Source organism: Symsagittifera roscoffensis, chromosome 5 (assembly GCF_963678635.1).
Source record: "Symsagittifera roscoffensis chromosome 5, txSymRosc1.1, whole genome shotgun sequence".
In the NCBI taxonomy this organism is placed as follows: Eukaryota; Metazoa; Xenacoelomorpha; order Acoela; family Convolutidae; genus Symsagittifera; species Symsagittifera roscoffensis.
In genome coordinates, this window is record NC_087066.1 from 38847385 (window position 1) to 38919473 (window position 72089).

Genomic DNA, 72089 nt, shown 5'->3' on the forward strand with positions numbered 1-72089 from the left:
GTAGAAGAGAGATAAAAAAATCAATTTGTATCGTTTTAAAATGGATTTAGTTTGATGCAAAAATAGGGCTTAAGAATCAATTTTAATGCATTATACATCAATTTGAAACTTCTTTGTCATTATTTTGGTTTCTTTTTTTCCGATTTTTAGAAACAATAAAACCGATTTGAATCGATTTAAATCGATTTCAAAAACCTTTTTGTGAACTAATTTAATGAAGATTATATACTCTTTACTTTCAGATTTTCTAGACTATCAAACAGCAGAGAAATAGCAGAAATAAAATTTTAACGTATGCTTACTGTTTGACTTTTCAATCTGATGTTTGGAGTAAAAACAAATTATGCAGATAACTAATATCTAATTTTTCGGCATTAAAACTGAGTTTTCTTAGTTGGATTTTTTGATAAAATGCTATTTGTTGAACAAAAATGAGACTAGAACGTAGATAGTGAAAAAATTATTTGAAAAACGTTTGCATAGTTTTACTTTTCATTACCGCGGAAACTCTTAGTTTTGCATAGTTTGAAAGGGAATCCCTTAAACGCAATAGTTTGCGTTAAAAACTCTTCTCGAGTGAATTTTGCCTCCTGCAACTCTGATGGATACTTTCCTGAGCACACAAAATTGCTCAAGCTTCAAAAGAAAATGAACACTTACGTTAAATCAGTTTTGTCGAGATTTCGGCGATCTTCGGGAAAACCCATTCAAACCCATTTTGGGCAATAAAATATTTTTTGTTTCCATTGTTAAAATCCATTTTTTCCATTTTGAGCCGATTTACGTATCTAAATGAGTTATCGTAGATCGAGTTCTAAGCAGTAATTTGTCTGCATAAAATCGATTTAAATCGAATTCAATCTCAAGTCTGTCAACGCGGAAATGCCCCCATACACTGGTTGAGGTGATCCAATTACGCTTAGATGGTATGGATCGGCCGTTTTTCGCTCTCAATTTTTTACTCGAAGGGTCAGTCAAAAAACGACAGGGATGAAAGCAGACATTCTGTGACCACCAAAAACTGAGAACAAAAAACTGCTGATCAATACATACTTAGGCTCTCCCCCCACATGCCACTTTTTTATATTTACAAGATGTCTTTACATTGTCCGATTTTCACGACAAATGGCGTGCGGCATAACTAAGCCATGACAAACATATTTGATTCTGATACTCAACCTTGTAAAACCATTAGTTACACCCTAAAACTGACGCTCATGAAAGGTGTGGGGGAAAAAAGCGCCCATAATTATAATATATCTCAATTATAATATAAAAGGGCATAGGCGCATAGAGGACAAAACACGGGTTTATTAGCTGCTTATGGAGGACATACTTAATTTAACATTGTCATGATTCAATGAAACGTTAAATTCAGGAAAATATTGATTTTTATCGACTTCCTGAAGCTCGTTGAGCTTGGATCTAAATTCCTCAGAAAACCAAAAACCTACGATACCATCTGGAAGTCGTTAGCAAGTTGAAGCTTGTGAGATTTGTCGTTTTCCAACTACATGCTGTTTTTTTTTTCTAACACAGGTGATACAATTGTCCTTAAAAGTGGCATGTGGCTGGATTTTGCAATCAAAAGAACTTCCTAAAATCACTATTCATTCCCCACTTCCTAAAATCAAAAATTACTCGGTGAAATTGACAAATAATGTTTAACAAATGGCAGCCGGTGTGGTTATGGTGCAGAAAAACTATTTTTCGTTTTTATTATTGCGCAGATGTTTTTGGCGCGGATAAAAGATCAACAAAAAATTAACTAAACTTTCTGTTAAAATGCCATTTTTTGTATTTACCGGGTTGTTTCTTTCGGATCTTTTTTCGAAAAAACAGCTCAAGAATTGAATGATAAATTTGACTCCTGGTAAAAAAAAAACTTTCGTTCCGTTGCTCTGTCATTCCTGATTGAGTCTTCGGCTGACTCTGGTGTATCTAATTTGACCGACTTATGAAGGGAACCAGGTCGACTAAACTTTTTAGTCCAATATTATCATTTGGGTAAAATTTTAATATGGCGCAGTCATCTACCGAATTTGGCTGGAGGGGTGTACCTCCATTCTGGCAAAATCACACGATCGATTCCCCCATTCCCTGGAAAGATTGGAGTGACATGTTAAATTGGCATTGATAGCCAAAGAAAACATAGATATAGACAACCGTATCAATCCTTTGGATCAGAAAATAGCAACTCCAGCTAAATTTGAAGAAATCCAAGAATCAGAAAATGCTCAGGACAAAGCAGAAATACTAGCCAGGAATCTCGAAGAACAACGAAGATACGAAAACGAACAAAATATACTAATCAATGTTTGGCGGTATGAGACAAGAGGAAATGGATAAGAACATCAGGTCCATGCTGGTTTTGGCTTTGGGCACCGAAGGCAAAATAATCTTTGCCCAGAAACTCACCATCCTCAAAATTCTTCGGATTATTTTTCAAGAGTTTTTGGAATAATCAAACCTCGCTTTCATCAGAAAGCCGAACATCACCTTTGAACGCCAAAAGCTGTTGAATAGATGACAAAAAGATCGGGAAAGCCTGGAACAATTCTGAGGAGCATTTGCTGAAATGGTCGAAAAGTGTGATGTATCCAGCGGAGAAGAGTGGATTCGGGTTATATTCATCAACAAAAAGAAAAAAGATGATATCCAGAGTAAATTGTTAACGGAAACACTCGCACGACAACTTTCACTAAATTTGGCGCTGGTATACTAAAAAGGGATAGATGACCCACACAAAGATCCAGATGTTTCATTCAAACTTCCATCGGAGCTCAAATACAAAGCGAGAACAAGCCCGATACAGAAAAGGAAAATTCTTGTATGAAATACGGAGGCATGTATATGAAAGGAAACCTCGTACTATGTCCGGCTAAATATGCACATTGTACAGCTTAAAACTTCCAGGGCCAATTTAAGAAAAATTGTAAATCTAAAAGAATGAACGTTAAAACTGTCGATACCTACAATTTTGTAAATAGCGATGTACAGTCTCCAATCCAGCAATCTATATATAACTCTTTAAATAGTCAGAACGAATTTTGTGGCGTAATCAAAGCATGGACAGAAGCTGGACTAAGCGACAATGAAGACTACTCAGTTTCAAATGTCACCACGATTTTTGATTCCGATGGAAAAGAACTGAAGAAATTGTTGAACATTGACTTAGGAAAGGAGAACCTAGTACAATTGAAAATCCAAATCAACTCAGCCAACCCAATTAGTTTCTTCAAGAAGAACGTAAACCACGAATTGAATATGAGAGACCTGTGTCAAAAAATACTACCAGTTAAACAAGCAACAAAGGACTTCTACTGCGGCTTTACAGACAACGCGATAAAAATAATTGGAAAGATAGAGCTTCCAATAAGATCCAACGGATAGACTCACGAATATGCACCAGTTTTTATATCGGGAGAACATGAACGGAATATATTAGGATACGACAATCTTCCGAAGGTGGTCATAGATGTTACACATAAGGCCTTACCGTATCTGAAATTGCACCTGTCATCAAGAAAGATTACGTCAAATTTACCGGTAAACAATTTAGACAATGTTAAACAAGATGGAAATATTATAGCACAAAAATTCAAGATCTAATTCGAAAGGATCGGGGAAAAAAGCAACCAAAAATTACGCGTTTCCATAGTCTCCTCAGACCAATAACACTAAAGAGGAGAAAAGTTCCCTGCAATAACTTCCGGCAGCAAAATTAGAAATACAAAGACTGATATCCGAAGTGCACATTAAAAAATTAGAAACCTGCGACGAAGACCATTTTCGAAATCCTATTGTGATAACAAAAAGACAAATATAACGAGAAAAGTGAAAACGAGAAAAGACAAATATATTAAATTGCCTCTCGCCTCAAACCTCATAAGCGAATGAACAAATATTCAAAAACAAATATCAGATGCCAATTATAAACGAATGGTATATGATGTAGCCGCCAAAATTGCCAAAGTTTTCGAAGGAGAAGTTTTATTCATCAACCTAGGTTTAACAAATGCATACAACCAGCTTACCTTAGACAATGCGACCAGTCATAGAACACAAAGATTTTTAACCGGTTTTTATGGACTTGGCGATATGCCGAACGAATTCCAGAGAGTCATGGATTCAACTATAGGCACAATTCCTTTCACAACATGTTATATAGACGACATCCTAATTGTATTCAAAGGATTTCTTAAAGAGCAAACAGACATAGTCAACCGAGTTTTGTCCAATCTGGACAATCAGAACTTCGCACAATTAAAGGGTTCAAATGTAAATTCTTTCAGAAAAAAATCGACTGGCTAGGTTTTAAAAGAAGTAACTCGGGAATTTCTCCATTGGGAAATAAAACTGTTGCTATTAAAAGTTTACCAATTCCCAAGAAATGTTAAGAAATTGAGGCCTTTTTTTGGCTCTATAAATCCTCCATGCCCTTTTCTGAACAAAAATTCAATCTTCAATTACATTTAACATTTGAAAAAACCAAAGATGAGATAATGAATTTCACGGAGAATACACATTTTGATGTCATGAGTAAATCAAGAGTGAAAACAGATGTCTCACGAAAGGGAAAAAATGCTTCCTTAGAACAACTCTATGGGGGTGATTGGAAAACAACCGCATTTGCAAAATACTAATGAAGCCAAATACTCAAAAAACGAATTAGAGCTCCTAGGAGGAGTATGGGCGGCGGAGCAATACAAAAACTACTTATACGGATCGGACTTCAAAGTTATTATCGATCATAAAGCTCTGTTATCAGCATTATCAAATAATCAAGGGAATAAGAGATACCATAGCAGACTAACACGCTGGTAGATTGACTACTTCCTTTTAATTTTACGGTAAGACATCTGACGGGAGAGGACATGGCTTTTATCTTGTCTCAATAATATTCCAAAAACCAACCCCAAATATCATTTCGACGAAGATATTGTAGAAGCATCTGTAAGGAAGATAAGAAAAGTAAATTCAATTCCGTCGGATATCATTACTCATCCAGTAAATAGTAACAAACTGATTGAACCCATTTCAGAACATTCCAATGATGCAATATTACATCATGAACTTAATTGCTCATTGATACAGTTTATTAGTTCCGCCATCAAGGTTTGTGACTTAAAGCATACGCGAACAGATATTTGCTCTTCAATTTTTTTCCCTTGGACTTTTCAAAGACAGATTTATCCAAAATCACTTCGTTTTTTCGTTCATCAATTAAAACTATAAAATTAAAAGTTCCAATGGATATAAATATTGTAAAAATAATTATAAGTGTAGATAATCAAATTGCAGTTAATCCTTATCCCTCAGGAGTACAAGTTTCATTCAGGAGAGAAAAACCCGAGCCAAAACACCTAACCCTGGCCAGTAAAGATAGAGAATTTCAGAATTTACCTGAAAACTTTCGGACATTAATTCCTTGTTCATCAACTAACTTTGGAACCTATTTTCATCAATACAATAAAAATTTTTATACTTTGAATGGTACTACCAATTTAAAATCTATGTATAGCAATCCGTTGTAAGTATAAAAATCTTTATTGTATTGATGAAAGTAGGTTCCAAATTTAGTTGATGAACAAGGAATTCATGTTCAAAAGTTTTCAGGTAAATTCAGAGATTCTCTATTTTTACTGGCCAAGGTTAGGTGTTTTGACTCGGGTTTTTCTACCCTGATTGAAACTTGTACTCCTGAGGGATAAGGATTAACTGCAATTTGATTATCTACACTTATAATTATTTTACAATGTTTATATCCATTGGAACTTTTAATTTTTCTGAACAAAAAAAACGAAGTGATTTTTGATAAATATGTCTTTTAAAAGTCCAAGGGAAAAAAATTGAAGAGCAAATATCTGTTCGCGTATGCCTTAAGTCACAAACCTTGATGGCGGAACTAATAAATTGTATCAATGAGCAATTAAGTTTATGATGTAATATTGCATCATTGGAATGTTCTGAATTGTGTTCAATCAGGTTGTTACTATTTACTGGATGAGTAATGATATCCGACGGAATTGAAATTACTTCACTCATTCAAACAGGCGCTCACTCATTCAAAAAGACGAAACGTGGAGCAAAAACTAAGACAAAAGTAGTAATGGTACCCTCGTGTTCTTCGCAAGCACTACACCCTATAGGAGAAAAACGCAAATATCAACCCAGACAAAGAAGAAAAAAAGACCGAAGCAGAACTCTAGTACACAACCAAAACGGAAGACCAAGAACTCACCTACAGATTATTCAGGGGAAGAAGAATCCTCTTTCTTATCTTTTCATCCTTCGGACTCGAGCGAGTGGGAGTGGACTATTGGAGAATTTCCTTCAAGAAATGTTGGTTGAGATCATTTCATTAGCAACATGGAACATACTAGAAAGCAAGGAGAGGGAAACAATCTAAAGATAAAAACTCAAACCCTAATTATATAATTGATTTATTAGACTTAGTTGAAGAAGAAAGAGTAACACTGCACGACACAGTTCCCGATTGCCCCACCTCAATAGTACCGGTTCTATCGACTGCAGCAAACATTCAAAGCACGTTCGAAACAGCCCCCAGACAAAGATCAATTCCGAAACCAGAAATGTCTGCATTGGAGATAACACAGTGTCAGGCGTTGACTACCACAGTAGAATTGGCACGGGACAGCGATTCAAACTTTCTTGTGTACGAAATCGAAAGTGACAACACAGGTGCCTACTTTAAAACATCACGTCCACGTAGAAATATCAGTTCCCCAAATTCTTATGGTAACCGGACATATATAAATTTTAAAGATTCAGCGAAACCACAGGAATCCTACCCAAACCCAGAGTTACTCGAATCCAGCGAAGCTAAGACGTGCCACTCAAGCTGAAAGACACCACACCATACCTTAGTAGCTGAAACAATCGAGACAATTTTTGATTCATTTGGAGACCCTCATCTGACAGTGGCTGAGACTGTGTATTCAAACATTGGTTCACTGGAAAGTCCAATGAATATACCAATCTGCGACGTTCAGTAGCTGACGAGGAGGAATTGTTAATTACTCTAGAACCGAGAGAAGACGGAGAAAGCCAAATCGACATCTAGAAGAGCCAATTAGAGTCACAAACAGAAGAGTTCATTAGAGCAAAGACCAGCGACAGAACTTTAATTTTAAAAACTTGATTCAAGCCTTATGTACGTTTATGATTTTACCTAGAGTTATTGATTTGAATAAGTAATCTCCATTGAAGTAGTCATTCAATTTTGATTCAAGACAAAACCTCATATCTATCCTTAAATTAGAATATTATTGGTTACAACTTTCGCTGACTATTTGTTAAGTTACCAACCGATATACCCTTTGGTCATATTAGATTAAGGTTTTTTATTTACTGTTGCTCTTTTTGCCCCAATTCGTAATCGTTAATTTGACCTAATTGCTCATTAGTTGGAATTTCTTAATTTTTGTTCTTTCGCCTGTTGTTTGGAGAAAAGATATGTGTGGTAATTTTAGATATAGTTAATTTGAATTTTCCTAGCGGGGGAAGTGTTGTGAAGTCTTTTTATATTAATAACTTGTTTGGTATATCTAACCTTTACCTTGATGCAGACGCACTCCTTCTGAGTGGAACCGTTCGCTCATTGTTCGTTTTTTATAGAAGACTTTTAATACAGTTTTATCATTTCGTGTTTTTTATATCTTAGTTAGTCAAGTTAGCGTTTTAGTGGGTAAACTAAATTTATCAATTTAAAAGTGAGCAAAGCTTGTCTCGAGTTTTTCAGTGTAGACTGCTATAAACTGTAGACTTACAAAAAATTTGAAGTTAAAGAATTAAAAAATTGTCAGCAAGTCGCATGTCATCTCCATGACTGAAATCTAATTGCCTAAGGAAAAAAATTGCCATCAAAAAAGTAAAATCTAAAAAAATATAATTACCAAAATAATTTGGCAATCACATGCCAGCAAACAAAATATTTTTTAACTAGTGCGTGCAAAGCTACCTTATTTCAACTTGGAAAAAAATAGTTCTTGTATGGTTTTTGGTTCCCACTTTTGAAAATGGGAAGGAACTCTGTTTTCGGGTGTGTTTTAGTTTTTTAACGTTTTTTTGTTGTTTTCGGTGAAAAATCAGGTACCGCAAACATTCATCAGACAAGGTCGAGTGGTGTATCTTTTTAAACCCTTCTAGTAGTTATCCAAACGACATTAAAGTTTTCAAAAACGTTTCCAGCGGTCAAGAAAAACCGTTTTTAAAGTTTTGATTTTTCTGTTATATATGAAAATTAGTAATTTAGGTTAAAAAAACTCTCTTTTTACTATAAAAATTTCATTTAACTTTTATCTGGCAAAAAATAGAATTTTTTTTAAAACAAAACTCTAAAAACTTTATCGTGTTGTTTATTTCTTTTTTGTCTTCGGTTCGTTTATGCCTAATTGATTAATTTTATACGAGTTCGTATATTTGTATCATTGCATGCGTAAAAAAAGACGCTTACATGAAGAAAAAAATTTTTTTTTCTTCTAAAAACGTGATCGGAACATTCTGTGCTACTTGCACAGCAATTGGCTATCCTCGTTTCAAACTTAATCGTTGATTGTTCTTCATCTTTTTTCATGATTTCGTTTCTAATTTATTTCCTTGAAAGATCTTCAAGCAACTCTATAATGAAAGAAATTTTATAAATTGCTTCACCTAATCGGGTTGATTTCCTTGAAACAAAAATGCTAGTCATATAATTCCACGAACTAAGTCTATGAAAAAATACCTGTCATAGAAATTTCAGATAATTTGCTAGAATGGTGTCATCGAAGTTTGACAGAACTTTTCTTCTGCTTTTGCATAAAAGTCGCTGCCTCGTCATAAGTTAAAAAAAATTGTTTTATGAAAACAACGCTCATCATACAATTTCCATATATGGAAATTGTAAGAATAGCATTGTTTTGATGGCGACAACAAAAAATGTTTTAAATTGTTTCAAATTACTCCGACACTTTTTCAAACGCAAAACGAATTTTTTTGTGTGCATACGTAGTTCTGGATATACACAAAAGTTTTTTTTCCGTTTGCCTGGATAACTTTTTCAAAAACTCTCAAAATGCCTAACTCTTTTCTATGACATGTGTTTATATGCTTTGAACGATGCCTGAATAATTAAAATTTTAAATGTTGAAATCGTTTACCAAAAAATTAAACGTTTGTCAAAAAGATAAATTTGACATTTTCAATATATCTTTCTCCATGACAAATCAGGTCATTTCCTACGTATTGTAATTGCAAGACCATCAAACAATTGGTGACTCTAAATTGGAGCAAATATGGTTTTTGTCACTTGTGTTTGGTTACGAACACAAACCATAACTTTGAAAGGAAACTAAATTATTTCAATCAAATTATTTTGAGAAGAAATATAAACTTCTCAAGGAAATTGAATAAAAGCAAAATTTCAGTCAAACAATTTCTTTATTTGCCGAAGTATGAAGACTCACTATTCATTGACATTTCATACTTTTTCTAAACTATTGAATTGTATAATTAGTGTATGACTAGCTTTTATCCATACATGAAAGTTTTGGTCAAACCGAGCGTTTTTCTATTGCTGTTTTTCGATCGTAACAAGGAGAGACTCCTCTTAAGTTATGTCAAACTTTAAAAAACTAGAAGTTTGTGTTGATTGAATATAGGTGGTTGGTTGTGTGCATATAAAGCAATGTGGAAACGATGTAATAAAATTTGAAATGATGATCATTGAGCGATCTTTTGCTGCTATTTTCTCTTTTTTTTACTGTTCTTGTCATCTTTCCGGTAATTTGATATAGTCTACGTGCCTCTGTTAACATGCATGCCAATTTCATGACCATCATAATCATCAGGCAGTTCTAAACCCCAAGCCCATCCGCACTGGATTTCCATGGATAATAATCGAATAGATTGTCATTTTCTAGTCAGTATCTCTAAAATTACAAAACTAATCGATTATAATCTATCATAAATGGATTATATTCTTAAAATTTTTCATATTGCCCTGTTTATACGCCCCGTTTCAATCTGCAATACTAACACTCTGGGTTTTCACATTAAAAAAATCGAACAAAAACATCTAACGCATTAAGGTTGCTATTAGTACTGCTTTCCTTAGTAGCACCTTTTGGATGACGGTGGGCACAATTTGTTCGGAATTTCACAGAAAATGGCAATTTTAAATGTAGAAAATCATTTCTTGAACTTAAATTTTTTGAGTGACTTGAATTTTTTTGCACTAATTAAAACAAAACGTAATATTAACATTGCTCCCATTGTTGTGAAGTTTGGCATGCATGACAATTATCAAATTCTAAATACATTTCATTTTATATCTATCCAATAATCCTTCTATATCTACTAAGGGATCGACGAACAAACAAATTAAAGAATTACTAAACAAAGCAGGGGCGGATTTAGGGGGAGACGCCCCTTCCCCCTCAAGGATTCGACCACCTGCCTACCCAAAACTTTCCTCCTTTGCATTGTTTTGAGATGTCTATTTTTGGCTGACTGACCCCAAACCTGACTGACCGCAAACCTTTGTCGCCAAATTATACTATTTCTAAGGGGGAGCTCGCGCCTAAAAACGCAATTTTTTGGCCAAAATTTTCCAAAAAAGCCTAAAAACGCCTTTTTAACCGTTTTTTTTTTAATATGCCTGCGGCCGCAGAAAATAAGGTCAAAATGGGGTCTTTATACTAATTTGGTCGAAAATCCAATTGGTTGACTTAAAAAAAGATCGACAAAAATTTCGAAAAAATCGACAAAAAATTGACAAAAATTTTAGAGGCCCCCCTCTAAAAATCCTAGATCTGCCCCTGAACCAAAGTAAATAAATGTTTGAAGTTGGCAAGGGAATAGTTGGCCAACAATCGAAAAAAAATTCAAAAATCGAGCGTTTTTCAGTTTCAATTATTGTCTGCAGATAGAAACAAGAAGAAAATACACCCAAGTAGTATTTATTTTTTTTCGGGAAGTTAAAAAAAGATGCAGATGCAGATGACTATACTGGAGAAAACTCTGAGCATGTTTACTTGACCACATAGTTCGATTTTTGAAATTAAATTGGAATGTGGGTGTAATTTGGTGGCGGCTAGGGGGAGCTAAGCAACAAGACAAAAGTTGCTTTTTTTCGACTCCCATACTCTGTACGCGATTATTTAAGTTTGCTATTATGGCTAAATACGTTATTATTATAATAAAAATGTTCAATTCTCCAACAAGCAAATTTTCAACACGAAAACAACTCCGCCACGTTATAAAGTTTTCAAGTTAATTTTTTAAACTTGAACCAAAAATTTTGAAGGGTTAGCAGGGGCGTATCTAAGATTTTCTCGAGAGGCGTGGGGGTCAAATTTTCAAATTCGAAATATTTTTGGCTTTTTTAGGTGGACCAAATTGGTTTTCTGAGCTATCCTAAATCACTCACTATAAAACCCCTAAGTTGACAAAATTTTCGGCGCCGCAGGCAAATTTTTGAAAAAATCAGGCCACAAAAGGCGTTTTAGGCCTTTTTTTAAAGAAAAATTTGACAAAAAATCGCATTTTTTTGGCGCGCACTCCGCCTCACAATTAGTATATTTTGTCGCCAAAGATGCCTTTAGAAACATTTTAGGGTCAATCAGCCAAAAATGGATGTCTCGAATTAGTACAAACACAATAGTCTACTGAAATTCAACCAGCATAATAATCGTGTGTTGTATACGAACTTGAAAGTGATGAAAGATGAAATGGGTAATTTTAAAGTTTCAAAAATTGGTCTTCACCTAAAATTTTGCTATTTTTCTAATAAACTAAGAAAGAATGAACTTTCTTAAGATTTCGGATTTTTTTTCAAGATGCAAAGGCGTAGCGCTTATGCACGGAGGTTTCCCACAACCTGTTGCTTCGGATAAACCCTTTATATCAGAATATATCAAGTTCCGAAAATCTAACTTTTTACACTCCCCCCTCCGGAAGCATAAAAAAGCGTAAAAATCTATGTTCTTGTAAAAACAATGCTTAACTAGTTCACCTAATCGATACAACATAAGCAAAAACAAAAATCAATTCAAGCCACGCAAACCAGCGAAAGAAAAAAAAATTACGAACAGTAAGTTTACAAATTACAAAAACAAATCTTGACTATTTCAGATACAATAGATTACTTAAGAGCCGAGCAAAATCTGTAGCAAGGCAACTAAGCCAACGAAACATAACCAGACACTCAACAGGTTGACAATTTTTCGAAACAGAATATTTCCCTTTTGAATAAAATGAAGTTTTGGCCTAGTTTGAACACAGGACCTTTACCACCTCAGGTGTGATTTTCGTCTCAAAAACCAAGGGTGCCTGAAGAGCTAATAAAAAACAAAAAATTTCAGTGATGCGCCAACTAAGCCGACAAAACATAATCAGCCTAACGATAGTCCGAAAATTTTTCCGAAAAGAGCTAATAAAAAACAAAAAATTTCAGTGATGCGCCAACTAAGCCGACAAAACAATCAGCCTAACGATAGTCCGAAAATTTTTTGAACTGAAAATTTTATCTTGAAAAACTTAAAACATTACTTCTTAAAAGAGCTGTTAGTAGTAACAGTAGACCGATATAATTTGCATTAGCATGTGCATGAAGTCTAGTGATTCAAGTGATTTTGTTAAACAAGTTGTTAACCTAAAAAAGCTTATATAAAAAAAATCAATTGTTTGACTTTTTCGGGGGCAATAATTTTCTTTGGAAAAAAAGATTGGGCATAGCCGCTCATGCAGTGGAGTTTCATGCAATTGAATCTTTTCAATCAGAACAAATTTTGATAAGCTGAGCGTAGTTTTTGAGAAAAGTAAAAAAAATTCGTACCAAAATCTGAAAAATCGAAAACAGGACTTTTCCGAGGACGATAACTTGTTGTGTTAAAAGACTTAGTGAAGCCGCTAACGCCGGGTAGCTTCAAATGACACGTTCTTTTGATTGAATCAAAAATTCAAATTTAGGAGGCTAATTTTGGAATCAATTATCGAATTCTCAGAGAGCCAAAACAATTTTTTTTGAATTTTTTTGTACTTTCGAGAACAAGCAATAAAAACATTTTTCGAGAACAAGCAATAAAAATACCATGTCAACCACAAGTATGACTGATAGTTCAATATAATTTAGATACCACCAAACTGTTTTGTTTTTCCTATTTAATTGAACAGGTGATAGAAAAATAGCTGTCTGATGAATAATTCAACAGTTGAAAAAATCTGAGAAAAAAAATTAGTGACCTTCAATATATCGAAACCGCTAAATGAAGAACTTTTTGGGGTCATCAGAACTAAAAAAAGGATTTGTGCTACTGCAATTAAGCTGCTGCAAAAATACGAAACACTAAGTCGATAGATTGAGTTTCAGACTAAAAACGTCAGTTGCAACTTATTACAAAAACTTATCGTTGTCAAAACTGTCTCACAACCAAAGGTATACCAGAAGCTGTACTTCTTGAGAAAAGTAACGCAATTTCATTGATGTCAAAAGCAGCTCATAAGGTAACGCATATCAGAAGCTGTACATCGTGAACACATTGATTAAAAACAGCAGCTTCAAAAATGTACAAAAACAGAAAAAGAAACAAGACTGCGCGTATCAGGGCGAAGCGCTGAATGTTCCGACTGCCCTTTAAGTTCTATGGAGTATGTTCATGGCCACTATCGGGATTCAGACTACCTTTTTCCGGTGGGCGCAAAGTAAATTGATGTATAAGTAAACTACCATATCAGTAAATTGATTTATGAAACAATTACGTAACAATTACTTAACAGATTGCGTCATAGCAAGTACTAACTGAGCTTAAACTAACGCATCAAGATACCAAATTAAAAGACTTTTCACAGGTAGACAGCCTACAGTATTTCAATTCCTTAGCAGCATAATTTAATATACAACAATATTGCGCTTAATTCCTCGCAAGTTCACAGGTCAACTAATAAAAACGTTGCTTCGAAATTTTTACTATATTTCGAGTTACTTATCTGGTCTGTTCCTTTTCAGGTTGCTGATACATCGGTTTACTGAGCTACCACTCAATTTTCACATTATAATGAGATAGTATTCTCACTGGCCAATCTATTATGCTGACTAAAGTAATTTACACATTTAAAAGTAAAGGCCCAAGCAGCAAGGAAAGCGTCTTAATTAAGCATAAGAGACACTTCCTGGTAAATCACTCAGCAAAAAAATTCAACCAGTGTTGAAGCTGAGTGTCAAAAAATGCAATAATCAGCGTCAAATAAGCGTTCACTATTATTAACTGAATGGCCCTTCAGCCGACAACACTAAGCCGTTGAGTCGAAAACAAAATAACCAAAAAAATTATTGTTTTCAACTTGATTTCGAATTATTGCTTTCAACTTGTTTTAAATTATTGTTTCAACTTCCAAGTTATAAAACTCAAAGACGCAACTATTTTACTCCACCTTCCTACTGAAACGTCTAGAAAATTTAAAAAAAAAACACATTTTTGCTCTTTAACCGACTGAATAAAAGATTTATAAAACAAAAGCTAAACACAAATTTTTCGTAGAGAAAAATGTTTTCATCAATCCCTTTTTGGTTCAAATTGCCCCGTTCAATGAAATATACTTTGTGGTAAGCGAGTAACAGAGCGCCCATTTGATACACTTTACGGCCTTTGTAAAAATTAGTATATACTTAACCTACTGAAAGAGATGCCTTGTTTTTCATGACAATTGAGCATGGATTTTGGAGTGATACTATACCATTGACAGATGAATAAACTCTTGTAACCTAAAAACGAAGAATTCGCCAAAAATAAATTTCAACAATAGAATCGATCATTTAAATTAGATTGTGCATTTGTCTGTTAATTAACATAATGTAAACAAAATACAAAACGGACATTCTTTGATTTCAAGGATAGAAATGGTAAAACAACTCAAATTAATTTAATACTACGCCAATTCTAACACAGGAATATAACTTTCACGATCTCATGACATGGAAATAAAGCTGCAATAATTCATGTTCAGAATTCACTGATAATTCGAAATCATCATCATGCTCCAAATTTAATTCAAATGCGCTTCGACTTTTTCTAAGGAACCTTTCGCACGTTTATATCTGAAAACATGCAAAATATCTTGCGCCAAACATATCAAAATCATCAAACAATACTTGGAAGAATATCAAAATAGTTTCGATAAATTTTGTACAAAAATAAACACTCTCCGTCCAAATATTAATTTCTGCTACTCGACGCCGATCATCTAAATGCAACCGAACAATTTTATTCGAAGACTTCAAATTTTGATTCGATCGTGCTGTAATTTTTGAGACATTTGCTCTACTGCACTAGCTGAGGTCCTGTTGAATAATCGTGAAAAGTTTTTGTCTTTATGTCAATCGTCCAAGATCTATTTGGAGAAATTAATTTACACTTTCAGCATTATGGTCCGAGTTTTTTAAACTCATTTTACATTGAATTTTGTGGAGACCATGCTATTAGCATGCGTGTCGATTAAAAACTTTGGCTATTTTGTTTTACGCCTGGATGCACACCCGATAAAAGCAATTACCGCATGTTAATATGCACACATGCTAATCGCTACGCCCCCGAATTCAGTTAGCTTAGTCTATTTGTAGATACTGGACAACAGCTTTGATTCCGTGTGCAATGTCTACGCAGCAGATGAATATCTGGTTGATGACTGTGACTATTAGCTCCTGATCTGTGTATGGTTCCAGCTCATCGAATGCAGATTTGCACTCTATTTGTAGTCTGTAGGAACTGTTGTCCATCAACTCCAGGGGAGATTTCACCACACTCCCATGAGCCTCCAAGTATTTCTGAAACACAAAGAACCAGGTCCAACAAATTGTGCGCTTGTGATAAACACGCAACCTTTTTCATTTACCACCCAGAGGCCAATCGAAGCTTTGCATCATTTGCGATACAACGCATGCGCAGGATTGCAAGTTAGCAAATAGAAAATGCCACGAAAATAAGAAAACTGAAAAAAAAAAAATGGAAAAACGAACAAAGCCAACAAACAGTTGGAAAAAAGTCAATGAACGCAAGCAGACACCAGTTGAGCCGAAAAAAAAATTAATTTCAAGTTATCTAAAAGCACAATGAACCAAAATGGATCAATATGAAAAGATTTTATTTCGCTGGGAAATCTGATTAAATTCCACTTTCGAAATTAGAAGTCAATCACGTTTTTCGTGACCTTTTTACTTTTGCTGTTCGATAGTGGAGTTTGCCTTCCTTTTAACAAAGGAATGAACTGAATTTAAAAATAAATCAAAAGTCAAACCGTGAAAAGTAAATTTGAGCCTGAACTAATTTTTAGAGTGAAAAAAAACGGAAAAAATCAACACGAACTATATAAAGGTCTGAGCTCTGTTCATCGACTCGTAATCACCTGGAGCTATCTTTAGGGAAAAAAATTACAACCACCCTGAACTCTCACCTGTGAAAATAAAGCGATGAACTCCGTGACTAGAGCCCTGATGTTGTCGGAGCAAGAGACGAAACAATCATGTCTCTGCTCTTGGCACGCTTGCCACATAATCTTAATTTTCCTCGTCAACTGCTCTGTTTTCTGCCTTACCAATGTAACTTCCACGTCTTCTGTGGGGGGCGGTGCATTTGGATTCGGGGTGGGGGGACTTGTCGGGTTGGGGCTGCCAAGGGGAGTGGGGGATGTTTTCGGGACGGCAGTCTTTTGTTGTTGAGTTTGAGAGGATGATGAGTTGCTAGATTGGGACTGGTTGCTATCTCCACTAGTACGACTGTTACTCTTAGTCGAATTGCTGAAACGAACTTGATAAATTAGATTCGCTTAGTTTTTTTTTGCATCCGTGAAAACAATTTTGCTCAAAATAACTTTTGTACATAAACGCAAATTAAAAACCCACCTCCCCCCTAAATAGACCAAGTTAAGATCTTCCGCCCAAGTTCGTCCTCCGGACGATCTTAACTCAGGGGCTATGTCATGACAAAAAAAACAATTAATCGCTCCCGAATTATAACTAACCAAGATCTTTTAAACTGTCTGAAACTGACTGATTTTCCAGCGTATTTCAAACGAAATTTTGAATAATGAATTCGGATTGGCTAATATAATTTATAACTTTCGGCTATTCAGTTCTTCTGGTATGACGATTCTTCTATCACTTCTTTTATTGGTAAAAACTTACATGAACCTAACAACTAGCTCTTCCTTTCTTTCATGCAGGACTATAATAAATAAGAAAGCAAGCGATACTTTAATTATGAAAACCATGTGAAAGGAAATCGTGCGTGTATGAAAAAGTGTCATTTGTAAAAGCATCATTTCTCATGAAGACAATATAAAAAAGACTGCTTGTATCAGGGCAAAGCCCTGAATGTTGAATGTTCCGACTGCCGTTCAAGGTCAATGGAGCAGTAATAACATGAAAACATTAATTGTACAATAATAAATTAATTTTTTTTTATTTGAGATTTTTATGTGAAAATCATCCCCCACACGCATTAAAGTATACAGTGATAAATTTCGCTCCTAGTTACAAATCAATTTTGGCAAATAAGCTTCCTTCAACTAATTTTGAATGATTTCTAAGACGGATTAAATCTCTGCTTACGCGTTAAAAGCGCCAAATATATTGCGCATTAATTGTCCCAAATTGGCGAAAATGGCAATCTTTAAACCCCCATAACTTTACGAAAAAGGATCACAGGTAAAATAACTTTTCAAGTTTAAGCTCAAGACAACAATACCTTTTGAACTATATTAAAGAATCCCGTCAAAAACGGCTAGTTAAAAAGTCGAAATTTGTCTGAAAAAAAAGCATAGAAATATGTTAAATCTTGAAAACTATTTTCTTCCCAATTGCAATTGGGTGGCCAATTCGTTATAAGATACGAAGTTCGAATATGCTTAACTGTTCAATTCTTTCTTTATAGTGGGTGGGGGTGGGGGGATTTTATACAAGGCACCGTAGGGGAGGAAATAGTTAACAAGATCCAATATGTTTATAATAAATGAGCAATTTACATTCAATATTGACATGTGCAAAATCTCACTTCAATCTTTTCAGCAAGGAAATTAGCAAACTTCCATGGCTTCTCCTGCTTTCAAAAGTGAACATTAATGAAGCTCCTGCTATGAAAATGACACGTTTCGCTGAGAAACAAATTTCTGTACTCAACCGTTTTTGTTACTCAACTGAATTTAGTACAAAACACGATGAATAAACAATTGTTTTAAGCACAGGCGAAGCAGTAGTTGTACCAAAAAAAAAAACAAAAAGGAAATTTTGGAACTGAACTACCAGCACCTTTAGAAGTTTTACAAGAAAATCGAATTAAGACTTCGCTCTACTTGCGAAATAACAAATACGGAGCATAACAAAAAAACGACGGAAATAGATTAAAGCCGCAGAAAAAATTTCAAAGATTTGAAAAAATCGATTTAACAATTTTCCTATTTTTATTCTCGATTTTGTCTTGAATTTTTTTCAAAACTAGAAGTCGATCACGTTCTCGTGACCTTTACACTTTTGCTGTTCGGACGCTTCCTTTCAACGCAGGAAATGAATCAAAACGCGAAAAAGTAAATTTGAGCCTGAAATTTTTAGACCGAAAAAACGGGAAAAAAATCAACACGACCTATTTAAGAGTCTTTTGAACGACTTTCATCGTATCTCAATAAATAGGCAGCTTTAAATGAGTCAATCAAGAAAAAGGCCAAAATATCCTTTTCACAAAAATTTACACTTTCGAGTTTATAGAATCACCTGAAAACTCCCAGAATTTCCAGACCGCTTTATGATTAAAAAAATACGAATAAATAACACATTTATACAATTTGCTACAAAATTTACTAGAGTTAAAATTGTTCACAAAAACGAGAGTTTTCAGATTGCGCTTAAAAACTTCAAAAGACTGCACACATCGAACATCTGGAGTTTTGTTCCAAACGGCAGCAGCAGAAAACATTGTTGGATATATTTCATTCTTCCTCGTACTTGTGGCAGTGAGTCACCGGTTCTTCCATAACGCAATATAGGCAATAACATGTTGCAGAGATAACTTCGCATGTGGTAATCTCGCAAATTTTGGAAAACTCGTCTAATGGAAAAAAATATACCAATTTATTAAGAAAACTAGATCGAACGATAAATTTTTTAATTCCGCTAAAACTAGTCTATTTATGAAACTAGAAATTATTCACAATTTTTTGCGTCATTTGAACGTTTGCTATTCAGAAGTTTATTTTGCTCTTCTTGAAGCAAACGATTTTGAAAATTTTGAAAAAGTAATGAAAAATCAAATCACGAAAAATCTGAGCGTGAGCAAGTGAAGGTCTTAGATTTTTTCCTTTTAAAAATAAGACCTATACAGAGGCGAGGCGGAGCTTCGCAACTCTTGCGCTACAATAAAAACACTGGATTACAAGATGTTGATTAGAAAAAAAACAAGTCGAATTTTTTGAAAAATTATTCTGAAAAAATTACTTGGAAAAAGTCGAAAAAACTATATCTTACAAACATGTGTCTTAGATGAGGCTTGTGGAAAGGTTACCAAGCATTGAGAATCAATGAACGAGCGGCAAATAAGGCACAAAACATTGAGCAGACCCTCGTTACGCCAACATCAAAAAATTAATTACTACCTCATATGAAACAACTTTTTTCTATTGATATTTTGAAAAAATTATCACAGAGGCGAAGCAGAGATTCGCAACACTTGCGATACAAAATAAAATATAAAATAATCTATCTCATACGAAAAATGAAATAATCAAATTATTTCTGTTGAAAAACTAGTCAGCTGAAAACTTCTTTTTGCAAATTTTTTAAAAACAATTATCCAAGATCTAAAAAAATCATGCTCCGCAAACTACATTCCTTTTTTCTAATAAGTAACAGATGAAAGTGAGAAAAAAGTGAAGTTTTAGTCAAAAAATCAGGATCCAAAAACTGATAATACAAAAGAAACTTTGCAAAAAAAATGAAACCAAACAAATCGCATGACCATAAGGTGTTATCAAACAGCACTGTGAACGGTATATTATAGATTAAAACCAAAAAGAAATAACAAAATTGAATACAAAACTATAAAAAAACAATTGCCACAGAAAAGAACTTCTAGAAAGCCTATAAAAACCTGAAATGAAATAAATACCTATTGAATTAATTGAATAAACTTAATCACATCGATATTATTAAATATGAAGTTAATACGCAACGGTAAGAGAGTTGAATCGCAACAAAAAAGATAACAAAAAAGACGCCCGAAGGAATAAACTTCAGCAAGAAAATTCAACATACTTGTATCTTGTGCATCACTCGCCACATACCTTCGAAGACAGAACAATCAAGTCAAAATTTCGACCAAAAACTTTACTGAAATTTTCAAATATTTTTAATTATCAAAATAATACGCTGTGCCACCACCTTGCAAGGATTTATTTAAAACTAAATTGCCTTAACCTACTCCAGACGCTAATACGGTTGAAAGCAATTGCACATGCTTATGGGCTCAAAAAAATAAATCAGAAAGCCAGCACCAAAAAAACTGATTAGGCAAAATTTTTTTTACAAACCAGTTTTTTTTAAATAAAATTTTGCCTTTTCAAACAGAAAACATTTCGCGTGTATAAAAAAACATAAACTCTATAAACGTTTTTCTAAACTAAATCCAAAAAGCAAAAGAAAAACTAGCAAAAACGTTTCTAAAATAAAACATCTGGCAAATAAGCCGACAAAATTGTGCCGAAATCCGTAAAAAGTACAAAATATATTTAAATCTGAAAACTTTTTTTCAGCTTTAGAACGGAAACTACTTAAAAGTGCCATTAAAAACGCAACTTGACTGTGAAGTGGAAATCCTCTAAAAAGGAGATGCTCTAGAGAATGAGATCTTCTAGAAGCGGAGATCCTATGAACAAAGTTGTTTACGGGAAAAAAATCTTGTACCCGATTGCAATACCTTGATGAATTAAGAAGTTGTTTTATTTGAGTTTTCAAGAAATTGAGCATGTTTGAGCAAAATTTGTAAAAGCTGTTTCTCGCAAGTGACATTAATGTCTACACTACGTTCATTGGCACTTAAGATTATTTTTCTTGATTCAATCAATTTTTGGCCTGATTGAACCTCGATGACTAATATACAGAAAGGTGGCAGCACTCACCGAAAAAAACGACCTCCAGATACAAAACATAGCCAACGGTTGTCATTTAGCAAATAAGTTGAATTTAACTTAAAAAATCAAGTCAAACAGCGAAAAATCAAATTTGAGCGTGAACCTATTGAACTTTTTCTCGAAAAAAAACTTTAAAAAAAAACTACATGTCTTAAAAGTCAATACTTTGTTCATTGATACTTAAAAGCTGCTGTTGAGGCAATTTTTTTTTCACGGAATCTGAACTTCGCCAGCTTAAAAAATGGCAAAAAGTAGTTTCAAAAATGATGCCTACGAGATTCAAAAATCCAGCCTCCAGATTAAGATCTTTTGTCTTGACTTTTGTGCTAATTACCGTTCTTGTTCCCTTCAAGACAACGGCAATTAATGAAGCGGATAAAACATCCTTACCATAAACTCCCGTGCACGCCACTGGATAAGTTGACTTAATTCCGTTGCACGCAAAAAAAGATGTAACAAAAACGACCGTCAAAAAGATTTATAAACTTCATTAAAACACTCACTTTTCATCAGTTGAATTGGAACTGTGAACGTTTGATGGTGGTGGAATGCCTTTTGGAGGCAGCTCGGGTGGTTTATTCACATCAAATTCCTGGTTCACTGATGCGAAGTGAGGCGGGGTAAATCTGGTGCATTTTTCGTCAATAGAGATCTCGCCTGAAGACTCGATCACCGAACCCTCAAGTTGACGTTGCCTTTTCACCTCCTCGTTGTTAGCATCTTCGCCTGATGATCTCGTCTCGTTGAATCCGCTATCACTTTCCTCCTTCCGAGATGATGACGTTGCCGTCTTCGGGATGTCGGCAGCGAGTTCACTCACTACGTCATACTCCTGGAAACACGTACTCGGCACGCTATACTCGTGCCCACTGTACTCCTGAATCGTCGCTGCTGAAGGTGTAAACGTCGGTTTTTTCACACTTTCCACAAATCCAGGTGTCGGTGTCTCGCGACGAGTGCTTCCCGTTGCTATCGAAGCTGGTCTCCCAGGTGTCTGGGATTCCAGAACCCTGTCTCCTTTGCCGCAAATGCAGTCCTGATTTGACTTTGACAGGAAATGGTTTCGTTCTACCAGTTCCAAAATCATGCGTTCCTGAGTTTTGATTCGCTCTTCTAAGTCTTTATTTGTGGTCTCCAGAACCTTAATTCGGTCCAAGGCCAGACGCAGTGTTTCACTGAACGAAGAGTCGGGGTTTACGCCAACTGGAGAACCAGCGGGGACGTCGTAGTTCAGATGGTTAGGTGGTCTCGGCGAAGATCCGCTCGTGTTGCCACTGATGTTGCTTCCCATTGTCTGTAAAAACAAAAAAATAATGAGGCTAAAACGTGATTGATTTGTAAATACACAACTGTAAATACACAACTTACAGAAAAAAAATATTAGTAATTACAATCATTTATTTCAGGTCAAACAAAATATTAAAATAACACCGCACGAAACGATATGAAAAATTTAATCATAATGCTGAAAGCGTAACGCGAACTATCTATGCGTGGCAAATTATCCCACACAACAAAATCGTTCCAAATTAAGTTGAGGCTAGCTAGTCGGTCGTTGTACTTTCGTACGACTCAAATTTGATCTTTGATATTGTTCAAAATATAAAAATTTTCAATATTTTCTTTTCCCAAAAACTATTCGATATGGTTTCAAGGGCAGTAGAAACACTCATGGCTTTGCCCTGATATACGTGCAGTCTTGTTCGTTCCTATTTCAACTTAAATCAGCTAAGTTGGGTAATGACTAAAATCTATCCAATTTATGAAATTATTCAGAATCATTTTTCCCCAAAATGTGGTACACATATTTAGGAACCATCTGCACGCGTTGTTTCATGATGCTAAATTGGCAACTAGGGAAACGGAATAGTAGCTACTGAAAACTTGAGATTTTTTCAAAAGAAAAAAAAATTTTTCAAAAAACTTTCAAATTTCAAAAAAATAGATGCCCTTAAAGCTCTTTGAATTTCCAGAACAATTTATGAAAAACTGGATCAATAGGTAAATTTTTTATTTTGCTGGGAAATCTGAAAATTAAATTCCACTTTCGAAACTAGAAGTTGATCAGGTTTTTCGTGAAACTTACTCTTGTTTGATAGTGGAGTTTGCCTTCCTTTTAACAAAGGAAAAAATCATTGCCTTCCGGAAAAAAAATTATTGCGACCTATATAAGAATCTGAACTACGTTCATCGGCTCTTAAAGCATCAACTGTGTTAACTGACTGCAAATCAAATGTCAACACATGGTATCATCGTGCAATGCGGCCTCCTGATTCAAAAGTGCCACCAAAAGTAGCATTTTTATTTAGTACTTCGATTGAAAAAGTTGCGTAGCATTATCACACTACACTCCGCTTGTATAAATAAGCTAAGTCGTAAAAAACATAAAATTGATAAAAAAAATTAAGTATAAGTATTTTTGACTTACTTCCATCGGCTCATATTCAGTTTTTATCGAAGTTACGCTTGTTACTTTTAGTTTTGGTGGTTTTGGTTTTGGTTTTGATTTTTTCGACTTTCTCCGACGAGATTCCGGTTTTCGTAAGAAAATGTCGTGATTATGCTGCTGACGCGTCTCCACTAGTCTGTCTTGCTCAGTGATAGCGACAGCTCTGCACTTGTGCGACTGGTACTTGGAACAGTTCCAACTAATGGTTGTTTTGTTTTTCCGCTTCAGGTAAAACTCATAACCATCAACAACTAGAACTTGTCTATCCCTCGTGGACCGATTGAAGTAAATTTCAGATTTTATCATTTCAGAATTCAAAAACCCAAATTGCATATATTTGCAAATACAATTTTTGCAATATTAATAATAATTGGTGATATTTAATTTCACTTAATAAGACGCATCTTTCGTTTCAAGAGGTGGAATGAAAGCCTTTTAAGTAAGACTAAACATGCTTGAAAATGGCGAAACAAAAAAGCACGGTGAAAATTGCGTACTATAAGAAAGTGAGAAAACGTATAACGAGAAGTCAAATTGCATGAACAAAAACGAAGCGGAGTGAAATGGAAGGAAGAAACTAACATAGGGCAGAAATGGAAATAGAGAGAAACTATGTGATATATAGTTCTGTATATAGAATGGAATTGGAAGGGGTGAGAAGACAGGAAACATATAACAGTGGTTGGCTTGGCAGCGGCCGCGCAGATAGCTCAAATACGCGGGGTGAAATAAAAGGCAAAAAGAACGAGCAATGGGGTTAAATACATGGATAATCCTATCTTATATTTTAAACGAATGGCAAAAAAGTTAATGCCATGTTTTAGCAATGGTTAAGGGGGTACCAAGCGCAACGTTTAAGAATCAACCAGAGCAAGATGAACTAGATTCAACTTCAAGGCTAGACAGTACCTGCCCACTTTTTGTCAGAAATTATGCGGTTACAGATTTATTTCAGTCTGAAACGAATCAACTATAAACAGCAACATCTATGCTTAAAAACAAACATTAAGCAAATCGATTCGAGCTATAACTTGGAAAATTTCGAAGTTTCATAGCTACAATAGCTTGCGTAGAAAACGTTTTTTTTTTGCGAATTGATTCAGTCTATGAAATAATCCTCATTCTTTCGAAATTTCGTAGCTTCAATAAGTTGCTGGGAGAAACTTAAGGATCTACTTAACAATCTCCCCCCCCCCTTTCAAGAAAGGGGGGGGGGATTGTTAAGTAGATTACTTGCAGCGAATTTTCGACCAATCAGAATGCAGCAAAACTCGAATTTACATACAACGCTCTAGTGTGAATTTACTGCTTCATTTACAGGGGTGGAGATTCTTTAGTAGATACAATAGGGGGGGGGGGGGCTAGGGGGGGGCATATTGTTAAGTAGATCCAAACTTAACTTTTCGAGAACCGATTCGGTCTACGCATCAACTCGAAATGTTTCATAGGCTCAATAGCTTGCCTAAAAAAACTTTAACTGTTCTTGAACCGATTCTCTTTCAACTTTTGTAGCTTGAATACCTTGCTTAAAGAAAACTTCTCATGAACCGATTCGCTTTGTAAAATAACTGGAAAAATTTCAAATTTTCATAGTTTAGAAATTTGCTTGAGCAAAACTTGTTAAAATTTGCGCGTACCGAATCAGCTACGAAAAATTTGAAATATTACAAAGTTTCAAGGCTTGATTAGTTTACTCGAAAAACTTGAACTTTTCGCAAACCGATACGTCTATGAGACATCTGGAAAAATTTCATAGTTTCATAGCTTGAATAGCTTGCCAAGATAAACCAATTTTTTCGCGAACCGAATCAGTCTACGAAAAACTGAAATTGTTTCAAAGTTTCGTAGCTTGAATAGTTTGCCTAGAAAAACTTAAAATTTTCGCGAACCGAGTCAGCCCAGAAAAAACTTCAAATATTTAAAAGTTGCGAGGCTCGAATAGTTTGCTTAAAAAAACTTAAATTTTTGCGAGCCGATTCGTCTATGAGACACCTTGAAAAATTTCATAGCTTGAATAGCTTGCTAAGATAAACCTATTTTTTTCGCGAACTGAATCAGTCTACGAAGAACTGATTTTGTTTCAAAGTTTCATAGCCTGAATAGCTTGGTTAGAAAAAGTCAATTTTCGAAAAACGAGTCAGTCTACGAAAAATCTTGAAATATTTCATAGATTTAAGACTTGAATAGCTTGCTTAGAGAAAAATTTTCGAGGACCTATTCGTCTGAGACAACTAGAACTATTTCATAGTTTCATAGCTGGAATAGGTTGCGTAGAAAACGTATTTTTTTTGCGAACGGATTCAGTATGAAATAACCAAATTTTTTAAGTAACATAACCAAAGGTATTTAAGCTAATTTCAGAAAGCATGAGTTAATGAGCAATGTATAGTCAGATTTTGAAGCTTTCAATGACGCGTTTTCATCCATTTCCGTTTTGAAACTAAAGAGCGACCTTTTATTTGAGATCAATTGAATTCAATGATCAATTTTATTATTCGAACGTTTCAACAACTAAAATTTTTTACAGGCAAAGGTGTACTTCGCAAACACAAGGTAAAACTCTAAAAACGCGCAAACAAACTAGAAAATGCAAAAAAAAGACAATCAATTTCAGAAAAAAACCGAAATCCATGGGAAAAGAATTGCTTATCAAACACAACCAATTAAAATTTCTAAGAACAAAATAGATGGCCTTAAAGGACTTTGAACTTCTAGGACAGTTTATAATTAACGTTTTTTTGTAACATTGACTCAATTTTCATACCATTGGGAAATCTGAAAATCAAAAATTATTTTCAAAATTAGAAGTAGTTAATAATTTTTCGCGCCATTTTCGTTTTCGTATTTGGTGAGCGCAATTTACTGACTTTTAGCTGACAAATTTAAATTAAACTCATTAAGTGCAGATATGCTTAAGTGCATTTATAAAGTAAATGTATTAATTCACTTCTGTAGTTATTAGAGCATTAAAAATTTTTCCTGGAAAAAATCAAAAAAATTTCCAAGACCCCTTCACTACGCTCATTAATCAAATTTTAGAAAAATTGTCAATTACTTCGTTGTTTAACCAAAATATCTATTGTTTAATAATTTGTCTTGATATTTTTGTGCCCAACACAAACTTAGGCATTTGTATCTAGGTAGTATGCGTACACTAATTTAAAAAGTAGCAAATAGTTGGAATACTGATAGCGAACTCGGGGAAGCAGAAAGAAAAGAAATGAACAACTTTTTTGAAAACAAAATTAATTTTCGAACTGCAAAGAAAAATTATCACTTAAAAGCTTTTTTGAAAAACTTGAACTTTTTGAGATAGCCATTTTTGATTAAAAAATAACCCAATTAGCAAATACATGATAAATCAGTACCTTTTTTTGATAAAACAGCAATTTAAAGTCAATATAAAAAAAAAACAAATCTCCAAACCATAAATTTCAGCGAGAACAAATTTAGCAAAAAACAAGACAATAGAAAACGCACGGCGTGAATTAAAGGAAACTAATTTCTTTCAGTATTTTTCAGGAATAATTTTGAGTGTATCGCGTCAGCTTTTGGACAACATCGTATGCCAAATCAGGTGACCTTGAGTCTAGGATGCAATTAAATACACGGTTCGCTTAAGCCCAAAAAATTGCAGATCGAAAATTGTACGGTACCAAAAGCAAATTACATTGCTGTTGGCAATTAAAATACTGCTAATTCCTGACACTGCCTTGTATGAGATTATCAATTCGCTAATTGCAAGTTTATTGACGCCGAATGTTTTTTAAATGAGGTTTGGCAGGTCAAATTGTACGCGTAAAATCATTCAATTGTAGCCCTCCAATAGAATCATTCAATAGGTAAGTTAACTTTCGGCTAATTTATACACTTTGTGCAATTCGGCGGGCTTATACACCGGTTGCTTTAGTCACACTCGATTTTAACATCTTGTATTTCTTTTTATCTTCAACGAGCTAAACTCGAACTATAACGAACTAATATCCAGTACTCGGAGAATTTGAACAGCGAAACTCTAGTTTAAGGGAGTAATCGCCGGCCCACAGTGCCGAATCTATAATACATACATACATACATACACACATACATACATACATACATAAAAAACTATAAACTACCAAGTATCTCAACACTAACCCGTGAGAAACGGTTGCTCCCCTCCGGTGGTGTCTCCTGACTCGGCGACTCCAGATTATAGCCGGTGTTGATTAACTTGCTGTTCGGTCTGCGTTTGTTGTCGTGCGAATGCGAAGGTTGGAAATCGTCAGACGAAGTTTGGTTGTTGTGGTTTGAGTTCTGATGTGAGATTGAGTGCCTTCTCGGACCTCCTGACTTGTGCATGGGCAAAGGCGAAGTATTCTGGGCGAAGGCAGAAGGCTCTTCATAATCGTCTTCTTGGTAGAGCAGTTCTACAAATACACCAATTTACTTTTACACAACATACTCTATCCCACTTTGGTTGAATTACTCTACCTTTCTATAATCAAATTAATTTATCCGGCAAAATTGAAATTAATCACAAGCCAACATCTGTAAGCAATAGGCGCTCCTCATAAACTAGACTGAGCTTCATCAAACCACTCACCCAACCCCCTCGCATTAGAACTGTGCCTCTAGCCGGCCGAAACGCAGCGGCGAAAATCCTTAGACTAGGCGGCATGGCTCGCCCCCTACGGGCAACTAACAACCTTACCAGCAGTAAAGTTCAATTTCCAGGTGGTATCTAAATCTTAATAACCAACTGATGTTGCAGCTACCTCCGTTTTACTAATTACATGCCAGTAGCGTGCCGAGGGGGGGAGGGCGACCGCCCCCTCCCTCAATTCGGGTTGCCTATTTTTTCCAAAGGGTCCCCCCTTTGGTTTAACTTAACGACATCCATTTTTGGCTGACCAACTCAAAATTTTTCTAAGGCGCCTTCGGCGCCAATATAACTAATAGGGTCCTTATGGTATTTTCGGAGACCTCGGAAAATCAAACAAATTGGTCGACCTAAACAGAAGGTCCACAACATTTTCAAAATCCCCCCCACCCCCTAGAAAAATTCTGCGATAATCTTTCGTTCAATCATTTCATGAAAAACTGAAAAAGGCACAATAATTTGAAAATAAACCCAGCTTTTAACGCAATTCATTTACTTAAAACATGACATATAAAAGTTCACATGAGAATTTGACTCCATTAATTCGTTGACTATAGATTATATAGTAAAAACTACCACAACTCTCTTGAAATAGACCGGAAACACGTCGCGGGGTTCACAGCGATATTCTTATTTGTGAGATTTATACCACTCAGAAGAGATTCTTCACAAGGTAAGATAGATAATTCCTTTACAAAAATAGCCATGGAATCAATCTATAAATGGAAAACATAATTCCTAAATTATAAATTTAGCATCCAGAAACATAGCCAACAGAAAATTGGAAAAGAGTCAAAGAACGCAAGTAAACCGAGAAAAAACTTTGCAAAAAATAGATGGCCTTAAAGCTCTATGAACTTCTTGAAGAATTTATGATTGATAATTTTTTGATAAAATTACCCAATGTGAGGAAACTGGATCAATAGATAAGAAAGAAAGAAAGAAGCAATTTATTTCTTCAGACATACAAGTACATTTACAAAAAAAATCAAACAAATTAAGCAATTAAATTTTGGTAAACGTACGTATTATCTGAAGAGAATAGACTAAGGGCAAATTAGATGCCCACTAAATGTCTACCCAGTATATACTGACTGAGACATAAAACGTTTATGTGTAAATATAGATAGTTATTTAAGCAGCAAGTATTTTTGTAAGTATTTGCAAAATTTCATATTTTTACAAAAACGGGGTTTTCTCGAAAACTAGCAACTTCTGGAAGGTCATATTTTTGGGGTAGAAGCAGATAAATTTTTTAGCTGGGAAATCTGAAAATTAAATTCCATTTTCGAAATTAGGAAATCAATCACGTTCTTCGTGACCTTTCCACTTTTGCTGTTTGTGGAGTTTACCTTCCTTTCAACGAAAGTCATGCCACGAAAAAGTAAATTTGAGCCGAAACAAATTTTAAGATTTTTATTTTTCCTATTAAAACACTTTTCAAAAAATCATCACGACCTAGTTAAGAGTCTGAACTGCGTTTGCGTTCATCGACTCTTAGACAAACATGACCGGCAGACCACCGCATGTTTTAGAGACTCAGCGAGGAAAAAAAACGTGGGTTGCGAATCTATCAGAGGAAATTACATGATAACACAGATCAAATAAATCGTAGGTTTTATCATACAATTAATGAATAAAACTAGACATTTTGAGAGAACCCAAACGGTATGTGTTTTGATTACCCATGTGATTGTAGTATCATAATTCATTATGAAAGCCAAAATTAAGTCAGCAAAGGTTCGAACCACCTCTAGAACGGATCGCTAGAATATGAATCAACCGCCTTCGCTAGCGCCATCTCTCATGAATGTCTTTAATGGTTTATATAAACTAGAAAGATTTTTAAAAATAATTTTTATCTGAGCAAAGTCCTGATTGCTCCGACTGACTTTACGTCGACAAAAAAGTTTTTGGTACAAAAAATTAAGAATTAGAGTTTTTTGTCGGTTTATCCCTCCGTGTAAAATATAAAAGGACAATTTTTAGTAACGTACTCACAAGACTCCCTACTTGCCTCAATTCAATTCTTACACAGAGGTGACACAACATTACAACACAAACATAAAAAACAATAGAAGTACACAAATGAAAAATGTTGGAAAAAAATAGTTCGACTAAAATTTTCGTATGTCTCAATGAAATTTCAACCTGGGCAAATATGCCAAGCAAAACATTTGAATTTTAAATAAGCAACGGAAAAAAAACTGGCAAAGTGGAAATAAAGCCGACAATTTTTAAGCAGACACCAGTTGAGCCGAAAAAAAATTAATTTCAAGTTATCTAAAAGCACAATGAAACAAAATGGATCAATATGTAAAGATTTTATTTCGCTGGGAAATCTGATAATTAAATTCCACTTTCGCAATTAGAAGTCAATCACGTTTTGGTGACCTTTATACTTTTGCTGGTCGATAGTGGAGCTTGCTTTCCTTTTAACGAGGGAAATGCACTGAACTTGAAAAGAACTCACAAGTCAAACCGGAAACTAAAAATTTTTTCTGAAAAAAAAACAAAAAACACCAAGACCTTTATAAGAGTCTTCACTAAGTTCATTGCTCTCAAAAACTGCTTAAAGCACAAGAAACATCTATGATGCGGCAACTAAGCCGACAAAATTTGAGCAACAAACGAAAGTTCGACAATTCAATTTTTACCAGAAAACAGTTTCAATTTCATACATACTGAAAAAACAAGGTGCCGCTGGGACTCGAACCCTCAACCTAAGTGTGCAAAAAAAATCTACCTCTAAGCCAAGTAGGAACAATCCTGGAAGTTGTTAAGGTTCAATAATAGAGCAAGAAAGAAAAGCAATTAAGATTCAGGACGAATCTTAATCTCTGAATTTCAGTATGAAAATATTTTGACCTTTTTTGGATGAAATTAATTCATTTTGAGAATACTGGATTAATAAAATACATTTATATTCAGCTGGGAACTCTGGAAATGAAAATTCACTTTCGAAAGTAAAAGTCAATCACGTTTTTCATGACCTTTACACTTTTGTATTTGCAGTGTGCAATTTACCTCACTTTGAGCATATGAATTTTAACTAGCACATGAACCGCAATTACGGTGCTTCAAAAAGAGCTTCCTAAAACATGTACTTATACAGCGACATTTAATGCAACCGTGAAGATGAACTGCTCATCTACCAGGGGTTTCTAATTTAAAAAAAAACGCCAAATTTTGAAAACCATTTCTAAAATGCCGATATATAACTGACAGGACTCCACCTCAGGGTTAAGAATTTCAAGTTCTGTTATTTTGGTTTAATATCTAAGTTTTCGAAAAAAAAAATCCTTAAAAATCGCCACATCTGGAATCTTAAAGGATTTGAGCAACCACACTTGAACGCCATATTTGCAAGCCCTAAGTGTACTCTGACAGCACCTCCACTATGAAGTTGAGAATTTCAAAGTGGTTAAATAAATTGTTGATCAAAATTGTTTTTATAGTTTTACATTGCGAATTTCGGAAAAATGTAGAGTTAAAGCATTCGCTCTCCAATAGATCTTTTAACGTCGACTTGAGTAAACATTCCAAACCCTGCAAGGTTTCGGCCTTTTAGCACACCAACGAAGTGACTTCTCTACCATGTGCCAAATTAAAATTCTTAAGCATTACAATATACGATACAGCTTAAGCGTGCAAAAAATCTTTCGTTAAACATGCAAAAAATAACTCTGCTTAAACATGTCATCATGGGGACTTCTTAAACATGTGTCATATGAAACGCCAATTAAATATTGTATAGATTGAACTCAAAAATAGCCTATATATCAAAGGGCATTCATAAAAGCGGTAATATGTATGAATGCACATCTGTATTTCCTAGAGAATTTTAAGACAATTTCCTAAAAAAAAAACACTTAAAAAACACCAAGACCTATATAAGGGTCTCTATTAAATTCATCAATTCTTAAAAATGCCGACTGCACTTAAGTAAGGATCAATTTGGCGGATTTTCAGAAAAACAACAGAAGAAAATAAATTGAAAGTCTGGAATTTTGTTTTCATTATGCTGACAAATCTCACTCACGCAATGTTTCGCCACCACAAAACAAACGCAATGTAAAACCATAAGTGAATCGGAGCTTCGAATCACTTGCAATACAACGCAAGCGCAGCATTGCAAGTTAGCGAATAGAAAACGCCACAAAAAATGAAATCGAAAAAAAAAACGTTATTCGAAGATAGGAAAAGAGTAATGAACGCAAATAAACATAAAAAACACTGACTTTCTTGAAAAAAAAAAACTCAACTTTCGAATTTCAAAGGAAAAACAGATGCATTTTAAGCTCTTTGAATTTCTAGAACAATTTTTGATCGGCGCTTTTTTGATAACAAGAACCCAACTCGAGAAAACTGGATCAATAGGTAACGTCACTTTCAGCAGATGAATTTCAATTGAACTCAAAAAGAGCATTATACCTAACTGCATCAATACTTTGAGACTTTTTCCTGAAAAAAGCAAGCAAAAACATTCAGCGAAAACTATATAGGAGTCTTCACTACGTTCATTACTCTTAAAAACAAACATAGCCAACAAACAGTTGGAAAAGAGTCAATGACCGCAAACAAACAGAAAAAAAAATACTGGCTTGTTTTTATGAAAAAAAAACGGTTGTTTCGAATTTTTTTTAAAAGATGCCCTTTATTAAGTTTTTATTCCGCTGGGAAATCTCATAATTAAATTCCATTTTTAAAATTAGAAGTCAATAACGTTTTTCGTGACCTTTACACTTCAGCTGTTCGATAGTGGTGTTTCCCTTCCTTTAATAAAGAGAACGAACTGAACTGAAATCAAAAGACAAACCGCGGAAAACTTTCCTGAAAAAAAAATCATCGCGACCTATATAAGAGACTGAACTACGTTAAAAGAATCAGAAAAACTGGCATGATCACGGATTCGAACGCTTGATCTTCGCGAAATAGCCCCGCTCATTACCACCACATTACTGGACCCACATTTTCATGCAAATTAACTTCATTAACAGAGCAAGCTATCAAATGGTTCAAGTCATTCTGTTAAACTAGTTGTTAACTAGAAAAAAGCCTAGATTCCAGTTTGACAACGCTTGCTTATCACAAGCGACAAACGTAAAGAAATAGCTCTCAAAGTGTAAAAAAACCAATTGAATTTAAAATAAACTTGACCTCTACGAGAATCAATCCTGTCTTCAGACATTTATGTTTTCCAGTTGACTACCCAACTTTATTGCGCCAAAGACGCTAATAGTAATCAAAGACAGGCGGCAGAAAGGAGCTTCAAATTTCACAAAAACAAATTGTAACAAGACTGCTCGTATCAGGGCGAAGCCCTGAATGTTCCGACTGCCTTTTAAGGTTTATGGAGCAGTAATAACATTAAAAAATTCAATGAACTAAAACAAAATGAAAAAAAAACTCCAAAATTTGAAATTTTTTATGAAAATCATCACCCCTCAGATTTCGCTCCTTGCAACAAACCAATTATGGCAAATAAGCTTCTTTCAACCAATTTGGAACAATTTCTAAGACGGATTAATTCTCCGCTTACGCGTTAATAGCGCGAAATATAGCAATTTTTAAACCCCCGTAACTTTATGAAAAATTATCACAGGTGAAATATCTTTTCAAATTTGAGCTCAGGACAACAATACCTTTCGAAATTTATAAAAAAGAAATCCGTCAAAAATGGCTAGTTAAAAAGTCGAAATTTGTCTGAAGAAAAAATAACCCACCCCAAGCACAAATATTCCGTTACTTTCGTATCAAAAGTCGGAACAATAAATTGAAATATTATAAGCTTAAGGCAAGCACACTAACCATGCATGTAATTAAATGGAAATTATACAGCCAAAATGCGTATAAACTATGCATTTCAGAAATCTTGCAAAAGATATTGTTGGAAAACTTCAGAAACCCAATTTTAATTATTAATATGTTATATGAAATAAATAGTTTTTATCGGTTCAACTGATGAATTTAAAAAGCATTAACTGTGTTAACTTATTACAAATCAAACTACATTGTGTTATATTGCCAATACAGGCTCATGCCCTAAAAAAACCCCAGCACTCTCACATTTGCAAAAAAAGTGCCACTAAAAGCAGCACATTTATTTGCAACTTAGATTGGATCGCACTGTCACACTACGCTACGCTAGCGTAAATACGTCACATATAATTTGATAGGGCGACATATATCGGATCTTAAAATGGCCATTTTAAGACCCCGTAACTTTAAAATTATCAAAAAAACTTTCTGAATCTGAGCTTCGGGCGCCAATATTTTTCACATGGTACAGATTCCGTCAAAAAATGGCTAGTTGAAAAGTACCCCGAGCACTTTTCCGGCTTTTTCTCCGATGGTCGCAACAAGAAAAAAGTTGGAATGTAATTATACTAACTAGTTAGATTCAAAATTTCGAATTCTCAAACCATTAAAAAATTACTAAAAACCTGGTGATGTTTTTACCTAGTCTAAATTTCACAAAAATTTTATATAAACTGATTTGATATTTTTTTATGAAAGCGCCGGGACCCCTTTTGGAAATCCACGAGAAACTGAGTATTAAATAAATAAAAAGTTATAGTATTGACATTTACCTAAGGGTGATCTCTTACAAAGGCAGAGTTTGCAAACGCCCAGAATAAAACTCTCAAGAAAAAATGACACAAAAAATCTCGAGAATTTCTCAAAAGCCAGAATACTTCCCTTAATCAACGACGCATAAAAAGACACCAAAAGCAAAATATCTCGATCGCGAAAATCTCCTTAATAAATTTCAAGTTTCGAAGGCCTTAGTTCTTTTTTGATGTCTCCTTTCGTTGTCAGAAAAAGGCTATCTAGCTTCAATAATGTCGATAAAAACTATTTCTTGATAGACATTTTTTTTAAATATTACTTTCTACAGAATTTGGGCATCGAAAAACCATCTTAAACAGATTCATGTAATTTCTACAATAAATTAGAAATCCACTCATGGGAAATGCATGTTTTCGACTTGAACAAAATCTAATTCACAATTTCTCGTCTGACATAATTATTCGACCTGTGTAGGCGATTGGTGGCGTAGGCGCAAGCTGATATTGATAAACAAAAATACTTCTTTGCAGCAGTCTGGTTATAAACTCCTTCAAGATAACCACAAATATCCTTTTGCCTGCCTACCAGTCTACGCATACTAGTGGGTCAAAGACATAGATTGAAATTGAGACGGTGTAATCCAGGAATATATTTTAATTATTTACTCAATTTCAGGGCAGAAAATATTTACGAACAGTTTTAGTTCACTACAACAAGGAAAGTCAGATTCTTTTTCTCATGCAATTAAAGGAAGCAATTTTCAAAAAGCCACTTTTCAAAGAGACCTGATTCCTCAAAAAGTGTGACAGTTTAGCGAAAACCTCTATAGTGCAATTAGAAAGGTTGGGAGCCAAATAAAACAAAAGAACACATTTTCAAATTAGCTTTATCAGCTAACTTACGGTCAACAAAACTTAAGGAGGTTACAGATGAGGGACTTGCCACAATCTATGGTAACATAACGGCCCCTAGGACCATGAAAAGCAATTTTAAAACACAGCCAACTGACATTTGGAAGATTAATGAACGCAAGGAAACTGAAAAAAATCCTCTGCTTTTGAATTTTGAAGGAAAAAAATAGATGGCATTAAAGCTCTTTGAATTTGTAGAACAACTTATGATGGACACTTTTATGTTAAAAATTAATCCCGTTTGAGAAAACTGGATCAATAGGTAAAACTTTTATTTCTTTCGCTGGGAAATCTGATAATTAATTTCCATTTTCGAAATTAGAAGTTGAACACGTTTTTCGCGGCCTTTACATTTTGCTGTTCGATAGTGGAATTTGCCTTCCGTTTAACAATGCAGTGCTGATTTAAATTATCCGGACAAAATGAACCAAACTTGAATTTTCAAACGCGTTTTTCTCAATTTGGGTTCAAATTAGACCAAAAGTGACGAGAACAAAAGTTGCTTGGAATTTCATCAGAATTAATATGGTGAATTTTTTCCTCCAAAATTCGCAACTAAAATTTTACCCGAAAATGGTCCATTTTGGCTTTTTCAATTAATCAAGAACTGCGCTAAAACTACTTTGTTAATTGATGAGGAATATATATCACAAGAAGCCTCTTACACAGCCCAACAAAGTTCTAGCTGGGTTACCAAAAACCCGTAGAAGAGAAAATATTTTTGCTTGATAGTCAAGCAATTATTACTTCACAAAACACAAAATTTTTGCTTTAAAACAAATTGTTAACAATTTACTCTAAATTTTGGGGATTTAACCTTTCTGAAACTTTATTGGGCTGTGTAAGAGGCTTCTTGTGATATATATTCCTTATCAATTAACAAGCACTTTCAGCGTAACTTTTGATTAATTGAAAAAACCCAACGTGGCCCATTTTTGGGGTAGAAAAAAAATTTTGGTTGAGAATTTAGGAGAAAAACTTGCACAATATTAATTCTGATGAAATTCTAATCAACTTTTCTTCGCATCACTTTTGTCTATTTTTAACCCAAAATGAGAAAAACGCGTTTGAAAATTCAAGTTTTGTACGCATAATTAAAATCAGCACTGTAGAAATGCACTGAACTTAAAAAGAAATGACAAGTCAAACCGCGAAAAATCAAAATTGAGTGTGAACAGATTCTAAGACTTTTTCTGAAAAACAAAAAGAAAAAAATCAGCAAGACCTATATACGAGTACTCACAACGTTCATTACTCTTAATTAGGTAATTAAACAACAACAGCAATAAACACAAAAGAAGGAGCCCTACCTCCTGTTGTTAGATCAATTTGTTCTGGCTGCAACTGCATCTGTCTTCGTCTTGTTTCGATTAGCACGTCTCGTATGAAAGTGTTCAACTCGCGAGAATTGAATCGGGCCAGCTTCTGGCGGCTCTAAACACAACAATCATTTGCAATTTTTTCAGTAACAGATGAGTTACAGTATAATTAGTGTCAAAAACTTAATCGGGTGGCTCTAAATTATTCGATAGTTTACATTATTGACGTCATTTTTGGTCTGAATGAAATGACCAATCTTCATTTCATTTCTTTTCAACGCTCTAAACTTCCTTCAATAAGAACTCTAAATACACACACAAACCACACATCCCCCCATTGATACAGCGTCGTGAGACTTGTAGTTTTAAAATGCTTCAAGGGCTCGTAATTACATCGATAGACAAAACAATTGGGATCTTAAGGTCGCAACGTAATCCTTAAGAATTATTAAGGTCTCAATATTGAAGAATTTATAGTGTCTTAATTTTTCAAATCTAAATAAAAAATTAAACAAAAGTCGAGCAGATGAAGTTTATTGAAACTTTCTGAAACTTAGCTGTTGAAATGTTTAAATGCTATTACGGTTAAAAACTGACTGTTTTATTAGATACTAAATCTCCTGATTTTCTAAGGGTTTCACCTGGTTACGGGTGGAAGAGAAGCTAGGGTTGAGGGGCAGGAAAGGCACGATGTTGATGTTGGGCTGCTCGAAGGGGTCGTTGGAACTGGACACCAGGTATCCATCCACCTCCCGACGCTCCACTTCGTCAAACAGATCAGATACTAGATCACAAAACTGCTCATCACTCAGCTAAAACATGGCCAACAGACATTTGGAAAAGATTCAATGAACGCAAGTAAACAAAAGACCGAACTTCTTTGAAAAAATCTCAACTTTCGAAGTTCCTTTCTGCTGTTCGATTGTGGACTTTACCTTCCTTTTAACAATGGAAATAAACTAAACTTGAAAACAAATCAAAAGTAACACCACGAAAAAGCAAATTTGAGCCGAAAAAAAAACTTTCCACAGAGGCGAAGCCGAGCTTCACAAGACTTCCCATGTAAACAAAGAGGCGAAGTTGCACTTCGCATACACAACCAAAAATGTGAACGTTAACGCAACTGGGAAATATTGAATGAGTAAAAGTTTGAGTCTGCAAAATTATGCACGCCAATTATGAGTCTACATAATTGCTAAGTGACGCAAGCCAATTATGACGCTTTAGCAGTACCAGTCAGTTTTGAAAAAAAAAAAAAAAATTTACCAACTAAAATGCCTCAATTTATAGAGCGGAGGCATTTTAACTAGTGTACGAAAAAGTTCATTGAAAACATCCGACCCTGCTGAGGTTCGAACCCTTTTATTTTGTCGTGGGTCTCCTTCCCTACTTCTACGCTACAGATACATGATACCTTGAAGCTAAAGTGTTATTTGTAATATAATAGTCTGTATTAAAATCAATATCCTTAGCATTGGCTGTACTTAATAGCTGGTTATTGATCAAAATGAATACTTTCAAAAAGAACACATTGTGTCGTAGCAATATTTGCGACTTAGGTTCGAAAAAAATGTTCATACTATAACACAAGCTTTGCTTGTCTAAAAACACATTGGGTTACAAACTAGTGAATGAAAAAAAAACAGAAGTAAAAAAATACTAAAATTATGTTGAAAAAAATTACTTGAGAAAAGTTGATAAACTACAGCTACAAAAACAGTAACAGAAGCAGTTCAGAGACAACTGCTTCTGTTACTGTAACAGAAACAGTTTATTTGTAACAGAAGCAGTTCATTTGTAACAGAAGCCTGTTTGTATCAGAAGCAGTTCATAAAAAGTCCTTAAAAATGGAAATCATTTACCAAGCGTGAACAAAGGCGACAAACTTTGAGTCGAAACCTTTTGAGCCGAAAAAAAAACTGTTATCATAAAAAACAATCATTAAATTTTAAAGTTTTCACGACCCATCCAAACTGAAACACATAATTCAAAACGAACATATTTTGCCCTCGAAATTATGCAAAAAAATTGACTATGTTGACTCTGTTAAAAAAAAAAAGAAAGAAAAAATGAAAAAACTCACAATCAGACATGGTAAATTTACAAATTTGTGGAGTTTTAGTTATAGTAACAAAACCCATTCTTTAAAAAGTAAACCAAAAAAACCCTACCAGATAAAAAAGCCGTTAAAAAAGGAAATTGAACGGACAGAATCAAGGACGAAAACCAGGTACCCAATAAAATGGGATTTTTTTGGAAAAGATAATTACAACTTGAAACGGGCTTGAACTAATTACTAGCAAAATGATAGTTTTTTACTTGAAATTGAGCATGTCAGATTCTCTAGAAGTGAAGATACTGTGGACAAAGTTGTTTACGGGAAAAAGTCTTGTATCCCATTGCAATACTCCTGCTTATCGCAAGGGTAAAGACTTTCCTGAAAAGAAATTATCGCGACCAATATCCGAGTCCGAATTACGTTCATCGATTCTTAATAAAAACTTATTTCTTAAGCCTCAATTACAGTATAAACCCTCGCAACAGCCCTCACCCATGAAGCCAAAGCCGCAAAGGAAATACTTTCGCGGAAACTTTATCGAACGTTTATTTCGCATTACTTGTAGATCGCCATTGGGTGATATGTTACAAAAGGTGTTAATTTGGAGAAATATTTGGATTGTGCGTGTATTAAATTTGAGAACTCTTATGAATATTCTGGTCGTTTGATTTCGTACATGCTACTAAGATAGTTTTTGTAAATATATTACTCTGCCAGATGAAATGTTATGCAAAAAAATCAAATTTTACCTTTCTTTTACCAAAAAATTGAATTAGAAGTTAATGATAAACTGTTCGAAGTATAACAAAGAGCGATCCAGCTATCTGACTTAAATATGCCAGCTATTGTAATATATCACCCGACAATAATCTCGTCAAGTTAGCAGGAATTCTACCGCACCATGGCCGCGATAAGTTGAGGATATATCTTAATTTAGATTTCTGTTTTCATAACTATATTTACATGCAATCCGAATTTCCATATGCTGTTATCGAAATAATAACCTCAGTGGTTTAACAAAAAACATGCTTTCCAAATTAAAAATAATTCTCCAGAAAAAAACGAAACCAACTCACCGATTGTAGCTTCTCGATAGCGTTTTTCATCAACTGGGCTGAATCGCAGGACGATTCTTTCAGCCTCGGAATCAATATATGCTCCCCTTTCGCATGCTCTAAAAATTACCCATATTGCCCAATTCAGCTTTAACAGTTTTTTTTGAAATTCAGCTTTAACAATTTTTTAATGCGTACTATTTAAATTATCTACAATATTATTGCGAATTGAGATTTTTTAAACAATTTTGACAAATTCCGATTGATTCAAGCATTCAAGATCTCGGAAAGTCATGTACTTTGCTGATAAATTGAATTAATTTTCAACCATTTTTTTTGTAAAATTCAAGAATTCAAATTTTGTGGTCAAAACATTTCAATTTTAAGCTCGAAAATTTTACCCTCAGTGTCTGTCTTTTCTGATAAAATTGACTAACTGGGTCGCTGAGCAGAGATGAAATACGTCAGCTTGTCTGTCACTTGATATCTCAACTCTGTCAATCTAGCGGCCAGGCCCAGTTTCCTGTAGTCTTTGGCAACCTGTTCAGGCAGCCGATCCTCGAAGTCAGTCGCACACACATCTGCCCCATTTAGAACGAGAAGCTCAACTTGGATCTCAACTCCCGATTGAGCGGATAGATGCAGAGGAGCCATTCCCGTCATCTAAGAAAAAAAAACACTTCAAATGTGTTCCGGTTAAACTGAAAAACAGAACGCCTCAGCAATCAACAAACTTTCATAATACATTAAGTTATTTGCATTTAATGAGCACACATTGACGATGCCCTAATGCGGAGCCAGTGATCTTATCGTTTATTAGAATTTAAAAGTCTTCAAATAACATCACATTGCTTACCAGCGGAGCCTCGATCACAAAGCCGAGCTACCAATAACGGGCACTGATTACCTTAACTATATTTGCCAGACAAAAATGTTCGATTTCAGCAATTTTTTTAAATTTTAAACTAAACCTAATTACCCCATTTTTCATGTTGACATTGGCACCCATTATGATACATCTCAGTGTCGACTCCAAATGAGGTGTCTTCACAGCTATTTGAAGAGTCTGAAAGTAAGATAACTAGCATCAATAGGTCAAGTCATTTTCTTTTTGTTGTCGAACTCGACTTACTTTGCTCAGTTCTGATGGTGAAAGTACATCTTCGGTTCTCTTTACAAAATTTAATCCCGCATATTTTGCCCGAATGAAATCACTCTTTGCTGTTCTGAAACAAATCACAGAATGTTTTCTAATTGTCTACTCGAAGAAGCAAATCGCAAAAATTGCTTGATTGTGTACTTACATTTTATCATCTTTCGATGGTTTCTTCTGGTTTTTAGACATGGCTTTTGATATATTTTCCTCCCACACAGCATTTCCATTGCTCTTGCAAATTGCTTCCACCAGCTAAAAATCAAAATTTCATCGTAATAGATCCCATCAAGAAATATTTGCCATTCCATAGTAAAGCAACCCTGATTTGATGCAAAGTCAATTTGCGATCTGCAAGAAGACCTACCTTGAACTGAGCCGAGTTTTTAAGAAGCATCATTGGCTTAACATACGAAATATGGCTTCCCAAACTTCTGTGAACTGATGCACACTCACTGCATAGCACAACGCATTTGTTCAGTGAAACCCAGTCAGCGACTAAACACATAATATTACAAAAAAACATAAGTTATTCATTTGATCAAACTGATTTTTGAAAGACAACTAACCTGGGCAGTCACAGTCAGCACAGCAAGTCATGCTTTTGACAGAACAAACACTACATCAAGACTACCTACAAAAGTAATCACAAAAGAATTTCAAGGCCAAGTTGGACATGATCTGATCAATTTGTCTAACTCCAGGCCGTTTTATTTTGCTTTTAAGCCGTGCGAATCAAATCTTACATTCAAATTCTTACTTAAGGCTGCGCGTAGTTTTTGAGCGATAAAAACGCTTCCCAAGCTTGTTCGAGAACAACAAAATAAATTGTCTGAAACTTTTTTAAACCGCAATGACAATAGAAAACAAAACAAAATTAACCATAGATCAAATGAGTTTCATTAATAGCCTGTCTAGATACAATCGTAAAAAATAAAAAAAGTCGAAAAACTCCGGCACTGCCGAAAACACTAGATGTAAGCAATTGAATAAAGCTAGTTTTGAAAAAAAATATGCAAAGACAAAAAAATGTACAACTGCATTGAAAAAAAACTTAACAAGCGGTGAACAAAGCCAAGAGTACCTGAGCAGAAACCGTTTAAGCCAAAAAAATATAAAACCTGATAAAATGATTTTAACACTTTAATTGCATTTCCAAATTAATTCGAGTCCCCCTCCCCCTCAAAATACCCATACACGCACAAAAACATTTTCTTCGGTCATCAAAAGACACCATGTAATGCCACTAAGCCAACAAAACAGGCCGAAATCATCAGGGACTAAAAACAACAACCAATGTCGTAAAAATTTTTTAAAAAGTCGAAAAACGCTAGATGTATAATATGTAGCAAAAAGTTCGGACAGACAGAATTAATTAAATTGAGCAATCAGTGCTTTCGGACGCTTTTTTGCATGCTAAACCTGAAGCCGAACAACCTTGAACTTTTCGTCAGACTAAATTCAAAATGCGAGATCGTCGATTATACGATGATTATACTAGCCTAATTTTTAAATACTGCGATGAACATCCAGATTCACTATAAAATAGTTAGCAAAATTAATTTAAAAATCGAAACCCAGAAATATTTTCAACAAAAAACACAGATTAGGCCGCCCCAATAAAACGGAAGTGAAGATGAATAAATCATTCAAAATTTGAAACTAATCGCAGAAAAATATTAACCACCCTGAGCAACAACTTTCCTGTTTCAAGGTTGACTATTCGATCCTTCGGATGCAATTGCCCGCCAATGATATAGGTTTTGAGCGAAACTCTGCTTTATAAACTTTCGCCGCTATGTTTATTTCAGTTTTAATTTCCGTTGATGTCTAGACAGTTGTTCTTTTTAATTAATTCTGTCTGTCCGAACTTTTTGCAACTCTCTATAAGCAATTGAATAAAGTTAGTTTTGAAAAAAAAAGCGCAAAGACAGAAAAATGTCCGACTGCACCAAGCGGTAAACAAAGCCAAAAGCACCTAAGCAGAAACCGTTTAGCCTAACTGTTGGGATAAAGTTATTAAATAGTTTCGGGTCTAGGACAACAAGCCGACGGGACTTCAAGCCGATGGGACTTCAGGCCGAAAATTAAACTTTACAAGCACCTCAAATCAATATTTTTCCATCTGTAAAACGTTGCTTGGCAAAATCGTAGGTTATTTTACTCCATAATAAGCGTTGTTTATGACAATGAACCACTTGAGTTTTGGCATCCGTTAAAAATATCAGCCGGTTTTTGAAATGCATAAATTATAAACAAGAAAATTACCTTCAACCGTGTTTTATTTTTCAACTTTCCAAAACATCATTTGGAGGCTTAAATTTGATGAAAACGCTAGTAAGTACCGAATAAAGATCATGAAATTGAAAAATTTTGCAAAAAAAATTTCAAATTAATCATATTTCATGACTTAGAGAGAAAATTTTCGGCTTGAAGTCCCTAATTTTACGATTCGGCTTGAAGTTCCGTCGGCTTGATGTCCGGCACCCAAAAGTTTCATGTGATAAGATACGCTCATAAAGATACGCTTGTAAGAAGAAGGCCCGAGACGGGATTTCAGAGACAAGCTCGTCAAGCAGCCATGCTCTTCTCTACTCGGACATCTCTGCCGGAGCCTCCACCCGTGAAAAAACAGGTTGTAATCGCTTTCATTTCTTTTTTGTTTATTTGTTTTTAAAATTCATTTTTCTACAATCCATTATACAATCTCTTCTTTCTCTTGTTTTGCCTCTTTTGTACCCTGTTTACTGAATATCCGTGCCGAAGTACAGACCGAAGGGGCTACTCTAGTGGAACAGGAAACTGGTAATAAGAACCTCAAGGGCTAAGTACTGCAGCCCCAAAGATGTCGGAACCACGGTTCACTCGTACAGAGGTGCAAAACTAGCCGACCTTGCAGCTACTGTCTTGCGCTACCCCTCGCAGAAACTGAATTGTGTTACTTCAGTAGCCTGCTCTATTGATAACTCATCTACTGTTTCAGATTTTGCTAAAAATTGGAGATTTTTAATAAAATTGGTAATTCATAAGTTTAACCCAAATGTGATTAATCTCCCAAGTACCATGCTCTCTGCAAATAATCACATCATAAACAGAAAACTTGATGCTCCAAATAAACATTTGTTTCGCCTTACTAATACATTTTTACCACTCAATAATCCGAAATGTTTCCCCCAATCTAAACGTTAATTTTAGTGCTGGTATGTTTTGTAAAGATGGTATTCATTTTTCTTTTTATGGTGATAAAATTTGTTGCTCGCTCAGCTAACTTTTTATTTACCATAAAATTACCCTCCACGTTGCCAAATTATGGCCGATAAAACAAACTGCCATATTTGCAAACGCCACCTCCAAAAAGTAGGCATATGGTGTATCAATTGCAAAGCATACATCCATGTCACATGTAGCGGGCTAAAGAGCAGCAAATTTTAAAACGATGGGTTCTCCTGCATGCAATGCACCCCGAAAACCTTGCAAAATGGTTTAACTCTACCAACAGACCAACAAGCACAGCACCCATCACAACATCTTCGGCAACACCCGAAATAAACGTACTGCCCAACGCAACAAAACCTAATCCATCGCCTCCAGCAATCACTGCAGCCCCCATCGACTCCTGAAAACTTATTGATCAAGAACGTGAAAAAAAAATAAGCGACATACATCAAAATGTCGTTAACTAGAAACCGCGCTTCTTAGTTCTAAGCAAGAACAAGCCCGGTTTCCAATTCATAGAATTACTGAACCAGCAGCTGTTGTCATCAGTAGAAAACAAAACAAAATTAACCATAGATCAAATGAGTTTCATTAATAGCCTGTCTAGATACAATCGTAAAAAATAAAAAAAGTCGAAAAACTCCGGCACTGCCGAAAACACTAGATGTAAGCAATTGAATAAAGCTAGTTTTGAAAAAAAATATGCAAAGACAAAAAAATGTACAACTGCATTGAAAAAAAACTTAACAAGCGGTGAACAAAGCCAAAAGTACCTGAGCAGAAACCGTTTAAGCCAAAAAAATATAAAACCTGATAAAATGATTTTAACACTTTAATTGCATTTCCAAATTAATTCGAGTCCCCCTCCCCCTCAAAATAACCATACACGCACAAAAACATTTTCTTCGGTCATCAAAAGACACCATGTAATGCCACTAAGCCAACAAAACAGGCCGAAATCATCAGGGACTAAAAACAACAACCAATGTCGTAAAAATTTTTTAAAAAGTCGAAAAACGCTAGATGTATAATATGTAGCAAAAAGTTCGGACAGACAGAATTAATTAAATTGAGCAATCAGTGCTTTCGGACGCTTTTTTGCATGCTAAACCTGAAGCCGAACAACCTTGAACTTTTCGTCAGACTAAATTCAAAATGCGAGATCGTCGATTATACGATGATTATACTAGCCTAATTTTTAAATACTGCGATGAACATCCAGATTCACTATAAAATAGTTAGCAAAATTAATTTAAAAATCGAAACCCAGAAATATTTTCAACAAAAAACACAGATTAGGCCGCCCCAATAAAACGGAAGTGAAGATGAATAAATCATTCAAAATTTGAAACTAATCGCAGAAAAATATTAACCACCCTGAGCAACAACTTTCCTGTTTCAAGGTTGACTATTCGATCCTTCGGATGCAATTGCCCGCCAATGATATAGGTTTTGAGCGAAACTCTGCTTTATAAACTTTCGCCGCTATGTTTATTTCAGTTTTAATTTCCGTTGATGTCTAGACAGTTGTTCTTTTTAATTAATTCTGTCTGTCCGAACTTTTTGCAACTCTCTATAAGCAATTGAATAAAGTTAGTTTTGAAAAAAAAAGCGCAAAGACAGAAAAATGTCCGACTGCACCAAGCGGTAAACAAAGCCAAAAGCACCTAAGCAGAAACCGTTTAGCCTAACTGTTGGGATAAAGTTATTAAATAGTTTCGGGTCTAGGACAACAAGCCGACGGGACTTCAAGCCGATGGGACTTCAGGCCGAAAATTAAACTTTACAAGCACCTCAAATCAATATTTTTCCATCTGTAAAACGTTGCTTGGCAAAATCGTAGGTTATTTTACTCCATAATAAGCGTTGTTTATGACAATGAACCACTTGAGTTTTGGCATCCGTTAAAAATATCAGCCGGTTTTTGAAATGCATAAATTATAAACAAGAAAATTACCTTCAACCGTGTTTTATTTTTCAACTTTCCAAAACATCATTTGGAGGCTTAAATTTGATGAAAACGCTAGTAAGTACCGAATAAAGATCATGAAATTGAAAAATTTTGCAAAAAAAATTTCAAATTAATCATATTTCATGACTTAGAGAGAAAATTTTCGGCTTGAAGTCCCTAATTTTACGATTCGGCTTGAAGTTCCGTCGGCTTGATGTCCGGCACCCAAAAGTTTCATGTGATAAGATACGCTCATAAAGATACGCTTGTAAGAAGAAGGCCCGAGACGGGATTTCAGAGACAAGCTCGTCAAGCAGCCATGCTCTTCTCTACTCGGACATCTCTGCCGGAGCCTCCACCCGTGAAAAAACAGGTTGTAATCGCTTTCATTTCTTTTTTGTTTATTTGTTTTTAAAATTCATTTTTCTACAATCCATTATACAATCTCTTCTTTCTCTTGTTTTGCCTCTTTTGTACCCTGTTTACTGAATATCCGTGCCGAAGTACAGACCGAAGGGGCTACTCTAGTGGAACAGGAAACTGGTAATAAGAACCTCAAGGGCTAAGTACTGCAGCCCCAAAGATGTCGGAACCACGGTTCACTCGTACAGAGGTGCAAAACTAGCCGACCTTGCAGCTACTGTCTTGCGCTACCCCTCGCAGAAACTGAATTGTGTTACTTCAGTAGCCTGCTCTATTGATAACTCATCTACTGTTTCAGATTTTGCTAAAAATTTGAGATTTTTAATAAAATTGGTAATTCATAAGTTTAACCCAAATGTGATTAATCTCCCAAGTACCATGCTCTCTGCAAATAATCACATCATAAACAGAAAACTTGATGCTCCAAATAAACATTTGTTTCGCCTTACTAATACATTTTTACCACTCAATAATCCGAAATGTTTCCCCCAATCTAAACGTTAATTTTAGTGCTGGTATGTTTTGTAAAGATGGTATTCATTTTTCTTTTTATGGTGATAAAATTTGTTGCTCGCTCAGCTAACTTTTTATTTACCATAAAATTACCCTCCACGTTGCCAAATTATGGCCGATAAAACAAACTGCCATATTTGCAAACGCCACCTCCAAAAAGTAGGCATATGGTGTATCAATTGCAAAGCATACATCCATGTCACATGTAGCGGGCTAAAGAGCAGCAAATTTTAAAACGATGGGTTCTCCTGCATGCAATGCACCCCGAAAACCTTGCAAAATGGTTTAACTCTACCAACAGACCAACAAGCACAGCACCCATCACAACATCTTCGGCAACACCCGAAATAAACGTACTGCCCAACGCAACAAAACCTAATCCATCGCCTCCAGCAATCACTGCAGCCCCCATCGACTCCTGAAAACTTATTGATCAAGAACGTGAAAAAAAAATAAGCGACATACATCAAAATGTCGTTAACTAGAAACCGCGCTTCTTAGTTCTAAGCAAGAACAAGCCCGGTTTCCAATTCATAGAATTACTGAACCAGCAGCTGTTGTCATCAGTAGAAGAAAAACCAAATTCTAAAGTCGTAATGAAAGCAGCCAGGATTCTCCCACATCTGCTACCCCCGAAACTAAATCAGAAACAAATAGATCAAGTTCCAAAAATCGAAGCCGCCGCATAATTTTATGGAGGCAAGGCCTACTAGACGAACTTTTCACTGAAGCGATTTTTCCTCAAATTAGACATCCAAAACAGAAGAAGTACGAAGTAAACGAGGAAGTTAAGCAAATCGATAAACTGATGAGTACAGGCAAAATATCAGCCGGCATTGGCTGCCTTTCAGACAAGAATCTAAAAGGAGTACTTCCCCAAAACGAAGTTATTGAAGGAAAAACAGTCGTTAGTATCGTGAAATAAAAACACCCCCAGCTAAAACATCGAACAGTAATTATATAACTTGAGTAAGCGAAGACACAATGCCATACCAACCCTCTATATTTGATCAAAGGAACGCCCAGACAGTTCAAAAATCAACCCTGAAAACGCACGGAAGCCACGGTCTCTCAGATCTAGATGCGTGCGAATGGAGAGGATATTAACTCACTTCAACCAGACATCCATTGAGTTTTGCAAAACAATTGCTTAGCTATCCTATAAACTAGCAAGTAAAGTTCTCCCCCATGAAAACCTAACGGCGTACAACTCGTGTCGCCTGATACCTCTGGTCAAAAATCCAGGGGTATGGCCCATTAGTATAGGTGAGGTTCTGAGAAGAATAATTGGCAAAACAATCACCCAATGTATAAAATCAGACCTGAAAATCTCGAAACAATTCCCAACTCTGCTTAGGCTAGAAATGTGGAATCGAATATGCTATCCACAGCTTGAGGAACGAGTTTGAGAAACCGGAAACGGACGCCATACTACTTAATAATGTAGAAAATGCGTTCAACTCGCTCAATAGAGAAAATTCTCTAAAAAATAAAAAAATCCTTTGTCCGGCACTAAATCATGCGCATGCCAACTCATATAAACATCCCTCAAATTTATATGTCAACAACACAATTTTGACATCTATCGAAGGCACAACGCAAGGTGATCCCCTCGCAATGGCTATGAACGGAATTGGGATAATCCCTTTGATTGAGCTTCTGCAAAAACCAAATGTCACCCAAAAATGGTACGCAGATAACGGAAGGGCTGCAGGTGATCTCAAGAATCTCCGCGCAAAACAGAACAACCTGGATGTGCACGGAAAGTCTTTCGGATACATTGTGAAGCCTTCCAAGTGTCACCTCATACTAAAAGAAAACTGTCGGAAAAGCGCCAAAAAATTATTCGAAGGCACAAATATTACAACGATAGACGGACTAAGAGTCCTTGGTTTGGTTATAGGAACACTATCACCCTGCAAGAAATACATGGAAAGCGAAATTGAAAAAACAGCTACCCTAACTGAAAAGCTTTCTAAAATAATTAAAACATCACCACAAACTGCATACTCATGCTACACAAAAGGAGTTCAAAATAAATTAAGCTTTCTAACCAGAATAATTTCGGAAGCATTTAGGAAAATCGATGAGATTGAGAAAAAACAAGACATCAGCTACTTCCTAGTTTTACTGTTAAAAACTAAATAACTGCTGAAGATCGCAGCCTTTTTGCACTACCACTAAGAATGGGAGGATTAGACCTCCTCTGTAACACTGAATTTTCCCGAAATTATGAGTGGTCAAGAGCCATTTGTGATCCATTAGAAAACAGTGATACAGAAATAGCTAAAACAGAAAAAACTCTGATAAATAAAAACATCAAAACTGAGAGACAGAGCATCACACTCTCAAAAATTGCTCAACTTATGGAAAATTGCTCCACAGAAAAAAAGACAGACGGTAAATCTAGCGTCACAGAAAGGAGCACCGAATTGGCTAAGCGTGCTACCCCTAATAAAATACAATTTTTCCCTCAATAAATCAGAGTTCGGAGATGGATTAAATCTGCGATATAGATGGTAACCACCAAACACTCCACATACATGCTCATGTGGTCAACCGTTCACACTGACCTGACTCACTCTCTACACTGTCCCAAAGGTGGATACACTCGCCTAAGATATAATGAAATTCGCGATAACTTTGCGACACTCCTGGACGAAATATGCCATGATGTTGAAATAGAGCCAAGCTTCAATCGTTGCAAGGCGAAAGCTTTCACAACAAAGCAACCACTACGCTCGCCCTGACATCAAGATGACGCTCTGAAGATGACGCTCGCCCTGACATCAAGGAAAATGGACTCTGGGGAAGCCGATTCGGCCGAACCTTTTTCGATGTAAGAACTTTCAACTTCCATGCTAAATTCTGCCCTAAAACTATATCTGACGCATACAAATATCATGACAAAGTCAGAGCATTAAAATACCAACAAAGAATTCTGGATGTGGAACACAGCAGCTTTGTTCCACTAATTTTCGCGTGTACCGGAGGAGCAGCACCAGGTTCTTCCGTCCAGAACGAATCATAATCTGTCACAATAAACTTCATGAGAACAAAAATAAATTTTGCACTTCTGAGGAGTGCAACCCTCTGCCTTAGGGGGTGCAAAAATCCTAAAAATATATCCAATATAGACAATTCTATCTGTGCTAGAATCGAGGAAGGTAGGTTTTAATTGAAAATTCTCTGGATTGGATGCATTAAAATTGTTTTGATTTAATTATTCAAAAACTTTTGCCGATGAATTTATATAGCGTTAGTACGACTCTATCCAACCTGTTCTCGAACCGTCGCATGATGGAAGAGCCCATTTCAATTGACCTCTTTTTTTTACCAATGTTTAGCCTAAAAACAACAACCAATAAAAAAAATTAAGAAATCAAGGTTTGAATTCAAACCACTCAAGAGAACTCTATCATAAATTCTGTACAGCAAAAGAAAAGCACAATATTACGACATGGCAACTAAGCCGACAAAAGATATGCAAAACTCCGGCATTGTTTCAAAAGAAAAATATTTTACGCTCGAAAAAGAAGAATGTCCTGTCAGATTCCTTACTAGGACATTTACCGTCCGAGCGTACTCTTTACCTCCAGATGAAGTATGCCGGAACGCTCAAAAATTTGATATCATTAAATCTGCCAGAAGTTAAAAAAAGGTGTGCCACAAGGCACGGTGTTAAATCCGTTATCAATTAATATCTTTACAGTGAAAACAAACTCGGAAAATTGTTCTAGACTTTTTAAATTTTTTCTAAAGAAAATTCAAGTATTTGTAAATAGACTGAAGTTTCTGAGAAAATCTCTGAAAAACGATCTATTACCAGACTTTTTGAAGTTTAGGGCCCCCGAGAACGTTTTTTTTTTTGGATCAAGCTGTGCATAATTTTCAACTAAAACAATTAAGGACTAAAACGTCTAAGGCTAATGAGGATCGGGAAAGGTATGAGGAGACGGTATTGAATGCCCGACCGCTGGTGCAGAAAGAAATCGAGGAAGAGTGATGGACATCCATTTTCCGTTTTGTTAGGTGTCATGTATATGCAAGCTTAAAGTCAGCATTACAAGACCAATAAAAAAATAGAAAAATTGTCCGTGAGACAAGATAAACCTCTTGACTCTGAGCGATCATCTTAGGTGCTTGATAACATTGAACTGCCTGGATGGGTACATGAATTACTGTCAATGGGTCCGATGTATCCAATTAGAGGCAAATTTAAGGAAAGGCGTTTTTTGGCTGATATCGACGTTTTCATCTCACAATTGAAAAACTAAAAACCTTCAGGCAAAAGCATATGCAGAAAACTAAGGCAAACCCCAAGAGACAAAGCCGTTGGAAAAACGAGGAAATAACTCAAAGATAATGGGTTAGTGGAGGTGCCTTTTGATAAGGGGGTTAGTTTTTGCACGATGAAGGAACAAACTGTAACAGTCGCCTGCTTCTGCCACGTATGAGGTTATGAAAAATAGGCCCTATAACCATATGCTCGAGGGTCAGTAACACTATCTCTCGTGCTTTTATACGTCACTCAGTCGGAACCAATTCGGTTCGCTTAAAACATGAGACTACAAAATGGTGATATAATGACCACTACCAAGTTAACCATCCACTCTAGAAACAAGAATGTCCCCATGACCAGGTCTCTAAATACCCACAATATGCCAACGCCATTAAAAACAGGGTTGGAAGCTCTAGAGTACCAATAGTTTTTTTGGACAGTGGATCTTTGTTCGATTTCAGATGGATCAACCTAAAACTCCCCTTATCTCAACATAATCACTTAGAATGTACTCAGGAAGTTTAACCAAGTATTCACATAGTGACGCGACTCTAGATTCAGTTTAAAAAAATAAGTAAAGCAATTCTAGAAATTTTTTGTAATAAGTACTTTCAAATCGAGAAGTTTAGTTTTCTGAATCATTGGGCAGCTCAACTCTTCTGCCTGCCCAATCAAGGTTTTCTCTCGCCCAGCGATGGTAATCTCGTAGGATTTTGCGAATACCTCTGTCAGGAACAAGACAGCTGCACTCGAGTTGTTGATTTCAGTAAAATTGCGAACAGCAACTTTACTCTAGTCTGATTTTTATCGATTTTTCCGCAACTCTGATTTGAGTCTTCTGACTAAAATAACAGCTGATTTCCAGTTGTTGCGAGCAGTTTGAGCATGACATGGTCGATTCGAATTTTCAAAAACAAACTACTTTTTCCCCAAAGTCAAGGCCAAACTTCCAAATCAAGGTCGGATTTCCAAATATGACCGACTGGTACATACTACCCGGACTCAAGATCGAGGTCCTCATCGCGCGTTGTCGTCATTCCAGTGAGCCTCCAGATTATCGAGTGTGTCTCAAGATACAATGCCAGTGGTCATTTTAAAAAAAATTGCAGCAGATTCAACCTCATCAACATCCCCAAAATTCACAGCCATAAAAAATTGTCACTCTATAGCTAAACAGCAATCAAAATCTTCAGCCAACTGCACCCTGGATTTCAGCTTTATAAGCTATTTTTCTTAACTTTTTTTGTTCAACCCAGTAAAAAAACGGTCATGCTAAATTTTGATAGATAATTAGATATACTATCTTAGATAACATTAGTTTGTATGTTAAAACTTTTTTCCGCTCCTTCAGATTTCATCTGAGTTCACACTCAAGTCCCAATTCCTTTCCTGCTCAAGACTCAAAAACCCATCCAAAGTACCCAGCTTAGTTCGTCCCCCGGTCTTAGAAGTGCTAGGTCCATATGCGCTCGATACCGTGATCTGCTTCGTCAACTATTCTTTGTCATCGGAACTAATCACGATCTCCTCCCATGCATTCAGTTGTTCGTAGGCCCTCATCTATTCCCTCTGCTCTTGTAATTATCTTGGATGGTTAGGTAGCTTCTTTTCTTTGGGCTCCCTGTTCAGGCAAAAGGAGTGATAAAAGCTCAAGCTCATATTCTTTGCTAGGTCTTCCTCCAGTATCGACTCCCTGGCTTTTGAATTATCTCTAGACACCTTACCAACCCGCTTTCATTCCGTAGTTATTCCGTTGCGATGGGCGAGCGGTGGTCTCTTGAAAGCTTTCGGCCCTATCTTTGCCAGTAAGTGACGATACTCCTTCTGATTCTTCTCTATGTTGTTTTCATCAACGCATACAGCCAAGAGGTCAATGTCGCTCTGAACCATGAGAAAAACCGTATTCGAATCCATACGCGTTTCACTTCCATAGGTACAGCAAAAATCTTGCTGGCAGTCTCAAACAACTCAAGTCCCCTGCTATAATCAATAGGCTGTATTGCCTTCACGGTTGCTGCTTTCGACTACCGATGCATCGTTACGTTCTCCTCAATCCATCACATTGCCAGCATCGAGCTAACCACGAAGACAGTGACCTTTTGTTGATGACTTGGCAGTTTTATTGCCCAAATCTCCTCAACATCCCATATCAAGCAGACTTCTCCGGATACCACACAGTCTGTGGTAGACAGTGACATGTAAAGTATCTATTTGTTAAAATACTGCTCCGGAGAAAAACCCTAGTGCCGTCGCCAAATTCACCGTGGTATTCGCGTAGCAGTCGGCTATTATCTGCACCTCGCTTTTTTTTCTGTCTCTGTAACGTCACTAAACCACGTAGCTAAATCTGTCCTCTGAAACGACTGTATCCTCAAGCAAGATCGCCGATCACAAGAGTGTCCTCCATCTCCAGTTGCCAAATCAAGACAAGTGCCTGGCTCCATCTTCTTCGATGGTTTGTCTCTGGACTTATTCGTCGTCTCTTCAGACTCTTCTCGATGAGGTAAAATCAGTTTGTGTATCACATTCAAGGTCCCAAGATCCTCATCTTTCCCTTGTGAAAATCTCATCCATTCCGTGACTTCTTCATTCAAATTCGCTTGAGGATGCGTGCACGAAGAAGTTCTCAAGGACTTCCAAACTGTTACCATCGCCCCTTAAACTCAATTTTACCCTCCTTTCATAACGTGGCACGCAGATGACCTCGGGTCCCTTCTGAAGAATTAAATCTAGGCTCGGTTTTTTTCTTTCAGTCGTGTCATTTTCATTTATCTTTTCTGACCAAAACTTCTGCGATTCTGTGACACCGAAATTCATCTTCAGTAGCTCCTGCTTGTGTTCTCAGGAAGGAATTATTTGATATTCCCATGTCGCTAGAAACGTACTGATATTTCCCGCGCTTCGTGGGTTTCAAAAACTCTTCCATCACGGCAGGGCACGATGTAAGTCATGATTGATATCAAATTTCTGGTTTGAGAACCTCCTGATTTCGTCAATCTTCGCATGATTCTCAAGAGACTGCGTGAAATCACCTTATTTTTTAATCCCGGTATTTTGATACAAATTGATACAAAGATGACGCTCGAGACCCTATTCTCCAATGCCGTATTCTTTGCCGCTTTCTGATAGCAAGCCTGAGGTGCAGCATCAGGTATCACTGACATGATCCATCTCAAGAAACAGGTGGCATCCCTTCTCCTTGCAGGACTCAACCTCGAGTCGTCTCGAGTAATATACTGCATCAGCATTTGTTACACATGAAGGCCTTTATCACCCAACTTTAATATGTAACATGAAGTCAGATCTTCCAATGCCACTCCAGCCAGGCACTAACAGAAACAATGACTGTCCCGCCGTCCATGTAAAAGTATTTGCCATCAGGCGATCAGAGGCTGTAGTGATGAGGGTGCTCTCATCTCGCTTTCGAAGTACTCCAACAATCGTTCCTCCCACGTTCGTCCCATTTAGCTTCTCAGTTCCAGTTTGTTCACTTCTGCTTTTTGCTGCGTGGCACAACTTTGGCGCTTTCTAGACACTCCGCGATCCAGTTTTTTCAGACTGTTTTTTAACTCTTTCATCGTATCCAAAGCTATCCACCAGGAGCGAGCAGTTTTCCTAGTTAATCCTTTCTCAAGAAGATCACTCGTAAATTGTCCTCCAACGTTCTGGTGTTGACTCGAGATCGACTCCTTGCCAATATCCACTTCCCATATCTGCCCACTGGTGGAACCTCTCTTTGTCTTCACCCTTTGAGGCGTAAAGTGTTCTTCTGTTTCTTGAGCCAGGTGTAGCCTCCATCTCCTCTATTACTTCCGCCAACCTCCTCGACTTCGAGTTCTCTTTGTAAGCTGCAGTCTTCCTCCTGGCCAGAATAATTGGAGCCGTCACTTTCAAGTTCGCATCCGCTGAAGGCGACTCTTCCTCTACCTTTCGTTACCTCTTTCTTGACCTCGACTCTTTATTCAGGGGTGTAGTCACGATCATAACCGAAGCTGCCTCCTTTTCTAGACCCTCTTCATCCGACTCTTGCCTCCCCCTTCTCTTGTCTTAGGTATAATAATTTTTTAGGCTATAATAATAGGTTTATCCTTGTCATCAATTTTAGTCTTAACTCTCATTTTTTTTTTCAGCATAGAGCTAGGATCTGGTTTCAAAATTCGGCCTCGTCTTTCGTCTATGAATCATCTTGCTAAGCAATTCTTCATTCGCTTCCTTATGTTGTCTAGTTCCCATCAAGATAGGCTCTCTGAATTCCACCACAATGTCCCACAATTCCTCCTTAAACTATTCGACATTCACGTTTCGCTCCAACTTCTGATTGAACTCGATCAAGGACTTTTACCACCCCTCCTGATCCAATGTTTTCAGAAACATCGTCCTGTTCCCCTCAAAGGTGTTCTTTTCCTTGCTATCATTACTTGAGAGTACCATGCCCATGTCCGCAATTTGCAACCCTAGATTCTTTTGGGGAGATCGCCAATGGGGCGTCGCCGTATCCGCCACTCAAGTGCTGGAGCAATTCCCACGTAGAGTGTAATTCCCTGGCGCAATTTCTACCGCTGGGTTCACCCCAATGTTCATGTCTTTTTCGGGTTTACTGAAATTCCCATCCATCCTCTCTCCTCTATCACTTCAGATCGTTCCCTCTTCAAGGCATCCTCAAACCTGTTTTCCACCGGAAGGTTCCTCTTGTCTCAGGAGTATCAATCGACAGAGGCGAACGCGTAACTGGGTCCGATTGCCTGTACTCCGTGATGGGCACATAGAGAGCGCCGGCTGCATCCAGCCTAGGTTTCTCATGTTGTAGCTCTATCTCCTCCAGACCGTAGGGTGCCAGATGTCTCCTCGTCCTGCATCTCGATTCTGCCTTCGGAGCCAATTGTCCTTTCTAAACTATTATTCGGCTGTCATCATACACTGGATCCTTATTCTCTAACCCAGCCCTCTCACGCACTCTCTTGATCTCACGTACATCGCATCTCGGAGGCATCGACCCCCTCAATTTCTTGGCCTCTGTCGTCCAAGAGTTTATCTTGAATTCACTCATGTTGAAGTATGTTGCTAATAATCAGTATCCAATAAACAGGGGATCCCAGGCATGCATGAAAACCCTCTGCTGTCGTTCCACGTCCGCTCTCGCTCTCTCGCTTGCGCTGACGGCACCAGCATCGGAGTTTTCATCCCCAGAGTCATCCGGCTCACCGTTGGGAAATCCGGGATGGTAGTGGCCCGCATGTTACGCTCCAGGATCATTTTGAGCTCCTTCCTTATCAATTCAAAAGCCTCCGTCCAAGTCGGTAGTCTCAAGATTCCCCTAGTTTGCTTCCAAAGGGGGTTCAGATTCCAGAACTTCGATTAGGACTCGATCCGGCCCTCTCGCTTTCCACCCATCCTGCACTGTAGTTGGCATCTGAAATTCAACACAATCAGCTCCGGATCCTTCATTCTCCCAAATAGCACTGTGTCGCTCGTCTGGGTTCTCAAGTGTTCCTGCTTGCATCAGTTTGTGCCGTCCCATTCAGAACTCTGATCAAGCTGAGGTGTACCACCGAGTGTCGGTATGCCGTTATCAAGGGATCAGGAAAAACTTACATAACAGCAGGTCCTTAGATACCAGTCACCACATCCCCCAGTCCTCTGAATAGTCCCAGGGGATCCGACCGCATTGCCAGGCATAGATTCGTCAGAATGAGCATGCCCCCATTCATCTCCTTGACTTTTTTCATTTTTTCCGGGTTCGTTTCTTCTCCCGTCAAGTGTCGACTCTGCATCAAGAGTTATTCCACAAGAAGGGTCTTTAATCCAGCAGCCAATTTGCAGGAGGAGTAGTTATCCAGATTCGGGTGAGCTCTATTCGTGGCCACTGGATCCACATATTTCATCAGCTGGTGGACTACTGCCAGGTTCCCGTGTGTCAAGGGGATCGGCGGCAAGCACCTGTCGATCCTTAGGATCTCCAAACTCCTGCTTAACATAAAGCCTGGCCCCATGTTGAACAGGTATCTGGGAAACACCAGATACAAGGCTAACAACAGGTTCATCGACATACTCAAGAGTTCCTGAATGAACGCTTCGAAGAGCGTTTTCCCCCTGTGAATATCTCGTCCCTATACCTCTTTTGCCAACACGGACTCAAGAATCCCAGTACTTTGTGTGATTACCTTGTTCTCAAGTTCCCCGTGGCGTTATCTTTTGAGAACCCATGAATGGTCGTGTCTTTCGCTAGCATAACGAACTTCCCCACCGTCAACCCCTTTCTCTCGGCCTGCTCAAGTTGATTTTGCAGGAATTCCCACACTTGCGTTATCAATGGAGGTGATGTTTCCTTCGCCTTGTCCGTGACATTCTCCAGCCTTGGTTTCATGAATGACCATTTCCCATTCTCTTGTGTCAAGTGATACACCATCGACTCTAGCTGCTTATCCGCAACGGCCTCATTGCTGTGATCATTAGTTGGTCGTTTCAAGCTAGTTGTAGAGACTTTCATCGTGAGCACCATGCTCCGGAACCACAGGCTCGCAATTAGGTGGCTTATCACAGGATGATCGTCCGTTATTTCTGACTTAAATTTCAGCTGTCTAGCCATATTCGAAACCTCCAGACATTGCATATTGTCCGACGCGATCAAGATACTCTTCAGATCATAGAAGCCTCTCAAGGCATAAGACACGTCCGCCCAGGCCGCTGCCACCTCCGACTTCCGAAGCCTCAAGTTCACTGGCTCCAACTCCCGGTTCAGAGCAGCCATCAACATGCATAGGCCGATGCCTTCTGCAATCAAAACCAACACCGCACACCCAAATTGATGAGCGGGTGGCATGCTCGAGTGTCCGGGTGACGGAGTGAACACTACCTTCGTCCTTGATCCCGATTGGGCCGCCACTAACTCTTGTATCTCCATTTCTCAAGGGTTCCAATAATCCGGCTGAGTGCAGGTGATCATTTATCCCTGCAAACAACAACAGCTCGGCTTCGCAACGCGTTTCCATTTCGATCGGCCAAACCAAAGGCAACATCTGGTTGAGCTCCGCCCCTGGCAGCAGGTACACAAGAGTTTCGTGCCAGAACAGCTTCGGCGATGTTCTCGCGAAAGCCGAACCAGGTAAGATCATCACGTTAGCAGCTCCGGGGTCCGATCGATCATATGCAGCCAGTGCTCAGGCCAGTTGAGAAGTTCCATATGCCTGTCCGTATCGCGGGTCCTCAGCCAACTTCGCGCCCACATAGGCCGTGTCGGGAAGTCCCATACTCTTGGGATCGAGAAGTTTTTTCACGGCTCTCAGTTGGGCCGGTATCATTACTCTGATTCTAGCTAGAAACGTGCGATGTTTCGGTGGTTCTACAATCAGGCCTGGGCTCCCCAGATCGTTGAGGGGTCGATAGTTGACCGGGCCAAAGATCGATATCCGTGGAACTCCCCTCGAATCCGCTGCCTCACGGTTTTCTCTCGCAAAAAATGCAATTCGTGTGATTTTCACCAGTCCAGACAAAATGACTGCTCACGTCCTCATGAGACAGGCTTTTGAGCTCCATAATCTCCATCAACTCTCGCCTGCAAGCTAACTCTGCCAAATCCTGGGTTTTCAACCTCTCCAGATACCTGGCTTTCCTAGCTTCTCCCGGGCCTTCTGTCAAGATTTTTCTCCCGTTATCCTCATCCACTATCACTACTGACGACTCTACCGAACTCTGCGACGTCAAAGCTTCCGTCACAAACTTCTCCTGGGGTCTCGGTGTGGACAAAAGGTGAACTGGCCAGCCCCAGCAAATCTGACTCTAGACTATTAATATGCTTCTGGACGACATTGTTCAACCATTCCACACTTTTAGGCCGATCTAAGTCGATGCCATCAGAAGAGCAGCCACCGGTTAGGAATTCTCCATGATCCACGCAACATCGAGCAAGCATAAGGGTAGAATAATCTTCTCTTGAGCCTCTTGTATTACATCATTAATATGGCGCACTCTTTTGTTCAGATTCGTGGCATTCTCATCCTGCATCATGTTGTTTGGTACCGTGCAGATCGTGAGTATCTTTGGGTCCAAGTAATTCCTCGCCTCCTGCAGGAGACAGCTCATCTTCTCTGGCAATCCCGTCAAATTCTTTGAATCGCCTCTAGAGACGTCGTTAGTCCCCATCATCATGGTGACCGTGTGAATCTTCCTCACCTTCAGCATCTCTAACGACGCTACCATCTGGGTCCTTGCTGCGCCTGAATAACTCGAGACCCCACCTGCCAATGCGCTTGGATCCTCGTCAGAACCATGACTAGACTGTCCCCTATTAACAAGTGTCCCCTCCTTTGACACTTGGCACCTGTACAATCTTCTTTACTGTGTCGGTGGTACCTGCCTTCGGTGTTCTTCTTATAGTTGAAAATCAAGACGCTCCTCAACGGTTGCTTTCTCCAGATATGCGGCTCCGCTTTCGATGCGGGACTCTCACGAGGTCTCAACTGCAACCTATCTTGAAGTTCCTTGAGACGCGATGTTCCTGCATTGACCTGACTACCTCCAGTTGAACTGGGCGTCAGGCCAGCTAGTGCCACATCCATCATCAGTAGCCAGATCCGGCTCGACTAAAGATCTCTCAAGGAAAAAGTGGGTTCCGGGTGAACCCAGGTCTCCAGGTCCTCGCTCATCTGTTCTTGAGCTACTCTATCGAGACTAAAACGTCCGCTCTCCCTGGGGGCTTGGTCCACTTCCATCTTTGACTCTGGCCTAGATCTCACCAACAGGTTTCAATTGGTGTTCTAACTTTACGGTCTTTGTCGCTCCCCATTTCCTGCTGTCTTCTCTGCAGTCGCTCAAGTTCCGAACGAGTCTGTTTCAAGTACGGCTTTGTCCCTTTCAAGAGCAGCTTGATCCCTGTCAAGTGCAGCTTTTTCCCTCTCAAGAACAGCCTGATTTCTTTCATGAGCAGCTTGATCACGTTCCTTCTTGGTATTGCCCAACTCTCTTCTTAGTTACCGAAGTCCGGATATGCCTCCTCCGTCTGTTGAGATTGTATGATTGATGAGGTTTTGCTGGTGGACTGAGCCCCGGTCCTTGTGGTTGGCCTGGTCGGGAGGAGAAACTCCCCAGCACCATACTCAGCAGTGTTGCTCAAGCCAAGGATTCCTTGCCAGTTCGAATCCTCTCAGGCCTCCATCTGTACTCCATGACAGGCAACTTATCTGCTCCTGGTTTGATTTTCCATCCGACGTATAGCCCACCATCAGCACTGCTTCTGTCGCTGACTTCTTGCCTTCTCCTTGAGACTCCAGCTCCAAGATGGCATTCAACATCACTGCCATCCTCTCTTCCACCTGAGAGTTGTCCAGATCCGTTAGACTACTGTCCAACTCGTCAAGCATGGGCTTTCACAGCGCCGCTGGCATCAACTTCCAGAAACGATCGGAGATTTTTGAAAACATTATCGGAGATTGTTGAATACTCAAGAAAATACCTTAACAGTTTATCACTCAAGAAGATACCTTAACAGATTATCACTCAAAAAATACTGTACTGCAGCGTGAGTTAATGAGTCCTAACATATGCTCTTGCAATTGAACTCGGTCTTCTCTGTTTGATTCCTGTTGATTATCAACCAAAATGAATCTGAAAACAGAATTGAGTTTTAAACCTGTCCATTTTAACCACCATTATAAACCCCCTCTACAGGCTTCTAAAATTTCTTTTAAACAGTTTTGATAAAAAGGTTTTTTCGATAGCCCATTCCTTATCCCAGTGAGCTAAACATCATACTTGCGTGCATCAATCCAAATGCTCAATTTAGGTATAAAGCCATGCATATCTGTTTATGTTTCAGCATCATCAATTTGGAGTGGTATTTTGATTGTCACAGGACCCTCGCGTGTACTCAAAACCCAAGCCACATCTGAAGACGTTTGTATTGTTTCGAGTTTCATGCAATACTCAGGTAATATTTCTTGTGTAGATGTACCATTGTTTCCGTTTCCGCAAAGAACCCGTGCAGGACAGCATACAGCTCTCGGGGGTTCAATCTACCTCTATTCGGATTGTAAACTGGTATCGAGACCTCTTTTACCCCCATTTCCACTAGAAAGTCCCTTAGTTGCGTCAGGGCTAGTACCGCATGTTCAGGATCCATCACGTTCCTCTCACTGACCCTCGTCACCAAAAAGCACAAATACTTGTATGGCACTTCTGAAACTGAGGGTGGGGACACTGCCAGGCCTCCCAATCCTGGTCTCTGTCCAAACAGGAACTCTAAATTCGGGTATTCTCCTATGAAATCAGCTTCTGGTGTTGAAGCTCATATCTGGTGTTATGCAGATTCCACTGGTCCGGTCTGACAAGATGAAATCACTGTCCGTGATCACGATTTCTCCGAGTATTCATTTGGTATCCCATACTTGGTCTTGAAATTTCTTCCAATGGTAGGCTCGAGTTTCTCCTGCTCCAATTCCAGTCCACAGGTTTCTCTCGTTTCCCTGATTTTCTTTATAAAATATATTTTTGGTGTGGGTAAGTCCTACCCCCACTACCCGGACAAAAATATTTATCGACATCCCCGTCGATGGTGCCGAGCTCAAGTTATCTGCTGGTATATCTAATGGTCGGTCCGTCACTGTCCAGCTAAACAATGTGCTTTTTTTGCTTCATGTGTTTGGCTGCGGATATTTCGGCTTGTTGAATGCTTTGTTTCTCATCCCCATCGGTTGGCAGGCCATGTATCCACTCTAGAATCCTCAAGTTTGTGTGCTCCCTTTTTTGGGTCTTTTCTAGATCCCTTTCTCGTTCTGGCACACTGTGGTCCTTCTGCCAGAAGTTTTCATCATCATTAATGATCAGCCTATCATTGTCTGAGACTAAGTCACCCATGCTCGCCAAGTTTGTCCCTATCTCGTCTGGCTTTATCTTGTCAACCAAGAAGTCGTCACCATATCTTTTGCATCTCATGCTGGTCTTTTTGCGCCCATCTCATCTTGTATCCATTGTCATGGGCTTGTCCGGTTCTATCCACTCAGGCACTTGATTCTGATTAGGTTCATTCCAATCCTATTCTGCAAAAGAGCCTTCTTCCGAGTGGACTTCTCTCTTTTCATTTTCACCCATGCTCTTGTTCTCGTTGCCATCATTTTTCTCTCTGGTGCCCTTCTCGTTCACCTCACATGCCGGTTCGACTAACAGAAATCCATGGTCTGAGGTACGCACCAATCCTCCGGTGACGGGACATGAGGCTTCAGATTTTCATAGTGAGCGGCGCGCTCTGTGCTCAAGCGGTAGAACCGACCCTGCTGGTGTACTTCTGTTATCATGAAAGCTCCTCTCCGTTTCTCTAATAACTTCTTTGTTCCCTATGGATTGATAACGTACTGAAACACCCAGACATTTTGAACTACAGCATACGGTTTTGCTTGTAAAATTTTCCCATCGTACTTTTTTCGTTGTCTCATCTGTGCTTGGGCTGTGTTTCTTCTTCACAGTTCGTTCAACTCTTCTTGCCTTTCGATTGCCTCATTACGTAGGCTTGGGGTGAAATCTTTTGCCCCTCTCATTGTGGGTGGAAAAATGTCAATGGCATTGCCCTTTCCCTGCCTGTAAGCATCATGAATGGACTGATCCCCGTTGCCGAGTGTTGAGTGCTGTTGTAAGCTCCCACCACTTGCGGCAAGTACTTGTCCCAATCCGTCATTTACCTCGAGCAGTACACTCTAAGCAGTTTCACTAGTGTCATATTTTGCCATTCTACCAGTTCATTCGTCTCTGGGTGGTGTATCGTCGAGTGTGCTTGGGCAATGTGAGATCTTTTCATCAACTCCTTCGTCAGATCCCCAACGAAGTCTTTTCCGTTTTCTGATTGAGAGTTCATGGGACCTGAGTCCGGTCTTGAGACTAAGTGTGTGATTAAGTGATCGCAAGTTTCTTCCGAAGAGGCCGTTTGGCACGTTTCTGCTCCCGCAATTTTCGTGACGTGGTCTATGTTACCAGTTTCTGATTATATCCCGTTTCTGTCACGCAGATTTTTGGTGGTCTATCTGCACGACCTCATTGAATTCTGAGCTTTCCACCGACTTGAGTGGGAACTTCATCTTCTTCGTGTCTTTCACTTGCAGACATGGCGAACATACACTGGCCTATCTTTCGCAAGCTTTCCTCATTGCAGACCAATCAAATCGGTGCAGTATTCTTTGTTGAACTTTGTCTAATCCTTGATGTCCCATTCGATCATTCGACCTTAATAGCACCTCCGCCTGATACAGCTGTGGAAGTATGATGAAGTTATGTTTATGAAGTGTTTCTTTTTCATCTCTTCTCATGCATGCCGCCACGCCATCCGCCGTGCGATATATAAGTCCCGTTGGTTCCCTGTAGAACTGGTTCAATATCTTGTGGCTATCTTCCTCCAGATCCCCACTTTTTTTACCCCGGTCCGGATCCGACTGTAGAGATGGCTAGTCATCTTGTCATTCTTCTGTGCTCGTACCAAATCTGTTAGCTTGTACATCGCCTTCACATGCCCCTTCAGTGTCATCATTTGCCCTGTCATTTCTCCAGGGTTGTCGATACCAACTCATAATTTGACAGTCACTATCCTGCTCAAGATTTTCCTGTCAGTCTCGGACTCTAGACTTGTCGTGATGTTTGAACTGCAAGAGAACTCCCTGAAAGGTTTCCTTGACGCTGCTATCATCTCTAGTTCTTCTCCTCCGATTGTATCATCACAGTCTAGGTTGTATTTTCCAGATGAGGGGTTTGTCTGCACTTCTGTATCTTGATTCCTCCTCTTTGCTTCCGCTAGTACCATGCACAAGTTGTCTTGCTCATCTTTACTTCCCATCGAACTTTCGTCCGGTTTTTTTGACTCCCGGGACAAACTTTCTGCTTCACCTTCTTCTTCCTTTAACAACCACCCCCCGGACTCTTGATCTGTTTTGAGCTCTTCAGCCTCCTCCTTGAATGACATTTTTTCCACCTCAGATGTGTCTCCATGAGTACCTCCTCTGGGATTTTCTCGACTAATGTCCGCAGCACTTCTTTACTCTCTGCCCTCCAAATGGTTGTCTTCGCACGTACCCACTTTGGTTCTCTTTATTATCGTGACTTCCGGTTTATTATCATTTTCACTGGTGTTCAAGGGTTTGTCATCGGCTAGTTTTTGAAGCAAGATCAATAATTTTTGTCCCACTACTGTTCTCCCTTTCTCAAGTTCATCTAGGTCATATTTCTTCGCCTTCAACGTTTTCCTTACTAGTTTCTACTTGAGCAAGAGTTCCATTGGCAGTCTTGTTTGCGTCCCTAGAATCGTTGTCTCCCGGTGTTCTGTAGGCAATTCAGGGTGACCCTCGATTGGTTTCCCCGACTTATCGAGCCATCTCGAGAGTGGTAAGCTCTCATATGTCCCCTTGTCCATGAAAAACATTCCATATTTACTTCAGGCCTGTCGGCTTCCCTTTGCTCTTGCCTCTCGTAAAATTCCGTTTTCTTGCTCAGGCTGTCTTCATTTTGCTGATTTTTTCTTATCTTGGGCTCAATTATCATATTGCAAATAACACGCGTGCTACACTTGCTTGTTTTTTGTTACTTGTGTGTGTATTGCGCATGTGTTATTGATTCATTTCAATAATGAGAAGAGAAATCCAAGAAAATTAAACATTGCGTATTATACACTTGATCTTTCTAAGATGTAGTAGGGCCATCCAAGAAAGGCGAGGAGTTCGTTCTTTCAATTTTCAAAACTAAAAATATTAATAGATGAAATAACTTTTGGACGGTATTTTTCACCGTTTAAATAAATGTAATTTTTTATATCTTTAAAATATCAACTGTAGTCTTGTGTATAGATGTCTGAAAATATCCTGCGGTTTCCGCAAGTTTTCTTAAATTCTGGTCAATGGATTGTCTTTGTATTATATTGATTTTGTAAGAAATTCTTGAAATTGTTGAGTGCGGATGTGATGTTGTATATTGGATCTAGAGAATATACCTATTGATTGTAAATCTATATTTGCGTTTCTAGCAATAGCTCTGATATTTTCTTGTGAACATTTTTTAATGGTGGCATAAATGTAGCATATAGTGTGAGAGGATAGTATTTATCTTCATCTGGAATTAACTGTACAACATTGTAGCTATTTTTAGATCCAAATGGGACGGCTGTATCTGTATCCCAAAAAAAATGTTCGCCTAGAAAGTGTGTCAACAAAGTGCACTTTTTTTTGTAGAATATAGGGGTTCTTTTTTAGGATCTTTTATCCTCAAATACACATCATGGTGATATTTTTTTCGTACATGTGTAAAAAAACAATATATTTCCTTCATAGAATATAAAATTTGATCTGTTTCCAGATAAAAAATATCCTGCATAAGGTTATTTTAATACTGCAAGTGCAAGTGATTGTAAAATTTGTGTTCGTCCAAGTTCACATGAATGATGAAACGTTTCTAGTTCTGAGAGTGACATTTCTTGAAAACTTCTGCTTTTTGTTTAGTACAATTTCATGTGTAAGTGAACTTCGTAGTGAATTGCACCAAAATAGGTATTGTTCATTAGTGAACGTTCTTGTAAACGTGTGCTGCTTTTGTCTTGTGGGCAAAGTTTTCTACCAGTATTTCCTGTGTTTTGCAGAAATGTTACTGGGATATGAGATTTTTCGTCATCATATTGTGATACGTTGGATATTGGTTACTTATACTTTTCCTGTTTTCTTTTGGAAACTTGTTTTGTATTCGACAAGAATTTTTGAGTATTGTATTTTATGAAGTGGAGTTTTAAATTTGCAAGCGAGTTCTGTTTTGGGGCAAATTTGAAAACGTGTCGATTTGTTTTATATTCCATCGATAATGTTGTAACAGGGCTTAATGTTGTAATTTTATCAGGGCTTACTTTATCATAAGCAAACATTCAATGAAGTATTTTCAACGAAATTTTATCATACTTGCGTGCATTCTTGCAATTTGAAATGTTGTACATGTGTCTTCGGGGAACCATACAATAGTTGCTTGTGTTCTTGTTGTTGTATCGCAAAAGCCTGGTCATTTTTGCAAGATAATCGTATACTTCATATCCTTTGTTTTCTGTGTCAGCTTTGCAATTAGAATATGTGTTAATTCCAATGTGTGTTATCCAATTTTTTATCATGGAGATTATACGATAATGGTCCATGTGCGCCGTGAAACGGGTATTCATTGTCTATTTTATATGACCTTGGTAGCTTCCAAGTTCTACTTGGTGTGCAGAGTCTGGAAAAACTTGAAAATTTAACAATTTCCGGTTTGTGCCTTTATTTGTTTATTTATTTATTTTAATCGTTGAAGTTCGTTTGTCACATTTTCAGGGTTAAAATTTAGAAACTTTTCTAAATTGCTTTGATAGAAAGACTCGTGATCAGGTCTATTTTTGTTTCCTTCTGAAACTTGGGAACAATGTACGTTTTGTTTACTACTGAGACTTGAGAATATTGCTGTGAATTTGTATCCTGTTAAGGTTGTAGCTCGGGCTTTTGATTAATGTGTCGCTTTTATATTCGTTGTTTCGTTTTCTTGTGGTTCGGATTCGCATTGAGTTGCTTGGTTTATGGCATAGTGAAAGGTTTTTTGTTCGATTTCTTCACAATCACAATCATACATAGTGTGTGACTAATAAATCTCGAGGTCCTGTTCGAGGAAAAGGGTTTTTATGATGTCTTTGTTCTGAAAAAAAAGAGGAGGGGGGCTTGGAGGAAAAAGAATATTAAAAAATACATGTGTAGGATAGTCCTGAATATGGGTTATAGAATGTGATAAATCCAAGTGTCTTTTTCGTATATCTATCGTATTTATAGATAATTTTTGTTGTGATAAATGGAGGAGGTAATGATTGAGCTTTTATATTTGGTGGAGCTACGGGGAGAAGGTGATGTACTAAATTATTTAATTTTATTGTTATTTCAAAATTAAGTGTTATATTGTCTTGTGCAAGGATTTGTATGATGTGTTCCTGTATGTCTTTGTGAATATCGTGTCTATATTGTGTTCTGTTGTGTGCCCCATTATGTAGTCTCTTGCTATCAAGATGTTGACCAAATAAGGGAGGAGGTGCTACGAAAGTTTTCCAATCTAATCGTATGGGTATATTTTTGGTTAAAAGTTCTTTATATCTATTGTCTAACTTTGTAGGAAAATTTAGAGGAAATATTGTTGTTGGGGTTTGATTTATTGTTGAAGGGCTTGAATGTAGTGATAAAGTTTCTGGTAATGACAAAGATGTATCCGATGAGACTTCTATAGGGTTGTTTACCTTGAGTGAAAGGTTGTATCATCCAATGTGGGAGACGTTGTGTTGAAGTTGGGGGTTAAAAGGATTTTCACGAACTTTTTTGGATGTGGGAGTTAATCTTAAGTAATCCGATGGTATGTTCGGAGTATTTTGTTGTGAGGTAGATTGTAATATGAAGAGGTACCTTGAAATGTATTACTGGAAAGATCTACAGGAATTGGGTTTGGTGATGAGGTTATATTAGAATGAACTATGGGAGATGTGAAATTTCAATTACGTCTTGGATATATGATTTGATATATGATTTGATATATGATTTGATTTGATTGAATATATGATATTGTAGATGTCTGATTTTGGTTTCGACTAGATTGTCCTGATCTATTAAGGTCTTGCTGAAGAGATGGGTATATTTTGTATATTGGCTTGTATTGTGGTTCGTTTAGAGGTGCGTGGCGAACTACGGGTACTAAAGGTTCTGATAATAAAGCGTGTCTTTCCTCAAATGTATATGAGTTTTCTTGAAATAAAATACGTGTTGAAGATTGGGAGTGATTTGTCTGACTGCATGTTGGTGTTGTTGGAGATTCCTGGGGTGTCGTAGTTGGTGGGGACTGTTGTGTTGGTTGTTGATTACCAATTTTGAAAAGTTCTCCAATTTTTATTTATGAAGAAAATTTATGCTGATTGATTCTTCTATGAAAAAGATTAAACGTATTGTTGCTAGTGCAATAATTTTTATCGCATTTCCTGTACATTTGCATATTGTCAAAATTAGGGAGACTAAAAATGTGAAAAACATCACCAAAAGAAGAAAAATGTCTTTCTTGTTGAATAGATGTCTTAACATTTAAATAGTTGTTGAAATATCGTACCTGAGGAGGTGGTCAAAAATTTTTGAGAAGTTGAGGCAGACTTTTTGTAGTAATTAAGAAATTACGAATTAACTGCAAAAAATATGAAGAGAAAAATTTTTGAAATTATAATTTTGAGGAGTCTAATTGATTGAGAAAAAGCAATTGAGAAATGATTCGTTCTTGCCGATTAATTTTTTATTTTTTGAGACCAAATTTGAGTGTGGTTGCAATTTTTTATTAATTTTTGACAAGTGGGTGGATATAGGCAATTTTTGTTGGGGAGAAGTGTAAGGGTCTAAGAATGAGCTTTCTAATTTTTTTTAATGGGATGGTCGGGTGTATTCAGGAGTTATTCGTACAGTTGGTTGAATGATCATGTCCTAGTTCTACTTAAGGCTAATTTAGTATTTTTCCTTGAGGGAAATTTGGAGTGTATTTTGGGACAATATTGTTGATCTTTGTTCTAGTTGATAGGGGAGGGGTTGTAATATTTAGATTTTGTTTATTTCGGTTGTCAAATCTAAGCTTGTTGCTTATTGTTGACCTGGAGGTCTTCAAGTTGTAGTTTTATATAAGTTTGAAGTCTGCAAATTGTCAGCTAAAGAAGTGGTGTCAGAATGGGGTGATGTTTAAATAGTTTCTGGTTGGGTAAAGTAGAACTAGTTGTTCAAGAGTGTTAGCATGATTTTTCATAAAAGAGAAGAAAGGTTTATTGTAATTTGAAAGTTTAAAATGATCAATTAATTAGAAAGTGGTTTTTGAAATTCAACTTTCTTTAATATTTTAGATTGTGGAATGAAGGTTTTGTAATCTTTTAGTGGTTGATTTTTAAGTCGCGTTTTCGAATTTTTTTTTATTTCTTGTGGTAAAATTGTTTGTTCCAATTTTCGGTTTTTTCTTTGTTTTTGAGGTATTTGTTTATTGCTTATTTCTTGAGATTTCAGTCGGGTATTTTTTATTTCTTTTTCTTTGTTCAAATAATTGTGTTGAGCAATTTGCATCATTTGTCCGTTGGTGATTATTGTCTGAGTTGTCGTGGACAACTTTGAGTACTGTAAAGGAGCATAACTGTGTTAGTTCGCGAAGAGCGTGTTCTTTTGAGTAGTAAGGTAAGAGATTGTTTCTGTGATGAAATATTTCCAATTTGTTTAAATCAAAAAGTTTATATGTTATATCAGCGGGTTTTCCTACGATTTGAAATGGTCCTTTTCGGATTGGTTGTAGTTTTTTGGATATTCCTTTCTGTGTTACAAAATTTAGTATTAAGACATACGTTCCGATTTTTGAGTTTGTAGCTAGTGTGGATCGTGAATTTGTTTGGGATTGAACATCCTGTCATTGTAATAGTTTTTCGGCTAGTTTTTGACAAATTTTATTGTGTTTTTTTAATCTCTTTTAAATATCCATTCAATAATTTTAAGGTTTTTGGGTGATGAAAATGATCTTCATCGTGTGTATGTAATGGTAGATTATAACTAAATGATTCTTTTGTAGGTTGGCAACAACCTTGTGTGTTTTTTGGGGAGTTTGCTGCAAACGTTATTGTTTTCCGCAGTTTTTGATTAAAAACAATTTCATAAGGTGATAGTCCTAAGGTTGTTGTTATCTGTGAATTATAAGCTAAGGGGAATAATTTTACATCTCTTGACCATTGAGTGTATTTTGTATCATTTCCATTTAGGATACATCTGAGGTATTCTTGTATTTTTGTAGTGAACGGTTCATTCTTTGACTAAACCATTAGTTCATGGGACATGAGACGTTCGTGCTTTATGTTTATTGTTGTAAAGATGGCATAAAATGATGATTTCATTTTTTATGAATTTAGTGCCATTATCGGTGACAAGGATTTCTGGTAATCCAATTTTTGCTATTCAGCGTTCATCAAAAATTGTATATGCTTAATAGGCATTACAATGAGGTACTGGGTTGACTGCAACATAATGTGAAAATGCATCAATTATAACCTCTATTTATGAGTTTCCTTCTGAAGAGGGTGATATCGGTCCTTTATGTATCAAATGAGATTCTGTGGTTAAAATATAAACTCTGTCCTTTAAAATCTAGTTTTTCTGTTATTTGTTTCTGATGTGGATGTGGTTTATTTTACTTGCATGTTATGCAGTCGTTGCATAATACTTTGATCCAAATCGGTACATTTGGAAAGTAAAAACTTGAGTATGTCTTTTCGGATCCTGCAAGTTCTTTTGTGTTTAAGTACTGTGAAATGTGAAATGCTAGGAGTATCATACATAGTGGTAACCAGGGCACTCTTAATTCAGGCGTTTGATATTCTAAAGTATTTGTATTCTCGTTTATAGATGTATTATTAAATTTTCTGAAATATCTAAGAAGTGTTTTGTTTCCTAGAATTGTGATATTTGATTTTATGGGTTTTGTTTTGTAATTCTGCCAAGAATTCTGATGTCTAATAACTGGGTCAAGGTTTGGTTGTTTTTGTAGTAGTTCCTGTGTTATTTTTTCTGTGGTTGGCACAAAGATTTTTTCAATTTCCATTTTTGAAAGAGTTATTTTATCTAGGGGGTCATGTAGGTTAAAAACTTGATTTATTGTGTATTTTGAATTGATATCTGGAGGTCCTGATAATTGTATATTATCAGTTAGATTTTCTTTTTCTATTAGAGGGAATAGGTCAGTCCTATATTCTTTTTGTCTTAGTGTTCTTTGTTTGTATTGTTTTTGATCCATGATGAATATGGTATCGGTTTAAATGTAGAGTTTCTCAATAAGTGTACTTCGTAGTGATTATTTTTGCAATCTAAATATAATGGAAAGTGTTATAAATTATTTTTATGTGCATGATCAACGTCAGTTTTTACTGCATATTTGCATTTTAATCGTGGCGATGTTTCGTCTTTTGCAAGAAAAAACTTAATATTTTGTGGTATTTCTACTGTTGTTTTTCTTGTTAATAACTCAGGTGGTGTGTTTCTACTGAGTGTGTCTGGCAATGCAACATTTTTTTCCTGCAGTCCAAACTATATGTAGGTTTGGGAATTTCATTGAAAATAATTGAAATTTATAAACTTTGTGCTTTGGATTTGATTTTTGTGTAAAAAGAAAAATTATAGGTTTATGGTGTGTAAATAGAACTGTTGGATGTTTTGATCCAAGTTTTAAAAATTCATAATCTGTGACAGTATTTTTTATAGCTGTGCATTCTATCATAAGTGTAGAGAGTCTAAGTTCAACTTGTGTAAATAGTCTTGAGTTTGCTTGAATAAGATTCATTTTATTTGTTCCACTGTGTGATGGTGATAATGCTG

The 72089-nt window shown here is 36.9% G+C and overlaps 1 protein-coding gene across 1 annotated transcript; it reads right to left on the minus strand.

The window, feature by feature from the left end:
• Positions 1 to 14778: 14778 nt before the first annotated feature.
• On the minus strand, positions 14779 to 43626 carry LOC134845816 (ARF GTPase-activating protein GIT2-like). Its single transcript, XM_063862898.1, has 14 exons — positions 43604 to 43626; positions 41905 to 41969; positions 41703 to 41833; positions 41487 to 41590; positions 41315 to 41408; positions 41162 to 41248; positions 40620 to 40845; positions 40204 to 40301; positions 37710 to 37880; positions 37060 to 37183; positions 27761 to 28032; positions 21678 to 22468; positions 16453 to 16795; positions 14779 to 15826 (listed from the first exon to the last, which is right to left on the minus strand). Exons 2-14 carry the CDS (start codon positions 41933 to 41935, stop codon positions 15608 to 15610), a joined length of 2691 nt encoding a protein of 896 aa, XP_063718968.1. The 5' UTR covers positions 41936 to 41969; positions 43604 to 43626; the 3' UTR covers positions 14779 to 15607.
• Positions 43627 to 72089: the final 28463 nt, after the last annotated feature.

Bases quoted from the DNA above. Each gene is read 5' to 3' on its own strand.
- LOC134845816 (XM_063862898.1), bottom strand. From the start codon at position 41,935: ATGACTTGCTGTGCTGACTGTGACTGCCCAG. The intron at 41,834-41,904 runs GTTAGTTGTCTT...TTATGTGTTTAG, and splicing joins TGCTGACTGTGACTGCCCAG to TCGCTGACTGGGTTTCACTG. The intron at 40,302-40,619 runs GTTAGTCAATTT...GGTAATTTTTAG, and splicing joins CATCTCTGCTCAGCGACCCA to AGCATGCGAAAGGGGAGCAT.